We start from the raw sequence: 72,089 nt of genomic DNA on the forward strand, positions 1-72,089 counted from the left end.
AAAATCGTATACCGCTTCCTGATAAAGTCACTCAGAAAACTAAGAATAGGAGAGAAATTCCTCAACATTATTAATACCATTTATGAAAATCCATGGCTAACATTGTACTCAGCAGTGAAAGAGTGACAGCTTCCCCTCACAAGATAAGGATGCCTGCTTTCACCCTGGCTATATTGCATTTTACTGGAAGTTTTAGCCAGAGTAATTAGTTAATTAAAAAAATAAAGGTATTAATTGGCAAGGAAGAAGTAAAACTGTCTTTATTCACAAATGGCATGATTTTATACACAGAAGATTCGAAAGAGTACACACATACACACATATAAATAAATTCAACAAAGATGCAGGACACAAGGCCAACATTCAAAAATCAATCGTATTTATATATACCATCAATGAATAATTCAAAAGGAAATTTAGAAAATAATTCCATTTATAATAGTATGCAAAACATAAAATATCTAAAAGACTACTCAAGGAGGTAAAAGATTTATACAGTGAAAATAGAAAAAAATTGTGAAATAAATTAAAGAAGATCTTAATTAATGGAAAGACATCCCATGTTCAAGAATTGGAAGACTTAATACTCATAAGAGGCCAGTACTCCCCTCAAGTGATCTGCAGATTCAATGCAATCTCTATCAAAATTCCAATAGCCCTTTTTTTTTTGCAGAAATGGAAAAGATCCTCCAATGCATATGGAATTTCAAGGGACCCCAAATAGCCAAAACAATATTGAAAAAAGAAGAACAAAATTGGAAGGTGCACACGTTCTGATTTCAAAATTTACTTCTAAACTAAATCAAAACAACCTGGTTTGGGCATAAGGATAGACATATAGACCAATGGAATAGAAATAAACCCACAAATCTATAGTCAATTGATTTTTGATAAGAGTGCCCAGACCATCCAATGGGCTACTCAAGGGGTGCTTAGGCGGCTTGGTTGGTTAAGCGTCTGACTTCCGCTCAGGTCATGATCTCACAGTGTGTGGGTTGGAGCCTTGCATCGGGCTCTGTGCTGACAGCTCAGAGTCTGGAGCCTGCTTTGGATTCTGTGTCTTCCTCTCTCTCTCTGACCCTCCCCCACTCATGCTCTCTCTCTCAATAATAAATAAACTTAAAAAAAAATAGTCACTCCAATAAATGGTGCTGTGTCATGCCCCAACTCACACCATATACAAAGATTAACTCAAAATGGATCAATGACCTAAACAGAAGTGCTAAAACCATAAAACTCTTAGAAGGAAACATAGGGATGAATCTTCATGACCTTGGATTTAACAATAGATTCTTGGATAAAGCATCAAAAGCATGAGCAACAAGAGAAGAATAAATTGGACTTCATCAGGATTAAAACTTCTTGTTCATTGAAGGACATTATCAAGAAAGTAAAAGGACAACCTACAGGATAAAATCTTTGCAAATCATATATCAAGTAAGAGTCTAGTATCCAGAATATATAAAAAGGTCCTACAATTCAACAACACAAAAGGCAAACAAACCAATTTTTTAAAGAGTTAAGTGACTTGAAGATATTTCTCCAAAAAAGATATGAAATGGCCAATAAACTCATGAAAAGATGTTCAGCATCATTAGTCGTTAGTGAGATGCAATTCAAAACAACAGTGAGCTACCACCTCACACTTACTAGGATGGCTACAATATTTTTTAATGGAAAATGACAGGAGTTGGTGAAGATGTGAATAAAACCACCCAAATGTCTATCAACAGATAAATAGATAAATAAATCTTGGTATAGCCATACAATGCAATGTTATTTGCCCATAATATGAATGAATTGCTGACATATGATACGATGTGAATGAATCTTGAAATCAGGATGCTAGATGAAAGAACAGGGACACAAATCATATATCATAAGATTTCGATCAAATGAAATATCCAAAATAGGTAAATCCATAGAAACAGAAAGCAGATTGATGATTGCTAGGGGGTGGGGGAGGGAGAATGAGGAGTAACAGCTTAATGAGTATGGAGTTTTTGGAGGAAGGGGAGGTGCAGAAAATTATTTAGAACCAGATAGTGGTTGTGATTGCACAGCACTGTGAATGTAGTAAATACTGTTAAATTCTTCACTTTAAAATGGCTATGCTTCATGTAAATATGTTATATAAATTTCAGTCCAATCAAATTATGAGACTGAAGTGCTACCAGCTGTGCTAATAAGGCACCTAAGCCCAACTAAATTTAAGAATAAATGACAAGAAGTCCTGAACAATGATAGTTCTCAATATAGAAGATCTGTGTGGAAAAACTTTGAAGTCAATACTTTTTGTTTCCCTATAACAGAAATTTTATTTTCCTTTCTTCTGCTATATTCTTTAAAATTATCTAGGATATTTACAATCCTACTCTTTTGGCTCAATCCCATTATCTTGAACTTCACTATAGTGAGTTTTCCCTCCTTTATACATTATCATTTTTTTCTTTCTATCAGATGATTACCATCAGCATTACAACTAACTGTGATATTTCCCATCTGAAAACAAAATAAAGCTGGAATAGTGTTTCTCTTAAGTTCTTCTGTAACCTGACACTAAAGAAAACTTTCCTAACTATGCATCAAAATCCAAATATATCAAATAAATGTGTCACATTCAATTTTATGAAAAGATAACACAAATCCGATGGCATAAAAAAACACCATAAGCAAAGTGAAAAGAAAAACTGGAAAAAAATATTTACAGCTTATATCACAGATGAAGGATTAATGTCCTTGATATATAAGGAGCTTTTAAAAACAAATTTTTTAAAAATCAAAAGCTCTATTTAAAATAATAAAAGAGAGTCTGGTGGAAAAGACCCGAGAGAAATTGGTCTTAAATATGTAAAATGTTCTTCAAGCTTGCTCATACATTTTTTAGAAATGCAAATTAAAAATACACTAAGATTTCATATATCTCTGTTGGATATTGACAAATATCTAAATTTGCAGCACACAGTTATCAAGGCTGGGGAAATAGTTCTCTGTCACTTTATGACTGGGAATGCAATATGGTGTAATATTCATGAAGGGGAATTTGGCAGTATCTAGTAAATCATATACAAATTCAGTTTGGCCCCTCAATCACATTTGGGTTGGTCTACACCAAAAAACCACTGGCGAAAATGCAGGAAAATGCAAGTATATGATATTCTTTGCTATACTACTTTTAAAAACATATATATTTTAAATCAAGCTTATGAAACTATAATTTATAATCACCAAATACACCCATTTTAAGTGTACAAGTGAATTTTGACAAATGTCCATATCCGTGTAACTACCACCACAAAGAAAAAAATATTTCCATCACACCCAAAATAATTTCCTGATTCTTTTTTTAATTTTTTTAACGTTTATTTATTTTTGAGAGAGAGAAAGATGGGGGTAGGGGGAAGGGAAGAAAAGAAGGAGACAGAGGATCCAAAGCAGGCTCAGCACTATGACCACAGAGCCCAGTGCGGGGCTCTAACTCACAAACCAAACTGGGAGATCATGACCTGAGCCGGAACCAAAGACTAGACCACTTAATTGAACAATCCACTCAGGCGCCCCTTGATTTTTTATAATCAATCCACTTCACCTTCTGGCCCCGGGCAACCACTGATCTTTCTACCATTATAAATTAGTTCATATCTTCTCAGAGCTCAGATAAAGGAAACCACTCAGAATATACTTCCTTGTATCTAGTTCCCTCCGTGCAGTGTAATGTTTTAGAGATTCATCCGCATTGTTGCATATGCCAAGAATTTGTTCCCTTATATTCCTAAGTAGTTTTCTGTTGTATAAATATACCATATGCCCATGCATATCTAAGTTATTACTAGCTTAGAGATACTAAAAATAAAGAAAGCTTCTATGAATATTCATATACAAATTCATAAATGTGCATTTTATTTCTCTGCTAAATAACTAGTAGTAGAATTTCTGACTGAAACAAGTGGATACTCAAATTTATAGAAAATGCCTGTTTCTCCAGGTCCTTGCCAAAACTTGGGATTGTTTGTCTTTTAAAATTTTAGCCTTTGAGCCTTTGTTTTATAATGGTATTGTATTATGGTTTTCATTTTTATTTCCTTAACTAGAAATTATGTTGAGTGTCACTTTGTATACTCATTTGTTATTTTATCTTTGGTAAATTATTGTTCAAATAATTTTTTTAATGTTTACTTATATTTGAAAGAGAGAAAGACAGACAGAGCGCAAGCGGGGGAGGGGCAGAGAGACAGGGAGACACAGAATCGGAAGCAGGCTCCAGGCTCTGGGCTGTCAGCACAGAGCCCTACTCGGGATTCAAACGCACAAACTGTGAGATCGTGACCTGAGCCGAAGTTGGACACTTAACCAACTGAGCCACCCAGGAGCCCCCCAAATAATTTTTTTAAATTGGGTTGTTTGTCTTCTTAGGATTGAGTTTTAAGAGTTCTTTATATATTCAGGATCGTGCTTTTATAGCAGATATTTGATTTGCAAATATTTTCCCCCAGTTTTTGCCTTGTCTTCTTGTTTCCTTAATTCTGCCTTTTTAGAACAAAAGTTTTAAATTCTAATGAAATCTAACTTACTATTTTATTTCTCTTTTCTTGGTGTAATATCTAAGAAATACTTGTCAAACCTAAATCACTAAGATTTTTCCAATTTTTTAAACATTTATTTATTTTTGAGAGACAGAGCATGAGTGGGAGAGGTGAAAGAGAGAGAGAGACACAGGGCCCTGAAGCAGGGTCCAGGCTCCGAGCTGTCAACACAGAGCCCGACATGGGACTTGAACCCACAAACCATGAGATAATGACCTGAGCCAAAGACAGACACTTTAACCGAATGAGCCACCCAGGTGCCCCATCCAATGTTTTAACCTAGAAGTTTCATAGAGTTAGCTCTTACGTTAGGAATATGATCTATTTTGGTTAATTCTGTGTATAGAATAAACTAGATGTCTTTTTTTTTTTTTTTTAATATTTGGATCCCCAGTGATTATGGAACCATTTGTTAAAAAGAGCTACCTGGGCAACTTTGTTCAAAATCAATTGACTATAAATGCATGAGTTTGTTTTTGTGCTCTCTATTCTGTGTCATTGACCCCCACGTTTACCCTTACACTTCTACCTGCCTAGCCGTGTATCCTAACTCTATAGTAAGTTTTGAAATCCTATCTGGTCTCCAAAATGCTTTGGGTATTCTGAGTCTGTTACATTTCCATTAATGTTTTGGGAGTAGGCTTCAAATTCTACAAGTGCATTCTGAGATTTTAGTAGGAATTGCACTGGCTCTTTAGATCAATTTGGAAAGAATTATTATCTTTCAACCCATGACCTGGAATACCTCGTTTATTTAGATTCTCTTTAAACTTTCTCAGCAACATTTCATATTTTCTATGAGTGTTCAAGTCTTACACATCTTTGATTAAACTTATGACAGGTATTGTATTCTTTTTGATGCTATTGCAAACTGAATTGTTTCATTAATTTCATTTTCAGAATGAAATTCTGCTAGTATATACAAATGCCATTGATTTTGCATACTGATCATTCATCCCACAACCTCCGTAACTCACTTATTAGATCTCTCAGGGATCTTTTGTTTTGTTCCTTACAATTTTCCATATCTAAGATCATGTTGTCTGCAAATAAAGAGTTTTACTAATTCTTTTTCAACCTAGAAAATCCTTTCTGTTGCCTTAGTGTACTGGCTAAAACCTCTAGTACCATGTTAATAAATGTGGTGAAAGCAGACTTCCTTTCTTATTTCCAGTTTTTTTGGGGGGAAGCATTTATCCTTCACCATTTAGTATCATTTTAGCTATAGGATTTTGTGGTCACCTTATCAGGTTAAGGAAGCCCTCTGTTTCTAGCTCCTTGAGAGTTTTTATCATGAATAATGTTGGATTGTCTAAAGCTTTTTCTGCATCAGTAAGATGATCATTAGACATGAATTTTTAATAATAAACTGACTTTTAATTTTAATATTTAACCAACGTTTATTTTCCTTTAAAGTACTGTTTTTAATTCACTTTTTTGGCTGTAAGCCAATTTTGCATTCTTGAGATAAATGCTATTTTAACATAGTACATAATCCTTTTTATGTTGCTGAGTTTGGTCTGCTATGAAACAGAATCCACAATATTTTATAAAAAATACAAGTTTTTTGTTGTTTTTTAAATTTTTTAATGTTTATTTATTTTTGAGACAGAGACAGAGCACAAGCCAGGGAGAGGCAGAGAGAGAGGGAGACACGGAATCTGAAACAGGCTCAGGACTTCAAGTTGTCAGCACAGAGCCCTATGGGGGTGTTGAACTCCCAAACCATGAGATCATAACTGGTGCCAAAGTCAGAAGCTCAACTGACTGAGCCACCCAGACACCCCAAAAAAGTCCAATATTTAGCCAAAAACTACACAGCATGTAAAGAAATTGGAAGTATGCTCATACTCAGGAAAAGTAGCAGTCAAGAGAAAATTACTCTGAATTTGCCCAGAAGTTTGATTTGCTAAGTAAAATCTTCAAAACAGCTGGGTCAATTCACTGGTCAATTATGTGTCTTCATGTGGTTTGGCCAAGTAGATTGATACATATAATCACCCTCTCTTTCAAACATTTTCTTCATCTGACATCAAAGACATGACTATTGCTTGGTTCTCATCTCAGCTTCCTTTACCACTAGGTCCCTTTCATGTGCCAGACGCTCAGAGCTATGGTTCCCCAGGAACCCAAACTCCTCTCTGGTCTGTCCAATCCGTTTATATGCGGACAACTCCCAACTTTATATCTTTAGTCCTAAGCACTCATCCGAACAAAATTAACTAAGACATCTCACACATAATATATGTAATCAGTTCCTTTATTTTCCCTCCCAAATGTGTTCGGCCCACATAAGTATATGCATCTCCATTCCTATAATTACCCAAAACTAAAAACCTAAGCGTCATCTTTGACTCTTATTCCCAAGTCTGATTATTAGCCATCATCTACTAAGGTACCACTCTGGTTCAAGGCATGGTCACATCTTTCCTTCACCATTACAACATCTTCCTAACTGGCCTCTTGAACTTTAATTCCTGCCCTTAAACAGCCTATCCTGTGGTAGTAAGAATGTTTCTTTTAGGGGCACCTGGGTGGCTTAGTCGTTAAGCGTCCGACTTTCACTTAGGTCATGATCTCGCGGTTCGTGGGTTCGAGCCCCGCGTCGGGCTCTGTGTTGACTGCCAGCTCAGAGCCTGGAGCCTGTTTCAGTCTTTGACTCCCTCTCTCTCTGACCCTCCCCTGCTCACGCTCTCTCTCTCTCTCTCAGAAATAAATAAAACATTAAAAAAATTTTTAAATGTAAATCTTACCACATAACCCCACTGTTTCAAATTATTAGTCAGATAAAAACCAAAGTCTTTAAACAACCTAGGAGACTCTATATAATCTGTATCAACCCCACCCACATCCTCTCTGACCTCATTTCCTTCCATGTCTTCCTTGTTCTTTTTATTCCAGTCTTTTCGGACCTTTGTTCTTTTTCCCAACCAAGCATATGACAGATATACTAGTGGCTCATTTCATTCCAATCACTACCAAACCCTCAACTTACTTTGGAAGATTCCTCTGTATATCAAGAAATATATTCTACTTTTGTCACTCTCTGTTCCTCTGAGATTCCTTCTGTTTGGCCCTTTCTTTTCAAAATAGCACAAATCACCTTCTATTAACTTATTTATTTGTTTACTCGCTGATTATCTAGGGCAACAACACGCAGGTATACACACACACACACACACACACACACACACACACACATAGCCCAACAGAGTAGTTATTTTATTTACTGACTTATCCCAAGAAACTAGATAAGACCCTGGCCTAAGGTAGACACACAATAAATACCTGTTGGACGAATGAATGAAGCTAATTTCTATAATAAGCATTAATGGAATTCCCACTAAATACCCAGAACTGCCCTAAGTATAACAGAATCTCCATTTATTTTTCTACAGTCCTAACAATTAAATATAATTATCCATATTGTATTGATAAGGCTCTGAAAGATTCAGGACTTGCTTAAGGTTGCATAGCATGTTAGTGATAGAATCAGATTCTAGTCTTTTAGTTTCCAGCTTTTATCTCTATTCCACCAGTTCTCAGTAATGTTGGGGACATTGGGTAACTACGGAATGGAATCCATAGAGATAGGATTAAAAGCCAGGCACCAGTGAGAAACATTTTGAGTAGCTCTTAACATCTAGTTTTGTAATCTTTTGTCCAATTACAGCAGCCAGCACTCAGACTGGAATATTGAGCTTCTCAGGAAGTGTTCTTCTCTGACACGTAGAGCCATGAAAAAGCCACCTTTCCAGCAGAGAAACATACTGACAATCAGTTTCAACACCTGGGATTTCCACATGGCGTTGTCACATTTATTGGAACACCGTATTTCAAGAATGGCTTGAAGCAACATTATTGGTGAAAGAAAAGTATATACCTATAGACAGTCAAATGATGTGTCCCAATTGTGCATTTTCTAATTAAGAAACAAATATGCATTTAACAAGCTCCAGGTAAGACTTGTCCATTCCCTTTCGTTCTTAATTTGGCAGCTAGACTTTCAGAGTGAACCAAGAGAATATATTGCTCTAAGGCAAGATATTTTCCTAAACTGCACACAGTTTTAATCTGATTCTAATGAATATTTTTGCCAACACTCATCGTCTTGTGTTTAGCTTAGAGGCTGTTCAAAGAAAGGAACAATGAGGGTAGAATGAAAGCTCAAGCAATGTAAGAAAGGGTCCATTTTCCCTCATTTCAGGGCCTATAATGGAAAACGAAGTCTACGTCTGCCCAAGTGTTGGAATAATTTATGACTTTAATCTAAACCTTTGGCAAAGATTATTCATGTCATGGTCTTAAAAGAGATCATAAGCCACATGCTTTATTTTTGTTATTAGAAGCATCCCTTGTTTCTGTAAAGAGTTTTTGGTATATAAGGCCACAGTGGTTTTTAAAAGGAGTTCAGGAAGAAACCAATCCACAATAAGGAAAAAGATCACCAGAATTCGCACAAAATTGCAGGCACCCAATAGCATTTCTACTTCCATTTCAGTGTGCAACTACAGAGTCCAGGACAAAGCAATCCTGTAAATGAAAAAAAGTGTGTGATATTTGCTAAGCCAAGAGTGACTTAAGATTAGAAAGATGAAAGTTTAAAGATTTTATTTAATCTCATTATAATGAAGTGAAGGAAAGAAAAAGATTACAAATAAGCTTTAACCTCTGAATATTGAGTATATAGTTGTGTTCAGACACCTTTGATATATTGATTGCTGATCAATCAATTATTAATGATTTGCATTTCCTAGATTTTATTTCATGAGCTCATCTTTCTTTTGCTGAGTAACTTATGGCTCTTCAGAGAGCATATCCCTAAAAATGGCTAATTTATCTTGCGTGACCTAGAGGGAAAAAATGGTATAACAGGTAAATATGAAAAGCAAATGTAATCAAATGAGTTCATGACTAGACATAGATCAAAATATTTCTGAGAAAAACAAAACAAGAAGAAGTTATAGAAAGACTAAGGAAGGACTCAATTGCATTTGCAACATATATAATTGCCCTGATTTTCTTGTTAAAGCATAATCAAACAGTATTTGCTAATGAAAGAAATAAATGAAAATTTCATCTCATCTTCTGTTGACTTCCTGTCACGTGTTATCTGGAGATTTTTCTCCCACAAAGATAAAGCCCTTTACCAGAAAAACAGAATATTTTATTTTTTTAATATCTTCTATCTCCACTTTTCTCTATTCCTTCACTCACAGAGATTCCTGAACTATTGTGTGGGGGAAGTTAATACAAAAATATTGTAAACAAAATTAGAAGGTAAATAACAAACTAAGAAAAATATCTGCAACATATGTGATGTCAATATACTTAAAGAACTTTTTTGAAGTATTTTTTTTATGCTTCATTTATTTCTGAGAGAGAGAGACAACGTGAGCAATGGAGGGTCAGAGAGAGAGGGAGACACAGAATCCAAAACAGGCTCCAGGCTCCGAGCTGTCAACACAGAGCCTGATGCGGGGCTCAAACCCACGAACCGTGAAATCATGACCTGAGCTGAAGTCGAACACTTAACTGACTGAGCCATGCAGGTGGCCCTAAAGAACTTTTGCAGAAGAGTAAAAAGGACAAAAGATCCCATAAAAAATGGACAAAGGACGAGAAAAAAACAATTCAAACAGAAAAACTACTAATATATTTAACTAAGAAGTAAAGTCAAGTATAAATGTGAGGTGCTGTTTTTGCCTATTATATTAGCAAAGATAATTCCTATTCTCAAGTAAGAAATTTGGCAATATAATGTCTAAAATTTGTATAGTGTTTTCCACTTCCAGAAATTTATTCTGAGAGACGGTTCATGAATATATTCAAAAACTAAGCTGTCAGATGTTCTTTGCATTATTTTAAGTAACAAAGTATTAGAAGTGAACTAAATATCCAACTGTGCAATACTTAGCAAAAATTATGAAGCATAATACAAGGTATTATGAAGTCATTAAAAAATTCAAAGACAGTTATTTTGTAATAAAAAATACTAACAATTCGATTTTATTAAAAAGAGAAATAGATTTCCAAACATATTAGTAAATAATGTCTTATTAAATAAAATACATGAGTATTTTCTAAAGCTTCTATAATGAATATTTATTATCTATTAGTAAGAAAAATATGCTTAAAATCAGGCAGGATTTATCTATAATATTATATGAACACAAAGTCATTGTCTCTTCACTCCCCCCCACAATGTAAATCCTAACAACTGCACTTTGACTTTGTATAAAATTTTACATAAGTATTTTACCTCCATATTATTCCCTTTTTACTTTTGTAATCTTTGTATACATATGTATTATAATATAAACTATAATTATGCTTTAAAGAAACAAGTTAATCATTTTAATTTATTTTATCCCTCAGAATAGCTTCTGACATCAATAGGTACTAAATTAATTTTTTTTTGGCCTACTGGACTTAGATCAATAAACAAGGAAAGGGAACTCGCTCCTTAAACAAAATATCCAAAAATTAATTTTTTCTCAAGCCAGCTGCCTTCTGCCCACAATATCACTTTTCCTTCATCAGACACAGTCAAAAACTCAATCAGCTTTGCCCCATAATTCCCTGCTATATACCCTATGTAATTCCATACACTACCACCACCTTATTCTTTTTTTTTTAAATTTTTAACGTTTTTTATTTATTTCTGCAAGAGAGAGACAATGTGAGCAGGGGAGGGTCAGAGAGAAAGGGAAACATAGAATCCAAAACAGGCTCCAGGCTCTGCGCTGGCTGTCAGCACAGAGCCTGACGTGGGACTTGAACCCACGAACTGTGAGATCATGACCTGAGCCGAAGCCGGACGTTTAACCGACTGAGCCACCCAGGCGCCCCTACCACCACCTTATTCTAAGCCCTCACACACTCAACGCAGGATCATCTGAACTGCCTAATAGACCTCCCAAACGCGGCTAAACCCATTCACATCCAACCTCCTTGCTATTGTCAGTCTATTCTCTTATAAGTATCACTGTAACCAAGTAATCCCTTTGCTGATAAACTTAAAGAGCTGTTTCTTCCAAATAAAAGCTAACATCATACTAAACCACACTTTGTTTCATGACCTCTTTTCGTGTTTCACTACTGCCCACTCTCGTTCATAAATCCCCCACTATATCAGACTAACAGGCTATCTGTACACAAACTCATCATATTCCCTTGCATTTCTGGGCTCTCCATTTTTTGGTTCCCCTGTAGCACTGTCTTCCCCAATGGTTTCTGCCCAAATCATACCCATTTATCCATCCTCAGTTTTTCACAATTTGCCTGAATCTTCTCTCAGATTCCCTGTTTATCTCTTCCTCCTGCATGTTCTTTTGGTACCCGGTGTCTGGATTGCAAAATTTTGTGTGCACGATTCCTTATGTTACTCAGATTTTGTTTTATGTTTCTTGTTTATGTTTCTCAAACTCAAATTTAAACTTCAATCATAGAGACTATATTTCATATTTCATTTGTATCCCACAGAACACTTGACACGGTGGTGACCACAAAAGAAGTGTGTAAAAATACCCTTTTGCTTGGTGACGAAATGCAATGAATTTAATATAAAATACAATTGCTGCCAGTACTTGGAGCCTTGCTCTTTAGCTAAAGCTCCTTATTTGTTTTCCCAAAGTTTATTTATTTATTTTGAGAGAAAGAGAGCACATGAGCAAAGGAGGAGCAGAGAGGGAGAGAGAGAATCCCAAGCAGGCTCCGCACTGTCAGCACAGAGCCCCACATGGGGCTTGAACCCACAAACTGTGAGATCATGATCCAAGCCAAAATCAAGAGTCAGGTGCTCAACCAACTGAGCCACCCGGGCGCCCCTAAAGCCCCCTCAGTAACAAATTCATACCAGCCTAGTTATCAGAATCCGGAACTCTGTGTGGCTCCATGTCACCCAACCAGAGGCAAAAGCTCAAATCCCAATCAGAGGACATGTTCCAGCGCGAGATCTGTATTCCTCATCATCCCTCACCTGCCATCCTTCTCTACTATTTCAGAGTTCACATCAGAGATCCATCCACGTCCTGGTCCCTGGGCGCTCGACTTCATCACCTCCAAAGACCTCCTCCTGTTATCTCAGCTGCCCACTCCCAAGGACACCCTCTTAACTTCATTATGTAGTGAAAGTTTTCCATCTGCAGAATAATATTTAAGATTTTTCTCATGATAACCCTGTCTTCATAGCTTCTTTGTTTAACTAATCTCCTACACTTATTCTTTGTTCTCATCAACTGCTTCATTTCTCCCCATCCAAATTGCCCTTATATTCACTTTCCTCTTTATCCATCTTACATCTATAATCTCATTATTTCATCTTACATCTTGGCAACGTTCTTGGCTTCTTTGTCCTTCAGGGCTTGGCTGTCCCTCACAAATGTCACTCACTGCAAGCCAGACCATGGGGATTGAGGGCCTGATAAGTTACACACTGATGCTGGGACTCTCAGCCTTGCCTGGAGTAGTGTGCGTGTCCCCACAGGGCTGCACATAGTGCCAGGATGTGCGCTCGCACTCCTACCCCCGTGCTTTGAGATTACCTGATCATTGAGTACCACATGGAATTTTGATTTTGTGGCTGTGAAAACAGCCTTGCCAGTAGATATCGCAGCTAGTTTCCAGTTGCTCAGGGGGGCTGCACACTGCTGTTGATCACATCTGAAAGGCACCACAGTAAGTGTGAAATCCTGTGAAGTCCTTCCCAATGGAGATGAGAGAGCTTGGTCTCAGTTAAATTGTTGCCGGGCAACCCAAGTGATTCAACAGGCAATTCGGTTTATCACTCCTCACTTTAGTTGCAGATGGCGAGCAAATCTTCAGTCTTGGATCGATATGTACACTTTCTCCATGACTGCAGTAGATATTTGCACTTTGTTGTAGAACAAAAGAGAAAAAAATCATACAACTGCACAAACTGATGTTTATCAATGATTCACAGGTCTCTATCTTCACGAGGATCTCAGCAATGACCACGAAATCCACTGTGATTCTCTGCTTGTCTCATGTCTATCATCAGCATAGACTGTGCCTCCTATGTAAAAGAAAAACTGGGAGCCACAGAATAAGAACTAATGATGCTCTGCTCGAGCTGACTGTACCTGTTCTATTGAGCGGCAGAAATGACCTTCCTCCATCAGATCCCTCCACCAGAGATTGGATACTGCCCCTCTGCATGACACTGTTTCTCCCCTCAGTTACAGTAGTTTTAAGTTGTCTATTAAGCTCTCCTGGCTCTTTCATATTAGTGTTCTTAAATATGCTCAAGATTTTTCTTGTTAAGATGAGAAAAAAGAAAACCCTCCTTTTTAATTTTTCTATTTTAATTTTTCTATTTAGATATAATTTGTATAAGAGTCACCACTTCAGCAATAGCACTGCTAGGAATTTACCCAAGGGATACAGAAATGCTGAGGCATAGGAGCACATGTACCCCAATGTTCATAGCAGCACTCTCCACAATAGCTAAAACATGGAAAGAGCCTAACTGTCCATCAACAGACGAATGGATCAAGAAGATGTGGTTTATCTATACCATGGAATACTACACGGCAATGAGAAACAATGAAATCTGGCCATGTGTAGCAACATGGATGGACCTTGAGGGTGTTATGCTGAGCGAAATAAGTCAGGCAGAGAAGGACAAATATCATATGTTTGCACGTATAGGAGGATTAGGAGGAACTTGAAGGAGGAACAAGGGGGAGAAGAAGGGAGGAAATGGTGGGGGAAAGGGAGAGAGGCAAACCATGAGAGACTCTTGAATGCTGACAAAAACTGAGGACTGATAGATGTGGGGGGGAGGGGGGAGGGACATAGAGGAGGACACTTATGGGGATGAGCACTGAGTGTTATGTGGAAACTAATTTGACAATAAACTATTTGTAAAAAAAAAAAAAAAAGAAAAAAAGAGTCACCACTTTAAAACGTCAATCCAGTAGTTTAGAATATATTTACTACGTTTCACAAATATTCCAGAAAACTGCTATCACTAAAACAGAAGCGTGTGTCGATGGGCAATCAGCCTCAACTCCCCACTTTTCCAATACCCTGGCAACCACTAATCTACGTTCTGTTTCCCCAGATTTGTCTATTTTGTATATTTCATATAAATGGATTTATATAATACATGACCTTTTGTGTCTGGCTTTCACCTAGCACAATGTTTTCAAAGTCCACCCATGCTACAACCTGAATCAATACTTAATTCTTGTTTATGACTGAATAATATTCCATTGTTTGGATGTGCCACAGTCATTTACCCATTCATCAGTTGATGAACATTTGGGATGTTCCCACATTTAGGCTATTACAAATACTGCTACTATGAACATTAATGCACAAGCTTCTGTGTAAACATGTTTTCAATTCTCTCTATACATCCAGATATGGGATTATATCCGTGTCATAATTATACATTTAACATTTGAGGAACTGCCAAACTCTTTTCCAAAGTGGCAGGTGGCACCAGTTTATATTCCTATCAGAAGGCTATAAGGGTTCCAGTTTCTCAACATCTTCATCACCACCTGTAATTACCTGACTTTGGATACTAGCAATTTTGGCAGATTAGAAATGGGTCTTGCTGTGGTTTCGATTTCCATTTCCTAATGTCTAGTCTAATGATGTTGAGCATCTTTTCATGTCCATACTGATTTTTTGTGTAGAATCTATTTAAATCTTTTGCTCATTTTATTTTTATTTATTTTGAGAGACAGAGAGTGAAAGAGAGAGAGAGAAACCCCCAAGTAGGCTTCATGCTGTCAGGGTGGAGACTGATACAGGGCTCGATCCCACAAACTGTGAGATCATGACCAGAGCTGAAATCCAGAGTCAGAGCTTAACCAATTGAGCCACGAGGGCACCTCTTGCCCATTTTAAAACTGGGTTGTCTTCTTATTTTTGAGTTTTAGGAGTTCTTTTTGTACTCTAGATACAAATCCTTAATCGTTTTTGTGATTCACAAACGTTTTCTCATTCTGTGGGCAGATTTTCAATTTTTTAATTAAGTTTATTTATTTATTTTGAGAGAGACAGAGACAGAGTGAGTGGGGGAGGAGCAAAGGGAGAGGGAGAGATAGAATCCCAAGCAGGCTCCGTGTTGCCAGCGCAGAGCCTGATACAGGACTCGAACTCACAAAACCGTGAGATCATGACCTGAGCCAAAACCAAGAGTCAGACGCTCAGCGGACTGAGCCACCCAGGCACCCCGATTTTCAAATTTTTATAGTGTCCTTTACTGCACGAAAGTATTTTTATTTTGATGAGGCCCAACTTTATCAGTGTATTCTTTTGGTTGTTTGTGTTTTGGGTGTCATATTCTAATTCAAGATCACATCGATTTATTCGTGTTTCTTTCCAAGTATTGTATAATTTTAGCTTTAGCTTTAGCTTTTGGATCTATTGTGAATTAATTTTTGCATATTACATGAGGTAAGGGTCCAACTTCATTCATTTACATGTGGGTACCCAGCTGTTCCTGCACCATTTGTTGAAACAATAGTTCCTTCCCCCATTGAATCACTTTGCACCGTTGTTAAAAACCAATTGACCATAGGTGTGTGGTTCTATTTCCAAACCTGAAATTCTTTTTTATTTATCTATATGTCTATCTTTATACTGTACTACATTGGCTTAACAATTGTAGCTTTACAGTAAATTTTGAAATCTGGACTGTGAATTCTCCAACTCACTTATTCCTTTTGAAATTGTTTTGACTTCAAGGGCCCTGATATTTTCATATAAATGTTAGGACATCTTTTCCATTTATGCAAAAAAAAAAAAAAGGCAATTGGAAATTTGATAGGAATTGCTTTGAAACTTTAGATCAATTTGAGGAGTATCATTGTTAAGAATATTAACTCCTTCATTTTCAAAGGATAGTTTTGCCAGATATAGTGAATTCAAGAGATATCCAGGATAACATAATGTAGCTGTGACAGAAAGCTTTATTTGGGGGGTTGGTTGACAGATTAGCCCCAGGGGAAGTGTCTTGTAGCATAAACACTTCCAGAGGCTGCAGCTTAAGGGCCACGGAGACCAGAATGGAAAAGGATAAGGGAATCCTGGGGGGATTGTACAATCCCAGAGGGGCATTATATGTTCAGGTGAGGGTACTCAGCAAGATGGAGGGTTCTATGGTTCAGAGGGCTTCTGAGGGTAGCAACAATTTGGGGTCTTTTAGAGCTACCAGATTTATTGTATCTATGGATAGCAAATGTTGGGTATAGTTTTATGGACTATGCTATGGAAGCAATCTCTAAATGACTAAAAATCTGTTTATTTGGAGCTATAGTTAAACCAATTCAAAGCACAAAATTTGAGTTTGGCACCACTGAACTTTGGAGCCAACGGATTCCAATTCTGCTATGAAGAAGTAAGCAACATAGGACCAATCTGCAGAAGCCACTTGTCTCATTTATGTTACAATATAGACATTTTGGTTGACAGTTTCGTTTTTTCTTTCATCCCTTTGAATAAATCATTTCACTCATTCCTGACCTCCATGATTTCTGATATAGATTAACTTTAACCTTATTGAGGATCCCTTGAATGTAATGAGTGGATTCTTGCTGCTTTTAAGATTCTCTCTTTGTTATTGACAGACTGACATTGGCGTGTCTAGGAATGGATCTCTTTGCGTTTATACTACTTGGATTTGTAAGGCTTCTTGACTATTTACATTAATGTTTTTCCTCAAATTTGGAAAGTTTTCAGCCATTGTTCCATTACATTCTTTTCTGCTTTATTTATCTCATTTCTCCTGGGACTCCCATTATCCACACGTTGTTATTCTTGATGGTGTTTGATGGGTCCCCAAGACTTCACTTTTCTTTATTCTTTTTTCTTTGTTTCTGACACTGGGTAATCTCAATTGACCTATCTTTAGGTTCACCAATTCCTTCTTTTGTTTGAATCTGTTGTCAAGACTTTCTAGTGAATTTTTCATTTCAGTTTTATTTACTTTTTAACTTCAGAACTTTTATTTTGTTCCTTTTAATAGTTTTTATTTCTTTATTGATATTTTCCATTTGGTAAGATATTAGTATCCTATTTTTCCTTTACTTCTTTAAACATAGTTTCCTTTGTCTCTGTTTTTGTCTCTGAACATATTTAAAATAACAGATTTTTTTAAATTATTTTTAATGTTTTATTTATTTCTAGGAGAGAGAGAGACAGTGTGAACAGGGGAGGGTCAGAGAGAGAGGGAGTCACAGACTGAAACAGGCTGCAGGCTCCGAGCTGGCAGTCAGCACAGAGCCCGACAAGGGGCTCGAACCCACGAACCGCGAGATCATGACCTAAGTGAAAGTCGGACCCCCAACCAACTTAGCCACCCAGGCGCCCCTTAAAATAACTGATTTTAAATCTGTGTTCAAAGTCCAACATCTTGGCTTCCTCTGGACAGTCTATTAATTGTTTGGGTTTTTTTTTTTATATATATATATATGGTCTCTACTTGTTTCTTTCCGTGCATCCTAATTTTTTGTCTGAAAACTGGATGTTTTGGGGGCTCCTGGATGGCTCAACCAGTTAAGCATCTGACTTGATCTCAGTTCAAGTCATGATCTCTTGGTTCATGAGATCAAGCCCCTCATTGGGCTTTGTATGAACAGCACAGAGCCTGCTTGTGATTCTCCCACTCCCTCTCTCTGCTCTTGCCCTATGCTTACTCTCTCTCTTCTTTCAAATTAAATAGAACATTTTTTTTTTACAAATAGTTTATTGTCAAATTAGTTTCTACATAACACTCAGTGCTCATCCCCAAAGTGCCCTCCTCCATGCCCATCCCCCCCTCCCCCCCACATCCATCAGTCCTCAGTTTTTGTCAGCATTCAAGAGTCTCTCATGGTTTGCCTCTCTCCCTTTCCCCCACCATTTCCGCCCTTCTTCTCCCCCTTGTTCCTCCGTCAAGTTCTTCCTAATCCTCCTATACGTGCAAACATATGATATTTGTCCTTCTCTGCCTGACTTATTTCGCTCAGCATAACACCCTCAAGGTCCATCCATGTTGCTACACATATACCATGGAATACTACATGGCAATGAGAAACATTTTTTTAAAAAGAAACAAAAGAGGGGCGCCTGGGTGGCTTAGTCGGTTAAGCGTCCGACTTTCGCTTAGGTCATGATCTCGCGGTTCGTGGGTTCGAGCCCCACGTCGGGCTCTGTGCTGACTGCCAGCTCGGAGCCTGCAGCCTGTTTCAGTCTGTGACTCCCTCTCTCTCTGACCCTCCCCTGCTCACACTGTCTCTCTCTCTCCTAGAAATAAATAAAAATATTTAAAAAAAAAAAAAAAAGAAACAAAAGAGGGACACCTGGGTGGCTCAGTCAGTTAAACGTCCAACTTTGGCTCAGGTCATGATCTCACAGTGGGTTTGAGCCCTGCATTGGGCTCTGTGCTGACAGGTCAGAGCCTGGAGCCTGCCTCAGAATCTGTATCTCCCTTTCTCTCTCTGCCCCTCCCCCGCTCATGCTCTGTCTCTCTCAAAAAATAAACATTTAAAAAATTTGTAAAAAGAAAAGATTGTTTTTAATATTAGAACATGGCTTCTTTGGAAGTTATATTTTCATTCCTTCCAAGAGTTTTGTCACTGCTTTTGTAGTTGTTCTTTATTTAGTGACTTTTCTGATCTAAAGTCTATATTCTCTGTTTTGTGTAGTCACTGAAGTCTTCTCAGTTAGCATGACAGTCAGCTAATGATTAGACACAGATTTCTTTCTCTTTAATTCCTGGAACCAAACAATCTCCCCATCGTTGCTGAAGGGCTCTCCACGCAAGTTGTGGTACAACCCCAACATGTAGCCAGACAATTTACGATTCTGCCTTAGTATTTACTTCCACTTCCACAAACCTCAAGGTCAGCCAGAATTGAGAGCTAAGGGTGTTCTCAGGTGTTTTCTGAGTATCAGCACAGCCCTTGGGTATGCCTTTTCTGGATTCTCAGGAATATGTTAGAACTTTTCAAACCCCTTTTAAAAACCTCATTCACCAGGCTTTTGGCTTAGTCTATTGTTTGCCCTGACTCTTACCTACTCCTTTAGGCAGAAGCAACTAAAACATCTTCTTACACATATTTTTGAGGAACATTCCCTGGTGGCATCTTTAGTACCAAGTGTGTTCTGAGTCTGGGGAAAAACTGAATAGCCATTCAAGAAAGATCTTCCAGGAAGCCATTAAACAATCTAAAACAAATAACTGGATTTCTTCCTGTATCTGGTCCTTTCTGCTCTCTCCAGTGCAAGGAATATAGGCTTTGTTTTCAAGGCTACTGCTGAATGGTAGAGCAGGCAATGGGACATAGGAAGTGAAGAATCCCACAAAGTTCTCGGTGGTCAGCAAGATTCAGCATTCTTCTTGGATAAGACTTCCCCAGATAGCTCCAAGTATCTGGTGAAAAATATTGATTTTGACAGTTTTTCCAGTTTTTTACTGCTCTTATTTGAGGTTGTGATTCCAGAGTTCCTTCACCCTTTTGTCCTTTTCAATCACGATCAAATTATTTGAGAGACTAGTCACACTCATTGTCCAATTTGCTTATCTCCCATTTCATCCTCATGTCTCGAACCTCTGGCTCCCACTCCCACCAGTGCAGTGAACACTGTCTTCCTAAAGTCACCAGTGACCGTCAGGTCCAAAGTGCAGTTATTTGACGATTGTCTACTTTTTAACACATTGTGAGTTTCATGCTTCTGTGATGCCTCTCCAAATACTCAGTTCTTAGTACAATGTCCGGCATGTATTGGGCTTTCGGTAATGTGGGCTGAATGAGTGAATGCATGAAATAGCTCACTTTTCTTTTTTGTCACTCTTACTCTGATCTAGATGCCTCCTCCCTCAACTAGTCCCATCTTGCCTGTGGGTGCTCCTCAAGATTCAGGGGTAAGCAATCTTCTTTCCTCATACTACACCTTCTCCCAGGTCATGTCATCGATTTGCAAGGCTCCAGCTGTCCCCCACATACAAACTCAATGCATCAAAACACAGTTGACTCAGGGCGCCTGGTGGCTCAGTCAGTTAAGTGTCTGACTTCGGCTCAGGTGATGATCTCACAATTCGCAGGTTCGAGCTCCATGCCAGGCTCTGTGTTGACAGCTCGGAGCCTGGAGCCTGTTTCAGCTTCTGTGTCTGCCTCTCCCTTGCTCACACTCTGTCTCTCTGTCTCACTCTCAAAAATAAAGATTTTAAAAAAAAATTTAAACCACTGTTCACCATTTTTTCCAGTAAACTTGCTTCACGTCACGTCCACTTCACCAGTGGATATCACAACCACTCATCACGTGTCTTAGCCAGAAACCTAGAAGGCACCTTTTACTCCCACTACCCTTCTCGCTACTAATGTTTCTACCAATAACACTGATAGGAATGTTATTAAAGAGATCAATTGATCGGGAAGAGATACACATGCACTGGCATCCACTTTACTTTGTAAGGCACAGGCTAAAGCATAAGCTGTCTCCCTAGGAACATCCATAAACACAAAAACAAGCCTACGAGAAGCATATTCTGAAACAGCAAGTTTCCACCGGCACTGACTAAAAGAAAAGTAAGGTACGTTCAGATTGGAGACCTTCCAGACATCAACTTACTGGGCAGAAAAGAGTCCTGTAGGCTGTAGGATTGGAGGTTAATCCTTTTCCTAAGAGAAAAGAGCCATTTTGACCTTCCTTCCCAAAGAAAACCAGTCAGCGCTCTCTGCAAGAGCTTCTCTAACCAGAGGATCTGGAATGTCTGCTACACTTGTTATCTTCGCAAGATATTGGTTAGAGCCTGAACAGAGGGTAAAGGCTGAAGACTGGGGAGACCAGACGATAACCTAGCAACTCAATGGCTCAGTGAAAAGAACATCCCAGATAAGAAGTTTCTATAAAATTCTATATTATGGAAAGAAATGTAATACGGCAATGTTGTGTTTATAACGCTCACTAAAATATAGCATATTGATGTTACATCTCTTGAAGCTGTATTTCTCTACCAATTTTTACATTCTATGTAATCCGTGTGACCAAACTGTGTTATTTAAAATGGAAAAGCAATCATATGTTCTGTCTTGTTGACTGTCAGTTTGTTATATAAGACATTGATTTTCTTTTTTAAAGAAAATTCAAAGGTACTCTAGCAGTTGCCTAGGAGACAAGAAAATACAGGATATGATTTGGACATGTTTGTGAATCTAACTCCAAGAATTCTAACATTTCATACCCAAGTGATTAGATAAGATATACTGCTACTCTTTCCCTAAGTGTATTTCACGTTTAGGATCAGTTTTTTATTAAGATTTTATAAGCTTCTGCTCATCTTATTTGGATTGTTTAAAAAACAACAACGACTAAGGAGTGCACTTGTCATCATGAGCGCTGGGTGTGGTATGGAAGTGTGGAGTCATATACTGTATATCTGAAACTTAACATTACACTGAATGTTAACCACCTGGAATTTAAATAAACACTTAAACAGAACAACAATGACGACAGGCATCAATGGTGTCTTCATAAATTAATTGATTAAAAAAGCAGGAAAATACTATATAAAACAAAATGTTAACATCTTCACTGAGATTGGATAAGGTTTTATTAGAAATCCACTTTACATACTTGAACTTCAAAGATCATCCCGCTAGATTCAACAATTTTTTAATGTTTTGCATTATTTATTTTTGAGAAGAAAGAAAGACAGAGCATGAGAGAGAGGGAGACACAGAATCTGAAGCAGGCTCCAGGCTCTCAGCTGTCAGCACAGAGCCCGGCGCGGGGCTTAAACTCACAAACTGCAAGATCCTGACCTGAGCTGAAGTCGGACACTTAACTGGCTGAGACACCCAGGCACCTCTCAACAATTTTTCTCGAATCATCTTTTCCAGTACTAACTTAGTAGGTAACTAAATATAATTGCCATGTGATGATCAAAGATGTATCTCAAAGAATTTCTTCCCTTATATCTAAATGATAGATTGGCAAGTATTGGAATGGCGTAATAATGGTAGGAGCTAACGTATCCTAAATCTTCAAGAGTTCTAGGCCTGTTATGTATATTTGTCCCCTTCCATGCCTTACATGTACGCTCATCAAAGTTATTTACATGAGGAAGGAAAATGAAGCCTAGTAACCATGCTTCCCTCAGAATCAAAGGAAAGTTCTTGGAAAGGGAAACCTAGAGACCAACAAAGCTGGTTCCTTTCAACTGACCACTCAAGAATAAGACTGCACAGCTTCCATTTTTAGAATTCTCCAGAGAGAAACACCCAACAGTTTCCCTCACTAGCTCTATCGTTTCCTGAACCTGCTGTAACAAAATATGATAAGGTTAGGGTCTTAAAAAAAACAGAAATATATTGTGTCACAGATTTTGAGAATCTGAAACCAAAGTGTCAGCTGGTGGGTGCTCCCTCGGGAGGTTGTAGGGGGAAATCTATCTTTGCCTCTTCCAGCTTTCTCAGTGTTCCATGGTTTGGCCACATAGCTCCCACCTCTCCCTCCTTAGTCACATTGCCCCCCACCCCTCTGCTGTGGTGTCACCTCTCTCCGTCTCTCTTTTACACACACCTGTGATAAGATTTAGTGCTCCCAAATAATGCAGGATAATCTCCCCCTCTCCAATAATCATATCTGCAAAGCAAAATCATATCTCTTTTGCCATATAAGGTAACGTTCAAAGGTTCGGGAATTTGAACGGGGATATTCTCTGGGGGCACCGTTATTCTGTCTACCATAGAAACTTATGACGCTCTTTGTACCCAATCGATATAAACTTTGGGATGGATTTGAGACAGCCTGATTTAATAGTTGAATGATTCACTCATTTATTTGTTCAACTAATATTGAGCCAGCACCAACCCTGTGTGAGACATTACACTGAGCTTGGGAACACGTCTGTGGAACAGACAAACATGGCCCCAGTTTGTGGGAAGTGACGTGGACGTCAAGCACCTTCAATGTCGTGGCAGTCACACACAGCAGGGCAGGGGTGGGGGTTTTCTTTATAACTGGGAAATGAGGTAAGGTGACACTTTCTCTGAAACACCAGGGCTTTAAACTGTAGTTATTGGAAACGTCCAGATGAAGGACTGGAAACGCCCAAGCAAGGTAGGTAAGCAAAAAAGAGTCTGAACAAAGTCTGAAGCACTTCCGTGGACCTGAAACTAGGTTTCTTTTCCTCGTTCCACATTCCATGCATCTCACTAGAGTATCATGCAGGGACAAGCCCAGGGCTAATAGATAGTAAAACCTGTGCCAGAATGTTAGAGATAATTCTGCACTATGTAAGCATTGGACCCTCAGCTTCTTTTAGACTACTTATCGTGTGTTTTGATAGGTTTTATTATTAGTTAGGTGTTGGCAGGCCAACAGATCAGGTGGCAATTGACATAGAAAAGATAGTTAATTAATTCACAGATTCCAAGATGGAGAACACATATTGTGCCATGGAAGTCCATGAGGGAATCTCCAGGGTCGGTCCTCAAGCAGAGGGAGAAACCGTGTACAAGAACATTTCCTGAAGTTTCCACAGGAAGAGACAGGCATGGCAGGCTTAGGGTTGTCTAGTTTGAATAGTTTCATTAGATGTTGGGGCACAGGGGCCTGTCTTCATTGTCTGATATCCACCTCTGGGGTGATTAGGGCCAATATATAGTGGCCTGGAGTGTGAGAGCCCAGTAAGAGAGGTTGTTGGCGATGTAGACTCTGGATTGGTTTGGTTTGTATTTGAAAAACGTACCCCTGGTATAGAACTCTTCCTGGGGGGGAAAGGGGGGAGGCACGGAGAAGGAAACAAGAGGCCAAGTGACTCAGGCATATTATTGGGTTGTCCAGAACGAGGTGTGTCGGGTGTTTATGCGCAGGGTAGATGTTAAAGCACCGACTATACAGAAGCTAGAAACATGACCAATATACCTGCCGGCCAGTTCAGGAAACCATGATACATATTCTTGAGAGGGTTTCAAAACTTTTAACTGCTATACACATTTAAAACATGTAGGAAGCCTGTGTCCTCTCTGTCACATCATCTGCTTCTATTCAATGAGCTTCTATCTTTTAAAAGCTAGCTTAGGGACACCTGGGTGGCTCAGTAGGTTAAGTGTCCAACTCTTGGTTTTGGCTCAAGTCATATTCTTATAGTTTGTGAGCCCCATTTCAGGCTGCATGTTGACAGAGCAAAGCCTGCTTGAGATTCTATGTCCCTTCCCTGCTCGCTCTCTCTCCCTCTAAAATAAATAAATAAATAAACTTTAAAAAGCTTTTAAACAACAAAAGCTATCTGAGAAACAATATTTGACTAGCTGATATAGGCTAACATTTGATTATTTTTAAAAACTTTGAATCCCCAAAGTATTGGCATCTTACTTGGCTGTTGTTTTTCATTATTATTTGGTTTAGGATATATCACGAACAATATCTGAACCCCCTCTTCATTCCACAGTTCTTTGGATCTTATTGGCTGTGTTTGAATCGAGTCAACACAGTGAAAATATGGGTGACTCGTTCTTCTCTTTTCATTTATCCTTTGGGTGAAAGTGCTGCTCTTTAAGATGGGGACATAATTCAAAATAGGAACCTCTCCCTGGTCTGTGGAGATAAAATAAGAAAGTGCTCTGCAGCCCTAGATAATGTCAAGGAGAGTGTTTTTTTTTTTAACATAATTTAGAGTCTTGCTGATATGAAATGCCTCATAAGTAGCACGATATGAAAACTGACATCTGTTAACCCTTGTGAAGCTGACTTTGCAGAGCTCTGCCTTCACAACACAGCTCGTGGGTGTGTGGAAAGGGTGAAGGGCACACAGGGACATCCTCCTCTTTAACAGATACAGAAAGTTGTTTTTCATTCCAACAACAAAAAAAAATCAACCCTGCTTTCTGAAGTGAAACTGCAACAGCATGACTCCAGTTTGGTCCAATAAGGTACTTACCAAGTTTTGAAGTACTAGCTCCCCAACCCCAGCTAATTATCACCCCATTTGTATGCATTCTCCCTTAACCAAACAGAATGTTGTAGCTAGGAAGGTGTTTGGTATAATTCAGCAAAGACTTGGCTCTTGGTCTTAGATGAGAATGCCAAAATCTAGAAAATAGGAATTGACTGAGACAATGTCACATAGCTAGTTAAAGTTAAAGACTAGGAAAACCTTAGAAATGGCAGTCACTTCCCTTCTTTTTAGCCTTGAACTTATCCCTGACATATACTGAATATTCTACTTTCTACGTTTGTTCTAATCTGTAGCTTTTAATTCATCATCCATATGTAAGTTGCTTATTTATAGTAAAAGGTATGCTGTTTTAGATTATCTATTTGTAAGAAGCAAGACAATTTTCAAGATAATCCAATTTGCACAGCACCTAATATTCTTTTCCTTAACTCATGTATTTAATACTATTTTACTCCATCAATTATATCATGCTGGCATTTGAGTGCAAGTCCATTTGAGCAGGAACAACAAATTGAGAGAATTTAGGAAGAATCAGGAAGCTGTACTTGCTTTCCAATTCCAGACTGTATCTTGAGTAAGGGCTCAGTTTAATATTAAAAGCCAGTATTAGTCCTTTCACCAAAACAATAATGATCTATGAATTCAGCGTGATGCAAAATCGTAAGGCAGCTTTCAATAAAGCACCTGCATTGGGCAGAGAGCTATCCTGGGATTCGGGGAGCTGGCCCAGCTCTTCTGCATCGCGATCAGAAGGCCGCACTTGCAGAGTGGTGTTGACTAATGGGCAGGAGTGGAGCAGCCCAGACAGAGGGGAGAAGCCTGAGATCACAGCACAGGAAGGTCTAGATGAGAGTCTGAAGGGTTGAACTACTCTACTCTTGACCTTGGGCAAGCCATCTGTCTCTCTGAGCCAGTTTCCTCCTAGGCTAAGTTAAGGTGTTATAATCGGGTGGATAGTATAATACCTACAGTGCTGTTGCAGAAATAGACTCTTGGTTTTGTTACTTGTTATTTGCTTGTGAACAAACATATGTTAGAGACTCCACTACGACAAGAAGAAAGATAAGCCAGGAGGTGCAGACTTCACCAAGGCCTCCGCTGTGATGAAGAATCTGATGGAGTACTGCATGGACCTGAACAACTCCTGTCACCCACTCCAGGGGAACCTCCAGGGAACCAGAAGCAGTGCCTCCACTGGGAACATTCTGTGCTACTTGCCGCTTTACCCAGCTATTTCCCTGAGTTTCCTTCACAGTTAAAGAACATCTACATCTTCTATCAGTCTTTGGCCATATTTCTAACACATCACCATTCCGTGGCAATAACCACACAGTGCCCCCTATCTCCGGTTCTCTGGGAGTCTGAGTCCACTGGGGAAAGAAGACAGTAGATTCAACATGGGACATAATAGCAAGCTATATATGTTTCATGCATAGAGAAAATTAAATAACTTCTTTATGGGAAGAAAATATCACTCAACATTAGAAAGGCATTTCAAATCTTCAGACAAGTTCACTCTGATCTAATGTGTTGTGCACCATCTCCAGCAGGGGCTACAGCACCTGATAGACGTGCTCAAGAGAAGCATCAATGGTGGAGAATGGGTAAGAGAGATGGAAGACAGGAAACATTCAGAGATCTTCCAAATCTTTGAGTCTGGGGGGCAGGGGGAGTCTACAGAAAGGAAAGGGAAAGAAAGGGGGGAGGGGAGGAAAGGAAAGAAAATGGGAAGAAAGAAGGAGAGAATGAGGGAAGGAGGAAGGAAGATAGGAAGGAAGGAAGGAAGGAAGGGAGGGAGGGAGGGAGGAAGGAGGGAGGGAGGGAGGGAGGGGGGGAGGGAGGGAGGGAGGGAAAGAAGGAAGGAAGGAAGGAAGGAAGGAGGGAAGGAAGGAGGGAGGGAGGAAGGGAGGTAGGGAAGGAAGGAAGGAAGGGAGGAAACCAAGAAAGAATTAAATTTTAAAAAATGAGCCAACAGCCAGCAAGGAGAAAACAGTTTGCCAAAGGAGCCCACTGAATAGACTGCATGTATTTGCCTGGCGTTACCTTTTGGAAACAAGGGTGGCCACAAGCAATTCTGGTAACAAGTTGGAACTGCCAAGGAGGCTCGCACCAAAAGAATAGAGGTTGGTCCTTCACCTGACTGCCAGCAACCTCTTAGGTCTTTACCAATCAAATTGTCAAGGCCAGGGCTCAGTGATCTTTCCCATTTGAAAAAAAAAAAAATTAGTGCACCATGTTTTTTGTCAAGCCAGCATCTGTTTCCATGGAAACCTCAAAGACTCCGGAGTTAGAAGCAGAAAACCCGGGGTCTGGCTCTACTTTGCCTTAACATCACAGAGTCTTGGCATGTCTGGACCCCTGGGCCCCGGGCTGTCATTAGAGAGAAACGGCTAATGACTTTTCTATGTGCATCTGAAAATAATGCTCAACAAATGTGCTCAGGCTAAATGACCAGCACACATCACTCTAACATACTTCATTGTGTGGGAACATGCATGGGAAGCAACAGGCATGGGAAGAGGGAAGGCGGCAGCAAGGACAACCCACAGTGGGATGGAAAGTAGTCAAGCAGAGCGCTCAGAGGGCAGCTCTGGCTTCATTCATCCCACGAATAGCCCCACTGTGTGTTGAGGTCTGTGCTGCTCCAGGAGATCACAGCGGTGAACAAAATAGGCTCAGCTTCTTCCGAATGAATGGGACGCACCATTCACAAGGAGTTGCAGAAATGCACTTGGAGTTGCAAGCTGTGGGCAGCGGAACGAAGGCTTCGCACAGGTGCTCCGAGGCAGTAGCATAGGAGTCACTGATGTGGATATGGAATAGGTGGGCACCATGACCTTGAGCAGGTAAGGGAAAACGCCCAAGGAGGGGGACTATCAGGGTGGGACTGCTACACAGCCACACACCTGTGTAACCTCGAGCAAGTCCCATCGCCTCGCTCCAGAGATTGCTGTGAGCTATTAAGTCACAAGGCGGTGTCAGAGTGTCGAGCAGAGCTCAAGCGCACCGTGTTCCCTCGCGGTCCTTGGCGCTGCTGGGGAAGGTGAGCTGCAGGCAGGGGTGGCAACCTATGCCCCTGGTCGGCAGGCACCCGCAAGAAGGAAGGAGTGTGATGTGCAGAGAGACACATATCCTCTACTCCGGCCCCACTCAGAAACCTGGTCCTCAGTCCCGTTTCCAACTTCATGGCAGAGGTCAAAATCAGCCCCATGTGCACAAGAGAAACCACAGCTAGGTCTTCTTCAGGATCAAAGGCAGATATATACAGGTGACAGTGCTTTAACGACCAAAAAAGGCATGATACTTAAAAAGAGAAGGAAAAAAATGCACACACACACTGGATATTCTTTCACTGACATTCACATCCAAACCCCCATCTCTGGGTAAGATGCGGCCACCCAGCCCTCCAGACACTAGCGCCTGCTTTGGGCTCCGCGGTGCATCTTACTTTCCACCCACAGGCCCTGCCGCTCCTGGCTCTTGCACAGGTGACTGGCTCCTTTCAAATGTCGTCTGTTCTGCAGCAGACAAATTCCCCCTCCTGGTGCCTCTCCCTAGGGGGTCTTACTCCCTTCTCCATGCAAGGTACTGAGCTCCTTCTCTCTTGTCCCAGTTGCTACATTTGCTACGATTCTGTAATAGTATCTCTGTCTCCCCAGGTAACCTGGGGCCATTTTCAGTGACTGCAACCTACTCCTTGACCCCAGTTCCGGCACACTGAAGATGGCATAGGTGGCTCTGGGGAATCTCCAGGGAAAGACTTCCCATAAGGCATACTTAGTCCATGCTGTTTGTCATGGGCTGCATTGTGTCTTCCCAAAATGCATATGTCGGTGTCCTAACCCCCAGTTCATCAGAATGCGACCTTATTTGGAAATACGGTTGGGGGCACCTGGATGGCTCAGTCAGTTAAGCGTCCCACTTCAGCTCAGGTCATGATCTCATGGCTTGTGAGTTTGAGCCCTGCATCAGGCTCTGTGCTGACAGCTCAGAGCCTAGAGCCTGCTTCGGATTCTGTGTCCCTCTCTCATTCTGCTCCTCTCTGCTCATGCTCTGTCTCTCTCACTCAAGAATAAATAAAACGTTAAAAAAAATCTTTTTTAAACGAAATAGTGTTGTTGCAGATATAATTAGCTAAGATAAGGTCATCAAGATGGAGCCTAATGCAGTCACTGGTGTCCTCATAAAAAGAGAAAATATGAACACACACACACACACACATACACACAGGGAGAATACCGTGTGAACATGAAGGCAGAGATCGGGGTGGTACATCTACAAGAGAAGGAACATCCAGGGTGGCCAGAAATCACTAGAAACTGGACAAGAGGCAGAGAACAGATTTTTCCTCACCACCCTAGAAGGAACCAATGCTGTGACACTTGGTCTCAGACTCCTGGCCTCCAGGACAGTGAGACAATAAATGTCTGTGGTCTAAGCCTCGTGGTCTGCACACTTGTTTACAGCGGCCTGAGTAGACCCATGCAAGACTCAGAAACAACCTGGAATGTCATAGGGATCATAAGGGCTCTTCTATTTCCTAACTTCTATTTCCTAATTCACCCCTGGAGGGAAAAAAGTAAAGCCTAATGGATTTTTTTCACCCTTTTAGAGTCTATCCATGAGATAATTTTTGTTCTGGATATTTAAGAAAATATTTGTGCATGACAAATATGCTATGGGCACAATCACAAGTTTCGTAGGAGGGTGAACGTGCTTGAGTAGGGCCGGGACATGGATGAAACAGCTCAGAACAGAAGCAAGAGAACAAGGACCCCAAAGCGACGTTCATGTCTGCTGATGATGTTGGTTCTGGCCCAAGAGCTCACTGGGCCATCACGGGAGCATCTCTGTGTGGACCTCTGTGAGATTTCTCCACATGGTGTGGGCTCCAGTCTCAGAGGGAACATTCCTGGAAACTCAAGCAGATGCTGCCTGGCCTCTTATGACCTGGTCTCCGGAGCCTTCTGACATCACGCCTGCTGCATTCTGATAATCAAGTCCCTTAGAGGAGCCCCACTGGAGGGAGAAGAACTAGATCCCACCCTTCTCATGAAGAGCGGCACTGGCTTTCAAGGTGTTCCTGGCACTCTTCCCAGAGACCGTCCACCTCTCCCTCTGACCCCACTTCCTCTCCATCGATTGGGGACATCCCTGCTTCCCAGGGAAATTGCAAGAAATAAATAAGATAATGCAGAGGAAGCTGACTCCCGAGTGTCACTTTAGGCAGTATCTTTTTTCTCCTGTCTGCAGCTCTTAGCATTGCTGTCAGTCCCTCCTTATCCCTGGGTTAATTGCTGCTCCTCTTCCCCGCTCTAAACGCTCCTCCGGGGGAGAGCCCATATCCTCATCCATAGGTTAAGTGGCCACTCCACATAGTGGCTTCCTCAGACCATATCTCCATCCCCAACCGCTTCTCAATCCCAACTCGTTTCCCAGTGGTGAGGCTCCTCACACAGATTCACACTTCCCTCCAGGTGCCCACTGCACTCTCCCTGCTTGTGACTCTTGACTCAACCTCTCTTCTGTACCCCTCACCGCTGCCTTACCCCAGAGCTTCACTGTCTCCTGCCTGATCTGCCAGGCCCTCCTCTGTTAGGCTTCCCACCCTCCATTCCTCCTAATCCATCTTCCTAACTACTTCCAGAAAGATTTTTGAAGTGCAAAATTTGGTGACTGTTATATCTCTGCTCTAACACTTTCAATGGCTAGCCTTTGCCTGGAAGATAAAATCTACATCCAAGTTTGACGTGGAAGGAACCAACCAATAAGGAATTTCTCAGCTCGTCTCAGCTCAACCCATCTACCTGTGTCTCTGGGCTCACTTTAGCCCTGACTTTTTTAAGGTTTCAGCTTCAAGGAGTTATCATCGCCCCAGAGCCCTCCAGGCTTCAGGTCCATGCAAGGTGCCCCTATACTAATCTTACTGCATTAATTACACGATAGTTTTCACCATCAAATTCTTAATTTCTTGTTGACAGGTAACCCCCAAGACTCATACTAGCCTACTGCACAGCAGTCATTCAATGAATAGGAGTTAAAGTGAGGAGGGTAAAAACCAATGAGTTGTTTCTGGGCTCTGAAAGAGAAGGAAAGTACTATCTTGGAAAGGAATCTTGAGCAGAAAAGGTAATATCAGTGTCTCAGTAAACTTTAACTTATGTTTCCATTAAAATCACAACACGGTCTTTTTCCTATGCAAGACAGCTACTAATTTTATCATAAGTAGTCTAAAAATATTTAAGGTGCCACTGTCCCTGCCAAATTCTATAGGATATTTCCTCTGCTTAACATACAATAAACTTCTCTCAATGTACCACTTATTTCCAGAGAATAGTTACCAAGGTGCTTTGAAAACAGGATCTGCTTTTTTAGTCCACAAAGATATTATTTAGCAGTTTAATACTGCCTACTATTTCTCAACACCTGAGAAACATATTACCACTGCCACAACACTGACATTCTTCGGGATTAGCCTGCAAACTGAGATAACCAGCTTTATTATGTACAACCAACCAAAACCAGCTTGGTCTTTAAAATGTTCATTGCAGGCTTAATTTGCTCGTTTAGACCTGACTTCAAGTTTACTTTCATTGAGGCTGTGCAGAACCAATGTATTGACCAACTGGGCATTCCATTAAGCCTGGACTCACCCAGGTGACATCATTCAAATTTGGAACTGTCTGTAGCAGATTATGATGAATTGAGCAGAGCTTATTAATAGGATAAGCTGGAACGTGAAATCAGACCCAAGGTGCTTCTGCAGGAAGACAGGAACACAAATCTTCCAAATGAATATTTCAGCATAGTGGGCATTATCATGTAATTCTCAGAGTCTGGTGTGCCAGAGAAGGTCAGCAAATGGAACTCACGGCTCATCAATCTTAATGTGGCTCCAACAGCTAAATGGATCCTAAGGGATGTCACATTCAGACCAAAGAAACAAGCGCGATCACAGAATGGTTCTCAAAAGAACTGCCAACACCTCCAATTGGATGTAAAAAGAAAAAAAGAAAAGGAAAGGAAAAAGAAAACCAAGTTTCAAACTTAGGTTTGAAAATGGCCCATCCGCTTACAAAGCTTGAGGATTTAAACTACTTTAGAAAAGGCTGGAAAGCAGTTAACTGGGCGATCAGACAGCCCCTCGTGTTGCAATTTGCAGAAACAGGGCAACCACGGTGGTGCCAAAGAGAAGGGTTGCCTGTGGCCCAAAGCTCAGTGGGGCCCCGAGACAGGGCGAGGCTAGGGCTCAGAGGCCAAAGAGCCAAGGTTTCAAACTCAGCAAGCCACAACCCCGATTCAGCAAGTACGGGAGGTTAAGAAAAGTGATGGGGACGCAGGGAGAGGTTGCTGGCTTTGGAGGCCAGCCCAGCAGCAGATAGAAAGGGGGTGCTGGTTTCTGGGATTTCTTCTTTCCTAGCAGGGTTGGTGGGATAGGCCAGGCTCACCTCAGGAGGAAGCTTCCAGACCCAGGCAGAGCTCAAGAGTACTGGGAGGAGACTGGGAATCTGGGAATTGCGACATGCCCACCCAGGAGCATTAACAGTCCCTTGGGAAACCCAAGCCAATTTGGCGATTTCAATCGAATAGCACCTTTCTGTCAATGACCCCCCAAATTATGTCCTCAGTCCTGACTACTTCCCTGAGTTTCAGATTCACGTACCCCCTGCCAACTTGACATCCTCACGGAAACTTCTCACTCTCATTGTAAAGCATGATGACATGGTGAAAAAGAACAGTCCTCCTCCCCACCCACAAACCGCTCCCACCCAGGTCTTCCTGGTGTATAACCAGCGTCACCATCACCATGGCAACTATGGGGCGGGGCGTTAGACTGGGCCCCTCCTTTGCTCATCGCCCCACCTGCCCTTCAGCTGCACCCACACGCTGCATTCAAATCCACCTTTCCCTGCTGTCACCCCGGGCCTTAACAAATGCAGTGCCCTCTTTCTGGAATGTTCTCTGTAAGCCAAAGGTTTTCTGTCTCTCTTTATTAATGTTGTCAGTGCAGAGCTCTATGACTCAGGACTTGATCCCAAGAACCATGAGACCGTGACCTAAGGTGAGATCAAGAGTCAGAGGCTTAACCAGCTGAGCCACCCAGCTGCTCCGAGGCCAAAGGTTTTCAAAATAGGTCCCCAGCCAGCAACAAGAGCACCTGCCGGGAGCTTGTTGGCAACGCAGCGTGCTGGGCCAGGGCCCTACCCCAGACTTACGGAGTCAGAAACCCTGCAGGGGCCCAGCAACCTGGGGCCAGGCCTTCCGGTGATGGCCCCTTGGATCAACCAGGCTGCCTCTTGTCCTCAGATTTCATTCAAGTGCGCCCTCCTCAGAGCAGCCTGACCATTCCACCCGCACATCACTACCTCCCACTCTCTCCCTCTCTCTCTCATGCTGTATTATCTTATGCTGAGCACTGGCATTACTCTAAACCTCTTTTATCGGGTTTTGTGTTTGTTCTTTTTTTGTTGTTGTTGTTTTGTTTTGTTTTGTTTTGTTTTTCCATTTTTCCGCCAGTTTGGGGAAAGTCCTTTAGAGTGTAGGCTCAGCGAGAGCCCGGGCTTGTTCACCATGTTCACTTTGTTCACCATCACCCCCCAGATACCTAGAAGGACTCGGGAGGAGCATGCAGGATACATGAGGTCTGGTTCTAAATGCAGTATGCACACGACTCCCTTGAAGAGCTCAGTGAAAGGCACGCTCTGCTTCATGAGGGTGGGCGGGACCTGAGAGCCAACCTGTGCTCTTTTAGAACAGGGTTCTCAAACTCAGGTGTGCGTCAGAATCACCTGGAGGTGGAAACCCTGATCTCAGATCAGTACGCTCAGGGTGGGGCCCTGGCATGTTGCGTCACTAACAGCCCTCCCCCCAAGTGAGGTCGACACTGCTGGCCCTGGGACCCCAGGTGGCGTGTCAAGGCTCTAGCCTAGGCTGAAAAGCCTAAGTAACGTCATTTTGAGATTAAGGCCTCCATTAAGAGCAACCTCGGCTGCACGTAGCCCCAGTTCCTCAGATGGCTCAAGGCTAAAACCATCTTTGGACTGCCTTCAGATCAGCTAATCAAAAAACATTCCTGTGAGGGGCGCCTGGGTGGCTTAGTCGGTTGAGCGTCCGACTTTCGCTTAGGTCATGATCTCGCGGTTCGTGGGTTCGAGCCCCGCGTCGAGCTCTGTGCTGACTGCCAGCTCAGAGCCTGGAGCCTGTTTCAGTCTGTGACTCCCTCTCTCTCTGACCCTCCCCTGCTCACGCTGTCTCTCTCTCTCTCCTAGAAATAAATAAACATTAAAAAAAAAAAACATTCCTGTGGTCTAAGTCAAGGCTGGGAACTGTAGACAGTTATTCTGTACAAACTAGCCAATTTCTCACCGCTTGCCTGAACTCCACGTGGGCCCTTTGAACTCACCTCATAATTGGTCATTTTCAAAGGATCCTCAAAAGTCGTGATGGGGTCCCACCAAAAGTAATGAACACCTCACAGATACTGAATGGTCAAAGCTGTTATCATGGGTGCTGTACAATTGTAATTGGTACTTATGTGATGATGCTATATGTACAACGTGTACACTGTAACACCCCCGTCCCTGACCCCATAAAAACCCTACCCGCTATTGTTCGGGGCTTCACCTTCTACCACTACACTGGTAGGCAGGTGAGCCTCTGCTCGAGCTTGTAATAAAACCCTTTTGTACTTGCATCGGTGTCGGCTCCTTGGGGGTCTCAGGGACTCGTGAATCGGGCACAACAAGGCCACCCTCAAGGAGGTGAGCAATGTCAAACCTCACGAGCCAGGAGAACTAACGTCCTCGCTGCCTCTCGAGCTCAGCCCTGATGGAGCCAGAAAAAATAGCACATCTTGGACCAGTATAGGGGATCCCCCCCCAAGAACCTGGAGACTGTGACAAGGGGTGGACCATCATGAGGAGTAACACCCACCTGGTGGGCACGTAGGCACATGGATGATCATCCCTGGCTGGTCTGTGAGGCAGGAAGAATGCACATCTGTGGAATTTGATCAAATTCCACAGAAGAGCCACGTGAGGCTCCATTGGAAGGAGCTTTCTTATCAAGTTGAGATGTTGGGTTAATAAGTAAAGGGGAGGCTCTGAAACATCAGAGATGAGTCTGGGTTTTGAAAGATCACTTCAGGGAGACAGAGGCCACAGATGTAAGGAGTTAAAGAGACGCAAACTTTCAGATGAATCTTTGTCAAAGAAATATTCAATCCTAACACATCGGTTTGGGAAGGTTAGATTTTTTATTCATCAAGTTTGCTGAAAGCTGTACGGGCATGCATTACATTCTAATTTGATATTTAAAAAAAAAGAAAGAAAGGAAGGAAGGAACTCAACTCAATATGTGTTTCATTTCAGCTAGAAAATGTCATTATTAAAATAGCAGTGTCCTGTCAGAGTCCATGAGCAAATCACAGACATGCAAACAGTCTTGTCTCAAAAGATTGACTTTGTTTATTTAAGGTTTTCATCGCTCGCAAGTGCTCACTGAAAGCAGGCAGCCGGCGACGGGAGATGGCAAACTCCCAGGGTTTAGGGTTCTTTAATTCTTTGTAAAATGTAGAAAATACATTTTAGAGCGAAATTAAAATTATACAATAAATGTCATCCAGACTCCACAAGGGCTTGAACAATGGAAAAATACAGGGAAGGGGGGAGAGAAATGATGGCTGTGTCCCGTCTGAAACCACAGACACTTCTTCCCTGGTAAATAAAACCATAAAAAGCCTTATGTAATTTTAAAAATGTTTTCACTAATTCCGCGAGTCCTCCAAACTTTCTCTCTGTCTACTAGGATGGTTAGAACTTTTCTCCATTGGATCAGTTCGTTTTCGTTCTGGGTAAGACCAGGACCAGCTCGGCAGACCCACTCTCTGCTGCTCTGGGCTGTCCTTCCCTCGGCAGATGAGCTGTCACAGGTGGATGTTTACCCCCACGGAACTGTGTGGGCATTTTCACAGGTCCTGGGTTTACATATCACTTTGTAAACAACTATAACTCCAGGTTATTTTTTGATGCTAGCATAGCACTTAACACATTTTGTATTACTTGCAGGCCTACGACTGTGAGCTCATCCAGGGCAGAGGTGGTAAGTTTCAGTTCTGTATCCCCAGCCCCTTGGCCTATTGCCAGACACATAGTAGGCACTCAGCAAATACTTGATGAATGGGTAAATGCATTTTTCTGACAGTGCCTCAGATTCCTTTGCCAACGTAACTTAGAAATCATTGTAGGGCACCTGGGTGGCTCAGTGTGTTGAGCGTCTGACTTCGGCTCAGGTCATGATCTCGCAGTTCGTGGGTTTGAGCCCCGCATCAGGCTCTGTGCAGGCAGCTCAGAGCCTGGAGGCTGTTTCGGATTCTGTGTGTGTGTCTCTCTCTGCCCCTCCCCCGCTCATGATCTATCTCTCTCTGTCCAAAATAAATAAAAACTATAAAAAATTTTTTTAAAAAAAGAGTAAAACCTCCCTAAATTCCCACTGCACGTACTAAAAGCACACGATAAAGTCTGTAACTTTCTGGAATGTCTTTTGTCATAATAATTTGTAACTTTATATAAAAAATAAAATATCGGGGCACCTGAGTGGCTGAGTCAGTTGGGCGTCTGACTCTTGATTTGGGCTCAAGTCATGATCCTACGGTCCTGGGATCAGCCCCATTAGGCTCCACACTGAACAAGGATCCTGCTTGGGATTCTCTACTCACCCCAACCCCTCCCCAGCACACTCACGCATGTGCTTGCTCTCTCTCTCTCTGAAAATAAATAAATAAGCATTTAAAAAATCTTTAAGACTTTGAAATGAGCATTCTTATTATCCCAACATTTCTTTTGAATACTTTTTAGTGACTGTCTCATTTATGTGTCAACTGATTCAACCTCTTCCTGATGTTTTCATAAAAATCATTTTTGATTCTCCCTTTCTTTTTCTACAGACAGACCATATACTAAGACTTAAAGCAATATCATCATTAAGCTAGACATATTTTGGATCTATGAGATTGGATCAATCTACCCCTCTCCAACATCATAGTAAGTGCAGATCATATCATAGGTAATGTTTTCTAACCATATACTGAAGAGACGGGGGAGGGCAGAGAAATATATGTATGGGCATCTGTGTGTAGATCAGATCTGCCTTCCTCAATTCACAACCATTCATTGTTATTCATCACAAGCCTAAGTTTTCCTGCAAATTAAAACAGAAATTCCCAAGGTTAGCCGTTCTCCCTTCGGATAAACAGGACGGATAGAATTCTAGACTAGAGGCATATTTTAAAGCCTTTTCTAATAAGCCAGACACTGTGATAACAAAAGCCTAACCCTCAGAGGCTCTCAGTGACAATGATGGAAAAGCACTTTGAAAGAGACAAAGCACTCTGCAAATGTAAGCTACAGGAAAGTCTCTCTCTCCTCACATCGCAGGAAAGCCTATCTCTCCCGGGCAGTTCCCTAGAGTGCTTTACTTACTGGTTTACATGGCTGCCTTCTTGTTTTTTTGACATCAGCTTAAATATGATGCCCAGAGAGTTCCATCCTGACCTCCAGTCTAAGCGGGATGCCCCTTGGTTAATTCTCTGCGTTGTGTGGGCTGCTCCTGAGACTTTCCTTGCTTAGTAGTGACTATCTTTTGCCAAGGTGCTCCCAAAAACAGCAGAGGGACGCTTCAATTCCCAGACCCTGAAAGAACGCCCACAGCTCTGAAAAGGCTTCCCATCAGTATTTGGACTGAGTATACCCACCAAGGAGTTGATGTTGAAGAAGAGTTTCTTTATCTCAGGATTCCCTGGGTTCACTGATTATTCACTTAATACTACCGAGCACCTAACCCCCAAGAATGATTCTAGGCCCTAAAGATGCATCAGTAAACAAAACAGGAAACCAAAGCCTGGTCTCTCGTCGAGCTTGTATTTTGGCACAAAGAGACAGACAATAAACCCACCTGATGAGTAAATAAAATATGTTGGAAGGAAAGTGTTCTGGAAGAACATGAAAGGAAGTAAGGAAGGCAGGATTCTGGGATGAAGAACAGATGTCCATTTGAGATACTGGAAGCTTATTTTGCGTCTTGCTTTCAATTTACCAAAGGATCTTCAAAATTATCTCCTTTGCATCTCACGGTATCCCTGTGTTTCTATTCACAACATTTAGAAGAATAGTACTGAGTATCTGAAGCTCTCCGGTATGTTCTCCTCTTGGCCTTTAATCAGTAAATGAGTTTGGTGGAAAAACCTAGCTGGGCCTCAGTTTCTACGCTACTAACATGACAGGGTTAAATGAATTCTTTTCAGCCCCAGAAATATTTTAATAACAATGGGGAACTCTACTTGAGCCTGTCATCCTGGAGATCAGACAGTCGAGAAACAACACCCCCCACTTTGTGCTGAGAAGATGGCCACTTAAAGAACCTTCCCCCAAATGATTTAGATAAGATTCATGGGGGCGCCTGTGGTTCAGTGGGTTAAGCATCTGACTTCGGCTCAGGTCAAGATCTCATGGTTCGTGGGTCCAGCCCCATGTCGGACTCTGTGCTAACAGCTCAGAGCCCGGAGCCTGCTTCGGATTCTGTGTCTCCCTCTCTCTCTGCTCCTCCCTGACTCATGCTCTGTCTGTCTCTGTCTCTTGATAATGAGTAAACATTTTAAAAAATTTGTTTTAGATAAGATTCATGGGTGCCTCTCTTGTTTACCTATGACGAGCAGACACAGACCTACCAGATTCCCATCTTTGCCTCACAAATGATTAGTAGTATATTTGTCCTCCCCGATCAATGGGAACAAAATGCTTGTTATTCGGACTATAGTTCCTCTCATTCCCCCATGTCCCTGAACCGTGGCTCATGGTCAGCCTGAGCCAGCAGACAGACCTTTGTAAGGAAAGGCTGTTGTCCAAAGACCTTCTCTGTTCTCCTGTCCAATCAAGCCACCTGCTGATCCCACGTCCTTGTGACTAGTCCTTTCTAGACTTTTTGCTTCTCTTTATAAAAGAAAAGCCCTTTTTGCCTAACCCTTGAGACTCTTGTCGGATGGCCCGTTCAGAGGGAGGAGTTCCCCTTGCAAGAGTTCCCCTTCCCCACCTTGCAATAATGCTTTCAAGTAAAGTCTTTCTTAAGTTCTGATTTGTTTTTTTACTGGGCAATAACTTGGGCAAAATCAAACTAACTTGTGACTACTCACAACCCATCACATCCAAAAGAAATAGCAGGCTGCCATCTAAAAAAAACCTGGGAAGGAATTTAAAAGTTGACTGAAGTCTCTTAAAGAGGCATTGTATCAGCTCTTTCGGGCCAGCTTACACAGGGATAACAAATAGCCCCTGAACCTCAGTGTGCACAGCAAATGTTCCATGTTGGCCCTTGCTACGTGCCCATCCTAGGCTGATTTTTCTCAGCTGCAGTCACCTTCACCCCAAAGCCTGAGCCCATGTGGTTGGCCCTGCAGGGTCAGGAAAGACCACGCTCAGCACTTGCTGCCTCCCACAGTTCCCCCTAGAGGTGAGCCACAGCCTTTCTGCTCATCGTTCATTGCCCTGAACAGTCACTGGATCTCAACAAGACAGAAGGCACGGTGCTTCCCCCAGCAGGGCACTGCAGGGAAGGGACCAAATGCTGGGGGCACCAGTGCCCCATCTGCTACAAACACCAAAGGGGTGTTCCCATTGCAAGATACAGCAGGGTAACCTAAAACTCATGCGTCCAAGCTCTCTTCCCAAATTTCACACTCCAGACCTCTCATCTCCCTACCAACCCCAGCCCACAAATGTTCCACTTTCTGTTGTTTTCTTAGGAAGATCGCCTCCCGCCCTCTCTAAAGTCAGTATTTGCACTATGTGGGCATCTCCACCTTTACTCCGTTAGCAGAATCCAGACTCAGTTCCAAAAAGCATCTGGGGGGCCAAGCAAGAAAATTGTGTAGCTTCCAAGCACGTGGACAGGAGGGGACAGCAGTGAATGCCATGCCGCGTGCATACTCAGCTCACATAAACTCAATCACATGGCCGGCAGAAAAGGGGTTAATGTCAACAGTGTAGAGAAGAGGATCCCTGTTTCACCCAGCGAGCCCCACCCCAGGCCAGGAGAGCCTCCAGTGGGGGAGGGGGAGAATCAATCTGCAGTTGGGAACCTCGCTGGGAGTCTCATTGTTCAGAGCCTCGCACAGCAGAAGCTTCCTGTGATTCTGTTGTGTGAAGACCCTCCATGCCGGCCCTCATCCTCTTTAAAGAAGAAACCATTCCATCAGACGCTCAACTGGAAAATGGGTAGACAACCCGAGAGACCACATCCGTCTCCAACATGGCCCTTCCTAAGGGCTTTCAAGGGCAGTCTTCTCATGATATTTTGGCTGACCCTAGGTGCGGATGTTACAACCTAACCCCCAAGTGAGAAGATAGGACATCACTGCACGTAAATGGAAATGTCTGTGTGTCTTTCACTACAATACCCAAAACAACCAGATGGGATTTGGGGATTAGAGGAGGGGGTTGTAACTGAATTTGAAGGGTTCCTTTGCATCGAGGTCGGCATGGAAGAGGCATCTAAGACAAGCCATTACCTTCCAAAGCAGCAGAAGTCAGCACAATTGGAGGCTGGTGTCTATCTTGCCAATTAGGAGGAACATGGCATATGTATTAAAAAGCTATAACTGAAGACAAGTCATGGTGGCCTTAAATACAAAGCTCAAATCAAAAGTCACAGGAGCTAATGATCTGAATTGCAGGTGTTAGTTTGCTGTCGCCCATAGCGACCGCACGGAGATGTGCCCCTTGATGCGGAGTGGTGACATTTGTCTAGGTGCAGACGGCTCATGGTTCTCCCAGCAACCCAGATAGGACAGCCACCATAGCAGGGTCACACCAGGATCACACAGATATTGCTGAAGACCTGCAAATGAGCATTTGCATTGAATTTCACAGCTCAGAAATTATCACATGCTCCACTAAACTCCACGAAGGCAGAAATTTTTATCTATCTTGTTCAGTATTGTATCCCCAGTGCCTGGAACAGAATCTAACTTAAGAGTTCAATATGTGTTGAATGAATTCCCACCATAACTCTTTGAGGTAATGTACCTAGTTAGCAGTTTGGCACATGGAGGGGTTTAGACTTGATACAGCTTGTCCAAGGTGATTGTGGCAGACAGAGAATGAGTTTGAAGAGTTGTTAGTGTGTTACTTTGGGTCCTGTGGAACTTGAGACACCTCTGGGTGGAGATGACAGCCTCTTGTGTGTCCAAAAGGGGTTTTTCTTTCCCATCGATTCCTAAAGTACATTTTGATAGTGTCTCCCTCCCCATTTCAAGCAATTAATACATCCTGCCCCGTAGTACAATGATCTTCATATGGGTCTTTTATTCTTCTCATGAGTTTGTAAATTGGGTGATGGGAGAAATAGTTTGAAATCTTTTGTACCCCTTCTAGGACCTACCTAATAAAGGCTCTCACAGGTGCCCGATGCTTAATCCAGGCAATTTATGCAGGATTCCTCTAGCAATAACTGCCACTATGATTTCCAACCATTTCCCTTTTTTCCTGAGCACACAGAAAATATATTTCCTAATCTCCTTTGAAGTTAGATGTGACCCTGTGACTCAGTTCTGGATAGAATGTGGGCCAAAGAGATACTCACGCTTTCCATGCTCAGCCATAAACCTTCTGGTTAGCCCCCTAGATTCTCTTTTGCCTTGTCTTCCCAAGCCAGCTTTGAGGAATTTAGGGATGAACTTCAAGGCCGTAGAGGATGACAGAGTCGGAAGGAACACAGCCTCACCATACATACACCTGACCCTCCCTGAGCTCTGACATGAACAAAAAATACATCTTCATTGGTAAGCCAGTGAGATTTGGGGATTGTTTGTTACAGCAGCTATCCTGTCCTAACTAACATATACACTGAACTAATAAGAATTAGCTCTGGGTGCTTATTTTGCAATTCCTGGCCAAGTGTCTTTTCCTGTCATTTATCACAACGGCTTTGAATTTAAACGAAGACACCTCTAATTGCATATGCAGCTGAAGCAGAAAGCACTTGAAGTTAGGCACCAGACTCTGTAGATACAAGTGTAGTTTTTTCTTAACAATAGTCTTTTTAATCACGTTAGATGGTAAACACCTTGATGCAGAAATTACTCCTTGATTCTCCTTGTATCCTAGCTCTAGCAGAATGGAGTCAACAGATGTGTGTTGGATTAATTGACATATACATATATTAATGTGTCCCAATTCCAAGCTACTTGGAATAATTCAAAGTTTATGCATTTGGAGGGAAAATAGGTCTTCTTCCAAGTAGCAACAACTCTTACACTTCAAGAAACAAAAGCTTCACCAAAAGGAATGAAATCAGCCAGCCCTTTAATTTTCCAAGAGTTTTTTTCCCAAGAGTTTTTTATTTACCTCAGCCAGTAGAGGACCCCAATGCCATTTCTGTTTGCAGGTTATTACTCTCTATTTGGCACAGAGGCTCTCACCATGGTATGAGAGTACCATTTCTGATCTGCATTCACTGTACAAATCCAAGAATAACTTGGTCCCCAGGGAAGCCAGACAATTTAGATTTTAGGATAAATCGATCAGCCAGTGTTTGTGTCCATGAGTTTCATTATCAGTAAAAATGAGGGATATGTGTGAAAAGGAAAACATCTCTGTCACTGAGACCAGAAAAGAATTCTCATTTGCCCTTTGGTAGCTCCATCAGGAAACGAAACACTGAAAGCATAGCTGGGAAGATCAGTCTCATTTAACTGGCTTTTGATACCTCAGCTACAGCTGGGACTGCCATTAAGGCAAGGCATCAGGAGTGCCACTTCTTATCTGCTAGCTTGTTTTTGCTTGAAAAAATTCAAGATAAGGCTGTTTGGGTTAGAAAAGTTAGATCATGCCGGTAAAGCAAAGGAAACATCCAGAGTCGCCCACACTCCATTCCATCCCTCCACAACTTTAGTGCTCCATTTTCCCAGCTGAGAGTACTTCCTTCCAGAGACAGTCACCAACTCAGAGCATCTCAGAGGATTGGTTCTCTACTTTCCATGTAAATTTCTTTTGTCACACTTTTGCCCATCGGAACAGAAGATCCTGGAAAGCAGGGACTTTACCTCCTTACCTCCAGGACGTAGAATAGTACATGCTAGGTGCTCCAGAGGTACATTTTGAATGAATCAATTTATACATGAATGAGTTTGCTCCATCCGTCTTCAACATTCTGGCTCTGTTTTGAAATGCCCTGACTATAACAACTTCTGCCCTCTTAATTGTACGCCATGATGTTATTCTGCAACAAATTAAACAACAATCTGTCCAGATCCATGATTTAAATAGACCCCTGGAATCCACCACTCTATTTCAACACACTTCCAAGCTTTGAAATTGTCATCACGAAAAGATGTCAAATATTCCAGGGAGTGGGAAAACAGAAGTCAGCCAATCTTTATTATTTATAGCATATGGGATTGCCTGAAAAACTCTACACACTATAAACTGATCTTTGAGGAACCCAACTTGTCTTAATGGAGCCGGAAGGGAGATGGCTGCCCTAAACCCCCCAAGACTGATGTTTGATCAGGACAAGAACACACGCTGGGTTAAGCTGGTGTTTTAATGGCTTTCAGGCTGCTATTTTCATTCTGCCCACACCTAGGAGAGGCTTCCTATGAATGACAAAGGATCCTCTACCATGGGTTTTAAAATAAAATCCTAATGTGACATTCTAAGACTCGTATCAGAAACTAAAGTAGCAAATAGTTTTAGAGGAAGCAGCAGTTCCATTAAGCTCATTGTTCTTTTGTTCCTGATTTTAGCAGCACATTGAGCCTGAATGTGTCATGAGAAGCCATTCACTCCTGTCCAGATCCACAAGTCCTTACAGGGACACACGTGGCTCTCAGAAGAGCCTGTCTGTGCTCCGGGAGCTCCCCAGGAAGGGACTGAATATACAGATCATGTTCCCAGTTCATTGAATGAATTTGACCCTGGTGTGCTCATTCATCAACCCCCATGTGTGTTCATAGAGGCAGAGAAGAGAGGGTTGAGAGAAAGAAGCGTTCCCACTCAGGCTGTGAAGTGCTCCAAAGTGCCTCATGAATTCTGCTGATTCTTGACAGCACCAGCACGGTCCATCCAAATGCCCACACCTTTGTCTCAACAATTCCTCATCCGAGATTCTAGACTTACGTAAGTACGTGTGTGGAAGGTGTACTTTAAGTACTAATTTAAAAGAAAGATAAATGGAGGCAACCTGAATGTCAGTTGTCATGGGGATGGTGAAATTAACGTGCCCACGTGGTGCCATGTTGTGCCGTCATCAATGTCTACCATATTGAGTTTTTAATTTTTTTAAAATCACGTTGAATACTTTGCAGGAGAAAAATTCTGGTATATGTGTCTGCAGAGACAGCATTTCTTTGTGATTTCCTCCAGGGAGTGGAAAAATGGGGATGAAATTAAAAGCAAGAACTTTTACTTTTTACTTTGAAATACACCTACATTAGATGTTTTACATATGCATATATCATTTACCGTTAGATTAAAATAAAAATTTTAAACTAGGTAAGTGACAAAAGTTAAAAATCCCTAGGGGTGCCTGGGTGGCTCAGTCAGTAAAGCAACCAACTTCGGCTCAGGTCATGATCTCATGGTTCGTGAGTTTGAGCCCCACGTCAGGCTCTGTGCTAAGAGCTCAGAACCTAGACCCTCCTCTGATTCTGTGTGTGTGTGTGTGTGTGTGTGTGTGTGTGTGTCCATCTCTCTCTGCCCCTCCCCTGCTCACACTCTGTCTCTCTCTCTCTCAAAAATAAATATTAAAATTTTTTAAATTTAAAAATAGCTAAAACCCCTGTATATGTCATATAAATATTAGATAGAGAGAGAGAGAGACAGAGATAGAGATGATAGAGACAGAGATAGAGATGATAGAGATAGAGATAGCTGGAGATAGAGAGAGAGAGAGATCAGACATTTCTAAGATGAACCTACTAAAAGCTGGCAGGACAGGATTGGCTGTCATGATGAGCACAGCACGAAAATTGTCCTTTTGGGATGAAAAAGAAAAATCAACTAGTTGCAACTCATCTGGGGTCACATGAGTTAATATGCTCTGCTAGAAGCCTGTTCCAGTGTCACATTGGCCCACAGTCTATCCCCCCATCTCCTCTGGGCTAATTTGCTAAAAGTGTACAAGCCATTTGATGCCTTTTATCAGCAGAGAAATTTTGTCTACCCTGGATTTCAAGAAGTGCCTCAAAGTTTCAGCATCAGCCAATTCGGCCCTGCCTTCCAAGCTTGAGGCTGAGATCTGAGGTTTCTGGATGTACTAACAAATACGAAAGAAGATAGTCTCCAGTCACAAAACTCTGCTGCCCTTCGTTCAAAGCGAAGGTCGGGCTGGGAATCATAGAGGTCGGAGCCTCAGGCTAAGCTCTGAACACGGCAGCAGAAACTTGTTCTTACCGAGTCTGGTCTCCTTCCTTGGAGACTGCATTTCCACACCCTTCCTCGGCAGACCAAGAACACAGCTCTTGCTTTTACAGCCTCTTCTCCTTTTAGAAATGAAAGCAACACAGAATCTTAACAAAACTTCAGAAAATAGGGACAATGTAAAGAGAGAAGCACTTGCAAAACTCCAGCAGACAAAAATAAGATCTGATGCTATTTGATATATATCCTGTTGTATATTTCCTATGTGCGTATATATACGCACATGGGCATGTGGAGCTATATGTCCATAAAAGAATTTCTGAAACTAGTATGCTCTTTGTTAGCCTGTCTTCTGTTAATTAAGTTATGTCCTAGCCATCATTCATGTTTATTGGTCCATAAATATAATTAACACCATCATTTTTAATAGCCACATAGTATTTACTTAGATAGATAAGTTATAATGTATTGAACCAATTCTCCATTGATTGATATTTGGTATATTTCCTATTTGTCTCTGTGATCTACTCTTCTGTGGTAGACATCCTTGTACATGTGCTTTTATTTACATTTGCCTGCCAATAATGTATTTCAATTACATTCATAGCAGTGGAAAATACATCTAGATATATTTTGTGTGTTGGGGGATTTTTGTCATTGTTTTATATTTTTTTAATGTTCATTTTTGAGAGAGAGAAAGAGACAGAGTGTGAGCAGAGAGACAGGGAGGACACAGAATCCGAAGCAGGCTCCAGGATCTGAGCTGTCAGCAGAAAGCCTGATGCGGGGCTTGAACCCATGAGCTGCAAGATCATAAACCGATCGAAGGTTGGGCACTCAGCTCATTCAGCCACCCAGACGCCCCCATGGAGGTATATTTTGAATTTTAGTACTTACCAAACTGCCCTTCAGGAAAGAGGAACCTGTTCATACGCCTACTGTTTTACTTATTTGTACTCTTTTAACCACTCTGTCCTGTAAATTTGGCCATTCAATAGTGGGTTCCAAAAGTAAAAATCAAAAAATGCATTTTGTGGTCTTATATGCCATGACTAGTAAACGTTCGAGTTTTCCAGTCAGTATCAATGTGGCCTCGAGAGTATTTTCTGAATCTCACTTCAATCCCCCTTTTCCCTTCTTCTCTCACTTCCTTAAATTTTTTCTGCAGTCCCTGTGGTCTGCTTTTCATTAAATTTTTATTTCTCAACTTGTAATTATAATCATAAAAGTATCTCTAATCAATTCACATGTCTCCATCAAAGATAAAATCAATGGGGCTTTTTGAGTACGTGGAGGGCTCAACTGGTTAAGTGTCTGACTCTGAATTTCAGCTCAGGTCATGATCTTACAGTCTGTGAGCGAGCTCAGTGCTGATGGCGCAGAGCCTGCTTGGGATTCTCTCTCTCCCGCCTTCTCTGCAAGCACTCATGCTTGCTCTCACTGGCTCTCTCTCTGTTTCTCAAGAATATATAAATAAACTTTTAAAAAATGGAACTTTTATAAACTGTCCACTCTCCAGTAGGAGGAGAAAATGTACAATGGAAAGAATGAAGGGGGAAATGCGGCAGGCACAGATGACGAAGTGTTCAGTGTATGACACCTCAGAGAAACGTTGGTTTTGTTGCAAAGATAAACTTGAAAATCTTTGGATGTTTTAAAATTTAGAATGGGGACGAGTTAGAGAATCGTGGTTTCCCTGTAGATACTATAGTCATTTCCAGAAAGAGGAATCGGGGGAAAAAATGGGATTGATCACACGACTTCTATTTTACATTGTGGAGAAGACGGCCAGCTGTGGCTCAGACAAGCTTTGTGACGGGACTTCAAGAGACCCAACCAGAAGTCACATCCAGGCTCTGAAGAAAAAGTAAAGGAGGCAAAATTTGTAATCTCCTTCTGCACAATGGCCCTGCCCTCCGTCATCAGCAGACCCCCCTCTCTATGCTCTCTGTTCTCCCTGAGAGAGCGAATCTGCTACTCAAAGAATCTGAAGCTCATCTCAGTGAGGTGTACATGACTGATAATAGCTTAAACTTGTCTCTGTGATGTTACTTGCACTTTCACTGAGTGCAGGAGCTAGAAGGCACAAGTAAGAATACGGCAGGGCATGAGAGATGGGCTAAAACAGCAGCACACGTAAAACGACAACGTCCATAGAGCAAGTTGTGGTCCACACATGATATACTTAGAAGTCCTGTAACTAACAACGAAAAACACATATGCAACCCATGATATATGCCAGCAACTCGAAAACTCACTCTGTTGATCTTTCTAGAATGTTGGTACTAATTGCTTTCATCTATCAGTGTCGATGTATGGTCATTTCAGCTCAGTGCTCTGGGATGCTCGAGTGTGCCACGGCCCTTGTATCCTGGCATAGATCATAGCCCATCCCTTACTCCCAAAAGTCAAGCTGCCTGAAAAGGGGCCCATAAATTCCTTTCCTAAGATTTCCAACAGACGCCAGGCAGAGACGTAGGAAAAGGTACCTCTGGAAGGGGCGAAGGCACAGAAGAAGGAGAGAGCACAGCCCTGTGTACCCGCTGGGGTCCTGTGAGATGCAGGTGGCAGGGTGGGACTGGAAGAGCATGGGAGGTGTTTGGGGAAATGCCCTTGAAGGGGGAGGGGGCAAGGAAAGCTGTTAGACTGTGTACTGGTCTGGCCCTTGGGAGAGAGGAGTGAAGGAAAGAAAGAGCGTAACGAAGAGAAACACAGACTGCATAAAGTTTCATCAGGGCTGAGGAGGAGTCCCTGAGTAAAGCCCCCCCCACCTCACCCCACAGGCAGCAATGGACCAGCTCCAAAATCCCTATAAGGTGCCATCATTACTGGGAGCAGCCCAAGGAAGCAAAAGTATAGAAGCAAGGCCCTCTCGGCCAACCAGGCTCCTGCAGCCAGTTTCCACAGGCACCACTCCATGTTTAAGTGCCAGGAAGGACTTTTATGTGGTGGAAGCATTGCCATAGAGTGAGATGAGGTGTCTGAAAGAGGTCGGCCAAGTCATGCTAAGGGTTGTGCACTATCATCAGGATCTGTGAGAAAATAGGGTTGTGTGTGCAAATTCGTTTGAGAAACCGGGTAACTCCAAAGAGCAAAGTGATTGGAACCCAGCTAACCTAAAATAACAAATAAGGTCCACATTCTGTTCAACAGACAAATGTATCTTCGCTTCTGGAACACAATTCGTAGGATTTCCTTCCTGGAGATGCATAATGCATTGGGCATATTAAAGGCTCTGAATGATCTTACAGTAAACAAACCTGTTTCATTTGGTTCCACACAGGATTTTCCAAGCCTCTCCAAAAAGATAACTGCCAGAATTAGGGTCCCTTCGGGTATATTTTGGCAATATTGTCCTGTAGACCACGCAATCCCAGCTAGGTTCCTGATTAAGGGCACAACTGAAGCTCGGGCTCTCTGGTGCAAGTGTCTAGACGTAAGCAGAAAGTCAGAAAGGGCTGCAAAGTCTCTGCGTTAAAAGTAAGAGGCCTGAAGTATGTGAGCAGGTGTGTGTGTTAGTCTTTTAGGGCTGCGATTACAAAGCGTCACAAACCAGGTGACCTACAGGTGGCCTAGAATGACAGAACTGTACTTCCCACAGTCCTGCAGGATAAAAACCTGAGCAGGCACTGGTATTTTCCTAAGGGCTCTGAGTGAAGGCCTATTCCAGGTCTCTCCCCTTGCCTTATGGATGGCTGTCTTCTCCCTGTGTCCCCACACAGTCTTCCCAGTGTCTGTATCCTAACCTCCCCTTCTTGTAAGGACTCCAGGCGGATTGGATTAGAGCCCACACTAACAGCCTCATTTTCTCTTAATTAACTCTGTAAGCACATTTTCTCCAGGTACAAGCTATTTATTAGTTAAGTCGGGGGGGAGTTAAAAAAAATGACACGGATTTTCAGCTGTGGGGAGTAGCTGGCATCCAACCTTTGCATTGTTCAAGGATCAACTGTAGAGGAGTGGGGATTTCCATATATAAGTTCTGAAGGGACACAATCCAGACCATAACAGTGTGACAGACATTGTCACAGCTCAGGAACATCAGGTTCTGCTCTCTCCTGGACCCCTCTTGCACGGCACCCCAGCAGTTTGGAGAATGTGACTTGTTCTGACCATTGGGATGGAAGTAGAGGTGTGTCATGTCCAGGCTGGGCACTGAGATGCCCAGCTCAACCCCTTCTAGAGAAAACCCCGCAGCCATGTGCTGAGGAGATGGCCTCACAGGGTGAGGGGATTTCCCTCAGCCAGAGTCACTCAGTGACAATGGGGAGCAAATGCCGTGTCAATGTGCGCCCGATGCGTTACAGAAGAGAAACGTACATCTTGTCTGTATTGAGCTGATGAAGGTTTGGGATTAACTGTAGACCTCAGCGTGACATAGGCTATTCTTACTAAATCATGGGAATGGAGAAAGGGTTCACTGAAGAAAGGTGAAGGAAGAGCAGATTTCTCACTCCCATCCTCTCTCTCCATGCACTGATCTCTGTTGATTCATCAAGGCATGTATCAGCTGCTACCTGCTCAATGATGCCTCCCCTGAGCACCAATTCAGAAATGACTGAGCTTCCCTTTGCCTTGGGTGATTTTAATATCTGCCTCTAACCCCAGAGTGTAAATTCTTTGAGGATGGAGAACACATCTTATTCTATCTCTGAAACTCCAGGAGCTTAGCAAAGCACTGTGCATTCATTATATGCCCACAAACATTGGCACGAATGAATGCACCGAATATCTTATAACCTTGGCATTTGATCTACTGCTACAAACACAGCAGGTAACAAATGAAGATATCAATCAATAAGATGAAAGCTAAACTACTACACTTCTGCTCTTTCTTCTGTATAAAGACATCCCCCAAAAGCTCATTGTTTCCACGTGGTTGTCGGCATTGCTTGTGCACAGTGGAGTCTCAGACCCACATACCTTTACCTGGCTTCTCAGTGTCCCCCAGGCCTTCACTGCGCCTGGGCCCACCAGCACCTAAATCTGGGGACATACCAAACAGGATGCATTTTCCTCCTCTAAGCTTCTCTCTTTTATGCCAATGGTACCACCCATCCATTTCCTTGCTGTGCACAGGCCCCCTGTGACTGCCATATCAGGTCAGCTCTCCAGTTTTAGGGCAGCGTTGACAATGTTCTAATCATTACCAGGTGACCACCGAAGCCCTTGAACTTAACTGTCAAGATTTTCAAGCAGAGAAGCAGAGGGAGAAAGAATGGAAAACAGATATGCATTAAGTCATTTTGAAAGTGAAGTTCAGTGTCCTAGAGCAGAAAGAGTCCTGGGAAGACTGTCAGGTCAGCTCTATTCTGTGTGACCACTTCCAGTTGTTGGACATTGAATTGTGCATCCCAAAGAGATATGTTCAAGTCCTGACCCCAGTACCTGTGAATGTTTCACTCTTTGAAGATAGGGTCTTTGCAAGTGTAACCAAGTTAAGGTGAAGTCATCTCAGAGTGGCGTGGACCCTGATCCATTACGCCTGGTGTCTTGAGACACAAGAAGAGATTAGTACTCAGAGGCACACAGAGGGAAAACAGCCTTGTGATGACAGAGGCAGAGCATAGAGTGGTACAGTTGCAAGCCAAGGAACGACAAGGATTGCCAGCAATAACCACAAACTAGGAAGAGAGGAAGACTTTGACCAACACCTTGATTATACTTCTAGCTGCTAAGACTGTGAGAAAATTAATTTCTCTGGTCTGACATCACCCAGTTTGTGTACTTTGTTACAGCAGCCTGAGAACACGAATACATCGTCCTGTTTGTCATAAAGCCCAGAATTTATAGAGTTGGCAGCCTGCTTTCATATAGCCTCATTTGATCTTGTCAACACCCAGACTGGGTAGGCATTATTATTCCCCTTCTAAAGAGGAGTCGGATAAGAGTCAGGAAGGTTAAAGCTCTCCTCCAAGATCACATAATTGGCAAGAGGAGCAGGTGCATCAGAACCCAGGTGTTCCAATTTCCAGACAGGACCATCCCTCTTTGAAGCTCTCTGGGTCTATCTCCCCATCCGAAGTAAGGTGGACTCAGTGAAGTTCTCAGAACCCCCCCTCCAGAATCAGAAATGTTAGGCGAGCCCAGCAGTACGTGCATAACCAAGCCCAATAAGAGAGACTGAATTACTCTTGGGGCTGAGAACCACCATGCTAGGGGGGCTCAGAGCGACAAGCCTCACCTGTGGGCCCGAGAAAACCCGCCCCCCATGAAAAAACAAGAGTGAGATGGGATTCTGAAAACATAAGTAGAAGATTGAAAGTCAAAGAAATGAACAAAGAACACATAGATAGAGGAAACCTCACAACAAATGGAGAAAATATGGAGCATTCTAGGAATTACAACAGCTCAGTAGAACTTCAGAGCAAAAGTAGATCATGAGCAAAACATGTGGGCAGAATTCAGAAGTACAAGGAGATCCCATCTCACTTTGGGGCTCCATTTTGTCCAATACTTTTAACTGAGTCCTTCAGAATGTTCATAGATACTCTCTGATAAGGGGTTGGGAGACTTTTAAGAAGCGTATTTAGGAAACTCCATGATAGCCACCTGCACCTCAGGCTCACAGGGCACAATAATAAATCAAAGACTGAGAATTCCTACAGTGAAAAAGAATGTTCAATTTTGTTCAGACCAACATTTTTCGGACTGGCTTGGAAACAGAGCACATTTTTCATGGGGCATCTATTAACATCTAGATGTATATAGTATCTATGTACATCAAAGATTGTGGACAACGTGTCAAAGTTTTAATTTGAAAATAAGTGTTTAATGTACAAACGTTGCTATCATGAGGATATAATGGGATGATGGATATATGGGAAAAATTTGCTAGAAAACTAATTTGGAACAGGAACCACAGTGAATTAATTCACAATTTAATAGTTGCATTATTCTCTACTCGGACTATGAGATAATAGCAAATATACATATTAGTCTCTGCCCTCTGGTTTCTGTGTAAATTATGGAATTTACAAGTTCCATTAAATCCTTGTAATTTTCTAAGTGCTAAGAGAACTAGGAGCTCTTTTTTGTTCTAATATTTAGTCTTTGACCTCGGTTCCTAACACAGAGTTCCTAAATCCCTTGGAATGTCCTAGGTGATAAGAATGTCTTTTGTTTGACAATAAACTATTTGTAAAAAATAAATTAATTAATTAATGAATTAAAAAAAAATCACTCAGCTGAAACAAACAAACAAAAAAAGAATGTCTTTTGTTCCAATGACTCCAGGTGGGCCCCTGGATGGGAGCTGGTCACCAGACAGACTGACCAAGTCGTGGTTAAAAGCTTGGAACTTTCAGCCCCAGCCCCCATTCTCCAGAGCAGGAAGAGGAGCTGGAAATGCAATTAAGCTATGATTTTTGAAAGGCATGGTTTTATTCACAGATAATCTTAAATCTTGAAAATAAGCAATGATACTCTGAGTTTTTACTTATTTTTCCAGGATGTAAGAAAACACATATCAGGGCACCTGAGTGGCTCAGTAGGTTGAGCATCTGACTCTTGATTTTAGCTCTCCCTCTTCCTCTGCCCCTCCCAAGCTCATGTGCATGCACGCATGCAAGCTCTCTCTCTCTCAAGTAATAATATTAATAATATTAATAGGGGCGCCTGGGTGGCTTAGTCGGTTAAGCGTCCGACTTTCGCTTGGGTCATGATCTCGCGGTTCATGGGTTCGAGCCCCGCGTCGGGCTCTGTGCTGACTGCCAGCTCAGAGCCTGGAGCCTGTTTCAGAGTCTGTGATTCCCTCTCTCTCTGACCCTCCCCTGCTCACGCTGTCTCTCTCTCTCTCTCTCCTAGAAATAAATAAAAACATTTAAAAACTTTTTTAAAAAAATAATATTAATAATAATACACATGTCATCTAAAAACCCAACTTTTCAACTCTGCTTTGGGCTGAATGAACGTGTACCCCAAAATTCGTATGTTGAAGCCCTAATCCCTAATGTGAAGGTATTTGGGATGGAATATTTAGGAGGTAAGTTTAGATGAGCTCCTGAGGGTAGACTCCTAATGAGTGGAATTAGTGTCCTTATAAGAGGAGAGATGAGAAAAATTATCTCTTTCTGCTGTGTGTGGTTTTTGAAGCCAGGAAGTGGGTCCTCACCAGACACCAAATCTGTAGTACCTTAATCTTTGGCTTCCCAGCTCCAAACAGTGAGAAATAAATTTTTAATGTTGAAGCTACCCAGGCTATGGTATTTGTTTAGCAATTAAAGCTATCTAAGACACACTCTTTTTATTTTTTAAGTTTATTTATTTTTGAGAGGGAGAGAGAAAGAGAGAGCATGTGAGCCCAGGAGGGGCAGAGAGAGAGGGATAGAAAAACAATCTCAAGCAGGTACTGACCATGCAGGGTTCGAACTCACAAACCATGAGGTCATGACCTGAACAGAAATCAAGAGTTGGACACTTAACAGACTGAACCACTCAGGATCCCCTCCTTCAAAATTTTATTGTATAAATTGGCTTACTACCTTGTAATATTACTTGGATATCTTCTCTCAAGCTTGCTGACAATAAAGTATTGGATTTTCTAAAATTCTAAAATTATACCAAACCATGTCACCATCTGCATGGTCTCAGATTAGAGATTAGAGAAAAGGGCAACTTCACCACATACTCTGTGCCCTTTGGACCAAGGTGGATCTGCTGGAGAGAGAATTAGAAAGTGACCAAGTTTATGGGATTTTAGAAATTCTGACTAATTATTGAGAGACTTGAATGAAGAAATCCAGGAGTTATCAAAAATAGAGCACAATTTTAAATGCACAAAGTTTTGTGTAAGCACTCTTATATTCTAACACCATTATATTCTAAAGTACAATTCATAAAAAGGACAAAATTTGGCCAGCACTTCGAATACTGGGATGCACCTATCCATGTCGTTTTCCTTCTTAGTCTCTCAAAAATGATGTTTCATTCATTTTTTCCTATACAATGGAATACTACATGGCAATGAGAAAGAATGAAATCTGGCCATGTGTAGCAACGTGGATGGACCTTGAGGGTGTTATGCTGAGCGAAATAAGTCAGGCAGAGAAGGACAAATATCATATGTTCACACGTATAGGAGGATTGGAAGGAACTTAACAGAGGACCATGAGGCCGAAGAAGGGGAGAAATGGTGGGGGAAAGGGAGAGAGGCAAACCTTGAGAGACTCTTGAATGCTGAGAACAAACTGAAGACTCATGGGTGTGGGAGGGGAGGGGGGAGATGGGCATGGAGGAGGGCACGTGTGGGGATGAGCACTCGGTGTTATATGGAAACCAACTTAACAATTTGTAAAAAAATAAAAAATAATAAAAAGATGTTTCATGGCTTCGCCTGAGTGTCGCTATTTCTTGACGAGTAACTGACATCGCCTCATTACTCTTTGTCATTCTCAAGCCAAAATGTTTCAAATAGATCTGCAAGTGTAATCAATCTTCACATCTATTCTTCAGCGTTTGAGTGTGATACAGGCTACTGAAACATCACCTGCTACCTATTTAATTAGAACTGTAAGCATCTTAGTGGAGGGGGGACTGATGGATGTGGGGGGGTGGGGGAGGGGCACGGAGGGGGGCACTTGTGGGGACGAGCACTGGGTGTTATATGGAAACCAACTTGACAATAAACTATTTGTAAAAAAAAGAACTGTAAGCATCTTAGTGGAATTATTTTACTATTTTCTTTAGCTTTAAAGTCCTTGTGGAGGTTGAATGCCAAAATGGTTTCTTAGGACTGCCGTTACAAAGTACCTCAGGCAGGGTTGTTTAAACCACATAAATTTATTGTCTTACAATTCTGGAGGCTAGAAGTCAGAGGTCAAGATGGCGGCAGAGTTGGTTTCTTCTGAGGCCTCTCTCCCAGAATTGAAGATGGCTGCCTTCTCCTTGTATCTTTGCATGATCTTTATCTGTACTATCTGTGTCCTCATTCCTTTCATATTAGGACACAAGTCATAATGGATTAGAACCCATCCTAATGACCTATTTTAACTTGACTACCCCTTTAAAGACCCTGTCTTCAAGTATAATCACATTCTGAGAGGGCTTAGGACTTCAACGTGGATTTGGGGCATGGGAGATACAATTCAGCCATCATAACACAAGTGGTATGGTGAATGAGCAATGGGATTAAAAGTCAAAAGCTCTGGGTTCTGATTTCAGCTCAGACACTTAATAAAGATAGTAGTTTGGACAGGCCCCTCAGCCTCCCAGGGTTTTGACTTCCCTGAATACTTCATGTCTGTGCTCTTCCTGGGGTCATGATGACTTCCTCCAGAGGAGACACAAGGGGGCAAACCATTTTATAAGGCATGTTTCTAGGACTTGTCCACAGGCCTCTGTCCTATAGAATCTAGCTGGTTAGCACTCTCATAAACAGCTGTATTCGCTGGGTTCAAAGAAACTAGGAGACCCTGGAGCACTGGACATGTAGTCCTTGCTGGGCACACTGGCCTTATGGCCAAACTCCAATTGGAGTCAAAATGGCCACAAGCAGGACACCTGGTATGTTAAAGTCAGAACAAAGGACTATTGACAGAATCCTGTTGGAATGTTCCTCAGCTCTGATTGCTTGATGCACTCTTAGTCATTACATGGATACTTCTGCTAAGGAAAAAAAAAAGAGTAAGTCCTCTGGCTTGAACAAGTCCAGGGAACAGTGCCAGGAAGTGGTGGCCAAATTCTGTATCTGGCCCCCTTTCCTGTTTTATAGGAAATTTAAGTTAATTAAAATGAAATCAAATGTAAAAGTCAGTTCTTCAGCCACATTCACTACTTATCAAGTACTCGATGACTCCTCATGGCTAGTGGCTACCATATTGGATGGTGCAGATATAGAACATTTCCATCATATCAGAAGATTCTGTTTGTTCTATATTTTATTTCCTCATGTTTGTCACTCATGTATTAGGTTATTGCACAGATAATATTAACATTATAATAGTATAACATAACATTAATAGTATTTATAATAATAGTCTGCACTTCTATATATGTAATTCATTTAATTGTTACAACGTGCTTAATTCATGTAATGCATTAGAGGATGGATGGATGGCAGATGGCTTCAAGCAGTCTCAGAGAGGTGAGGTAAAAGATAGAAAAAGGAAAAATGGAGGGGCGCCTAGGTGGCTCGGTCAGTTAAGCATCCAACTTCAGCTCAGAACATGATCTCACAGTTGGTGAGTTCAAGCCCCACGTCAGGCTCTGTGCTGCAGCTCAGCACGTGGAGCCTGCTTTGGATTCTGTTTCTCGCTCTCTCTCTGCCCCTCCCCTGCTCACACTCTGTCTCTCTCTTTCACAAAAATAAATAAACATTTAAAAAAAGAATACAAAACACGGAACCAAGTAATAATATTCTAATCTGATATTTGCTACCAGGAAACATGAATTCGGTTTTGTACTATGTTTGTTTAAATGTATAAGATAAGTGTCTTTTAGATAATTCACTTTATCAAAACCACAGAAAAAAGACAAGTAGTCTTAGACTACGAAGTAACACAGATTTATGTAGCAGAAAGGAAACATTTATTTATGAAACATTAAGGGTAATGCAACATAATTAGCAGTGTTAATAGTACTGAAGGTGATTTCTATGGTAACTCAGTACATGAATTCCGTGCACATTATTAATTCAAGAGATCATTTTTCTAGCTACAAACTCATAGCTTGTAAAAATTAAAATATCCATTAAATAACTCAATTACCTCTGCTCTTTCATTGACGGCTAGGTTTCCATGAAGGATCGATGTTCAGCTTATTCGTACTGATGACTTCTCTGTTGACTCTCCTCACAGCTTCAGATCACATTCATGACAAGCCCCTTCCCAATATGAATACACATTTCATAATAATAATTATTACGGATATTATGTTTTATCTGATCAGTCTGCAGGAAATGAACTGCACACCTTTTGGAATCAATATCCATTTAATACATCAGAAAAGCAATTAGTGAAATAGCAGCCTAATATCCTACAGCTTACTCAACCACCTCTACAAGGTAGATAATTTATTCCCTATTGACTAGTGAAATGAGCCCTAAGGTGATGGCTAAGTATTACAGAGAGAAATTCTTAAATTTCCCAGCAATTCAATACAGCTCCTGCCTTGTAGTATCAAAGGTAATATTTCAAATTACCCCACCCTCCCAAAGTGCCTTATCTTTGGGCTTCCATTGCTCACACTTTTTGACCTTGAACAAGTCACCTTACTTCTCTGAGCCTCTATTCTTATCAATAAAAGAATCTTACAAGGCTATTGTGTGTCAATACAATAATATGAGCTAAGGCCAACATATAGAGGTCATTAATATATATTACCTTGGCCAACAGATCCTATGGTTACATTTGTGACTATAGACAGATGTGCTTTCACAGAAACTATGCTATTCTACTGTTGAATTTAGCAGATGTGGTTTTCTGGGCTCTAACGTCTACACAAAGCACAAAAATGAAGTCCTCTAGCATCATTGGTTCTAGAAGGACCAATTAAAGCTCCTCATTTTGTATAGAGTCTATTTCTACCCACACAGGTCCCCTCCAGGGGCACATAAATACAAAGTCGGCTAAGAAAAGGAGATGAGGAAATGGGTCCAGAAAGGTCCATAGCGTCCGCTCTGCTCCACCTCCTTGTAGATTTTAACATTTGGACCACTCTCCTTAGTGTGCTCTTCTCCCATAGCCTGGCACCTGTTATTCTCCTCTTCCTATCTTTCTGCCTGAAGCTATTCTGTTTAGGTATTCTTTAATATCCAGTCTAGGTACACTGAACCTATCACATCTGATAATCACATCTGATAATGTGCTGTGTTGTCTTCATCCATTCTGAAAATGTTTATCAAGCAGCTCCTTTGGGTCAGGCTGTGAGCAGAAGTGTGTCCTGCTCTCCAGAAGCTACCAATCGGAGCGAAGGCCATTCTGGGTAAACGGATGAACAGTACAATACAGAGTGTGCCGGCACCACCTCTAGCCAAGGGCCTACTCCATCCACAATTGGACCTAAGCTGGCTAAAGCCCATCACTGACCACCTTCATAACTAATCTTACCGGCTCTCAGCCAGCTCTGTGATTCCGGTCTGTGCTCCTTGACACTCTTCCCTTTTCACCCAGAGCCTGTTGCAGGAGGTTCGTCAGAGGCCTCTCTCAGCTTTGGTTATCAGCCTGGGACCACACTGCCTACTGTGCTTTCAGAGCCTGAACTTCCTCCATCAGAGTTCAGAACCCTCCTCTTGACCTTTCTGACAGTCCCTTACCCCTTTACCCCTTCCTCTAGGTCAGAGGTTCTCAAAGGGTGGTCCACAGATGCTCAGGAGACAGTTCCAGGAGCGTGCAAGGTCAAAACTGTTTTCATAATAATACTTAAACAGTTTCCATTGCGTGGACAGGTGTCCTGATGGAGCAAAAGCACCGATGGGGAAAATTGCAGTGCTTAGCAGGCAGCAAGGCTGTGGCACTGGACTGTGCCAGTGTTCATTGAATTGATCACCGTGGTTTCTTTAAAAAAGCAGATGGGGGCATCTGGGTGGCTCAGTCAGTTAGGCGTCTGACTTGGGCTCAGCTCATGATCTCACAGTTCATGAGTTCAAGCCCTGCGTGGGGCTCTTTGCTGTCAGCACAGAGCCGGGAGTCTGCTTCAGATCCTCTGTTCTTCTCTCTCTCTCTCTCTCTGCCCATCCCCCACTCACGGTATCTCTCTCTCTCTCTCTCTCTCAAAAATAAAGATGTTTTTTAAAAAGCCAGTTTCATGGGGCACCTGGGTGGCTCAGTCAGTTAAGCATCTGACTTTTGCTCAAGTCATGATCTTGCGGTTTGTAAGTTTGAGCCCCACATCGGTCTCTGTGCTGACAGCTCAGGCCTTGAATCTTACTTCAGATTCTGTGTCTCCTCCTCAACACCCCACCCGCACCCTGCTCATGCTCTGTTTCTCTCTGTCTCTCAATAATCAATAAACGTTAAAAAAAATAAATAAAATAAATAAAATAAAATAGAAAACCAGTTTCATGTAAGCACTTTGTTTCATTGTTGAAGCAGTAACAATTACTAACTTTATTAAATATCAACCCTTGAGTACACAAGTTTTTAATATTCTGTGCAACAAAAATAAGTTTCTTTAAAACACCTCGCTGGGTACAAAAGTGAATAAAGTACAAATACTTGTGTAACATTTGAGTTGTAAACTGAATAATCAGGTTTTTTTCCATAGAATATCATTTTTACTAAAAGAAAGATTGGAAACCAACTATGGTTATTCAGAGTTGGGTATTTAAGAGCCTTTCTTTCTTTTCTCAAAATAAAACAATAAGCTTGTCACTTCAAGGAAAATAGTTGACAGGATTTGTTGCCAATGTAAAATTGAGTTTTCAAGTGAAAATTAAAATTTTAGAACTTCCTGGGGTGCCTGGGTGGCTCAGTTTGTTGAGTGGCCCACTCTTGATTTCAACTCAGCTCATGATCTCACAGTGTGTGGGATCAAGCCTTGCCTTGGGCTCTGCACTGACAGCAAGGAGCCTGCATCTCCCTCTCTCTCTGCCCCTCCCCTGCCCTTGTGTGCGTGTGTGCGTGCACCAGAACGCACTTGCTCTCTCTCAATCTCTCTCTCACTCTCTCAAAAATAAATAAATAAACATGTAAAAATAAAATAAAATTTTGGAACTTCCAACACTTAAAGATCTTTTTACAATGAGGTCAGAAGTAATACTGACAAATAGAAGTTTTGATATTGTATATGAAACAGAAGATCTGCAGAACACGAAGAACCAATATTTTCTGAATTACCAATGCATGATGGTACAAGAGCAGGGTGGGGTAACCCTTCATCCAAAGTGAGAGCTAGCCCAGTGCATCTGAATGCTCAGAGCACCCCAAGTTTGCTGACCAGGTTTCAGCCTTCATTCTGCAACTAAGCTTCCAAAAACTGTTAATTAGCTTGATTGTGGCAGTCACTTCACAGTGTATACATATACTAACTCTTCATGTCATACACTTTAAATATATACAAGTTTAATGTGTCAGCTACACCTCAATAAAGCTGGAGGGAGTGGGGACTGTGACTTGCTGAATTTGGTATAGCATCAAAGAATATCCACCTTTATCTGAAAAGGCTATTAAATCCTTCCCCGCCCAACCAACTACATGTGTGAGATTGGATTTTCTTTATATATTGTAGCAGATTAAATCCAAAAACAGATATGATAATTCAGCTACCTTTCTAGTAAGGCAGGCATTAAAGATTTTAGTGAAAGAGTAACATCATGCCACCCTTCTCACTGAATTTTCTTCACTTGGGAAATTACAGTTCTCTGTTTCCTAAATATTATTTTCATTTTTAAGTGGGCTTAATAAATATGTATTTTAAACTTTCTCGGGTTTAATTATTGATATGGAAAATGCAAATAGATATAACTCACATAAATAAAAGCTCTTTTGGCCTCAATGATTTTTAGGAATATGAAGGGCCTCTGAGACCAGAAAGTTTGAGAATCACCTTGCTATGTATTGTGAGCTTACCCCACCTGTGAGAAGTGGACACAAGCTTTGGGGAACCCAAAAGACACTGAAATCTCACAAAGGGACAGGGAAGTCTTCATAAAGGAGGTCTCTTAGGAGCTGTCATTTAAAGGATATATAGGAAAAAGTTTATTTGCGTCCTCTGTAGATGGTAAGCTCTCGAAAGGAGTTCAGTGCAAGTTGAGTAGTACAGTGGATGAATTCTCAACCAGGAATCAGAAAACAGAGGATATTACTGTTTGTAATATACAGCTGTTGATTTATCATCCATGCGTCTCAGCCTCCTGACTTATAAAATGTAGATATTATATTTGGACCACCGCTAAGGCCCTTTTACATACATGCTATACTAGTCTGCATTTAAGGATGTAGCCCTGTTTTCAATCTACAGAAGCTTACAAAGAACTCCCAAAAAATTTTGAAACAGAGCCCATTATATTGAGAGTTACTAAAAATCATATTTTTAGAGATTATTTTAATGATATGAACAATTTTTATAATATGATACTAATGGAAAATTATATAGAAAGTGGTATGTATACCATGATCATAAATTTACTTGAAGAAATAGGTATATACATATCTTTACAAATAGTCATCTCATGGTCACAGGATTGTTGAATATTGATATTTTCTTCTTTATACTTTCTATTTTTTGAGCATAATCAGAAAGTTTTTATTTTCTGTATCTCAGAATTGTTGATCTCTTATAATAGCACTGTTTAAAAAAGAAAGTTGTCATTTTTAATCTATAAGTGAGCATGTATGAAGCAAACCAAAAAAAATGCCCATTTTTCTAGAAGTGAGGAATAAAAGTCCAGCTCTCTTACCATTAAAACCACTAAGGTGTATCACCTTTCCTGATTGCTTTATCCTCTGAACCCTAGATATCAGGATTCATATATCCTTGCTTTATCAAGTTCTGGAAACACAGCCCAGCTTGTAGCAAATATTGATAATGGCCCCTCTGTATCCATTCTCCCTTTCTGGGCACAAAGATGTCAAAACAGGGACTACATTTCCCAGGCTTACTTGGAGGTGGGTGTGGTCATGTGACTCATACTTAGCAAATGGAAGCCATGTGCTACTTCCCTCATTTCAGGAAGCTTCTTATATCCCTTTCCTCTTTCCCATATTTGGATGGTTTTCCTGAGAAAACCCTGAGATGATATCTACCTGTTGAGAAAGCAGAGCCAACTGAGAAGCCTGGCCACCAAGATAACCTCATGAGCAATGCCACTTAATTTGCCAAGGGCTGTCTGGCTAGGTCTGAACTGTTATATAAAAGAGATTCTTCTAGATTGTCCAAGCAACTCCCTATGTTTCTTTTCATGTCCAAACTAATGTATAGTTGAAGACTGTTTCATGATAGCTACATATTGCCTCTGCTGTATTCACAAGTTTGACTCAGACTGTCAAGGGCTAATTCATCATCAAGAAGCAAAATCAATGACCATTATAGCCCTATCTCAAAGCAATGAGAGGCTGTACTTCAAAGTTCTCCAACTTCGTAGTTCAAATTTCTCCAACTTTCTAGTTCAAAGTTGAGAGTGTCGTCAAGGAACTGAGCCCACTAACTCTACCATAAATACACATTTTCCAACAGATACTTCTACACTTCTTCAGGGCACCTTTTTGCCAGATAGTTTTCCAAATGCTTCAGGGAATGTGAAATGTAAGATATTACTAGTAAGTCCTTAGAGTGTGTTATGATGAAGACACCTATAATATTTTTTATCCATTTCTAAAACCCCAAATCTGGGGCTTTAATTTAAGGAAGTACTTAATTTTTAAAACAGAAAAAGTGTTGGGGTACCTGGATGGCTTAGTCAGTTAACCATCTGGCTCTTAATTTCAGCTCAGGTCATGATCTCAGGGTCATGGGATCAAACCCACATCCCGCTCTGCACTGACAGCTCTTCAATGAACAGTACATCCATTCTGCTTCAGACTCTCTCTCTCTCTGTCTCTCTCTCTCTGCCCCCTTCACACCCTTTCTCTCTCCCTCTCTAAAAAGCTAAAATTAAAAAATAAAATGGAAACAGTGTTATACAGAAACAATATATTATTTTAGTATTTTTAACAAAGAAAAGTACAAACACTTAAATCTCCAGCAATTGATGGTGGTTAAGTAAATTACAGCACAGCCTCTCTATGGTGTTTTGTAAATATGTCAGGAATTAAATCATTATGATTATAGAAACATAAAACCTATGTTTTACATAGCATACATAACACAAGGTAAGTCAGGAAAACAGATTAAAATTTTTAATTTTAGTATGATTTTAACTATGAAAAATAACACCTACCCAGTAGGACAAGAAGTAGTAAAGAAACAGAAAATTGAGAGATTATGGATTATAGGGCTGATACTCTGGATAATGCTGTGTTCTCTTTTTCATTGTCTGTTCCTGTTGCTTTGGTACTATTTGAGCAATAAATAATTTTCCATGAATTTTTGTTTACATTTCTGTTCAAAATTCATGAGAACATATGCTTAATGATGACTACAATGCCTTTTAGTGGCACACTCCCACTCTTCCCAATATCCCCAGCCTGGGTAGACAATATGCAGCTAAACAGGAACCCTTCCATGGTTTTCTCCAGGTTCAAACAACACATACTGAAGAGTAATATTTTAGGGAAGCTATTTGTTGAAAGTTATTTTTACAAAAAAAGAAGACGGTGATGATGACAACAACGGAGGAGGAGGAGGACGAGGACGAGGAGGAGGAGGAGAAGATGAAGAAGAAGAAGAAGAAGAAGAAGAAGAAGAAGAAGAAGAAGAAGAAGGAGGAGGAGGAGGAGGAGGAGGAGGAGGAGGAGGAGGAGGAGGAAGTGGATGATCCTAAATGGATTACCTGCTATGTGTGTGTCATTTAATAGTACATCCTTGATATCAATTTAAATCAGTCTTTTCTTTTAATAGCTGTAAAGTAATATATTCAGTATTTTATTTTATTTTATTTTATTTTATTTTATTTTTTAAATATTTTTTTATTTATTTCTAGGAGAGAGAGAGAGCGTGAGCAGGGGAGGGTCAGAGAGAGAGGGAGTCACAGACTCTGAAACAGGCTCCAGGCTCCGAGCTGGCAGTCAGCACAGAGCCCGACGCGGGGCTCGAACCCAAAAACCGCGAGATCATGACCTAAGCGAAAGTCGGACGCTTAACTGACTAAGCCACCCAGGCGCCCCAGTAATATATTCAGTATTTTAAAACAAAAATAAAACCAAAGGCATTGCCCTCAAATTACTCTCTGTGCCTCTTACCCCACCACCAGCATTTTGAGTGAAATGTCACAAAGTGTACGTACACAAGCTCTCTTGATCTGCTTGTGAACTTGGCAAAAATCACATCAATGGCTGCAATGCAGTTTGAGGACCTGTGTAACCAAGGAGAACCCTTCAGTCCAGATATCGCAGGACTAAGGCCAGCTTTTTCCTCTGCAGATCCAGGAGAGGCTCCAGCAACAATGTCCTCCCGTCCTGACAGTCTGCTCTGTGCTCTGAAGGTTCAGCAGTGATGAGAGATCTTTGCTATTGTTTCCATCTCTAGAATTTCTGCAGCACTTGATAGAGCTGGGGAGGGCTTTCAGGGCATCGGTAACTCATTTTTCGTTTCTTCTTCCTGTTTAAAATAGAGGTCTTTGCGGACTCTTAGATGACAATCCTTCAATCAAAATCAAACAATTCACACATTCAACTTTGCAAACAGGTGATATGAGCTAATTGAAGAAAAACTGTAAGATTCAACCGATGGTTTAAACAATTGAATTAAAAATGGAATTAAACTTGGCTATCTCAAATTTTGAACTTCCTTTATGAAATGATTCAGAAGATCTCTCAGATGTTTCATTTACTGAATACTTTTGTCTTCCCACATCACCTCGTCCGGCAGAATTTATCAAGTCTTCAAATACGCCTTATGCAAACATACAGATGTCCTCCTTGAGATTATTTCCTTTGTCAGTAAAATATCTCATTTGGTTATAAATCACTTCTTTTTTCTCAACATCATTTACTCTTCGGAATTAATAGGATCTGAGTTAATTGAATGGATGGATGTGAAGATGAAAGCCCAGAAAATTGGAAAGTACAATAATCATTTTTCTTACAATCACATAGTTCATGAACTCAAAGGCTTTGGATAATATATCATATGAAGTCACTCTCCTGAGACCAATATGAATACAGAAAAGGCAAGAGAAATAAGACAGAGGTACACATACACCGTCCATTTCTACAGCTCAAAAGAGCAGAAAAGTTTTTGATTAAAGGCTTTAAACTGTCTCGGCATGAAAGACAATGCTTTCTAGAGTCACTGATCCAGAAGAAAATTCGCAGAGACCCCAAAAGATTAGAGCGCGTCCACACAGTACAAAATCATATGGAGAACTGCCTGGTTCATTTGAGTCAAGGAAAACTCCACAGGGGAAAAACCTAAGGTTGCCTTTAATCCACTTGGAGACTTCCTCATCAATTGTTTTGATATTAGAGGCAACCATTAGACCTTGGTCCCAAATCTCACTGTCTAATTAATCACCTTCTCTTTGTCCATGGTGATCAACTAAGGTGTTTCACTTAAGCAGATGGAGAAATGGAGAATGGCTGAGCAGCACTGCAGGACTGTTCAAGTTCATGTGCAGTACTGTGTTGGGGCTGGGGGGGACGACATACAAGGCTGGTCCCCTCTCTGTCCTAAGATGCTCTTGCAAGGCCTTTCTCTCCAACTGGGGACATGTTTCCCCACTCACATTATGCTCCCTGGTGACTTCCCTGACAGCGGCAGTCCTTACCCACTTGAGAACTTGGAGAACCTCTATGGACCTGTGGAAATACACTTACACACCCCCAGTGCTCATGTCCACCGTTTTCATACAATTTCAGTGAGTTACCAGACCCTCGTCATTGGTAAGAATCATTGCCAGTTTCCAGTGTCATTGGGGGGAATGCAAACTCAAACCCTTGACCTTTGTTTATGAAATTATCCTGCCCAGGAAGCATCCCGTGTAACACAATGTTTTGGATAAAGTAAATGCACAAGGAGGGACCTGGGTAAGAGGCAAAAGTAAAAGTCAAACATTGTCAGAGGTCATTTTAGACAAACTCACACACCCAACAGATGGGGAAACAGAGAGCCAGGAAGTCCAGTGAATGGCGTGGGGTCACAAGTGGGATACACAAATGGATCAATCCACAGTCCACACTCACAACCACCTTCTGGATCTCAGGCCCAGGCCACTAATCACCCGCGGGCCAGACGCCACAGACTAAGGATACACTTATGCCCAGAGCCCACGGAAATTAAAACTGGCCATTCCAAGTCCACTCACCTTGCTTCCTCCCCACAAAAAACTGCAATAAAGTCCCCTGATGGCTCCTAGTTCCTCTCTCTATGTCTGCTCACCCCAAGTCTCTGCTTCTGCTACCCCACACAGCCAGGTGTGGAGTGCTGCACCTCCCCGTGTCTAGGGGACTGTGAGTAAAATAAAAACGTCTTCCTCTTGGGAAGCATTGCCATGTCTGCATGTCTTACCATTCTTCATTTTTTAAAAATTCCGGGGGAGTTCTGGGTGGCTCAGTCGTTTAAGCGTCCGACTTTGGCTCAGGTCTTGATCTCACGGTTTGTGGGTTCGAGCCCCACGTCAGGCTCTGTGCTGACAGCTCAGAGCCTGGAGCCTGTTTCGAATTCTGTGTCTCCCTCTCTCTCTGACCCTCCCCTGTTCATGCTTTCTCCCTCAGAAATAAATAAAACATTTAAAAAAAATTTTTTTTAATCCCAGGGGCTGTAGCTTTAGCACAAGTGAAAGGCTCCTCCCTCTCCAAACAAGGAGGGAGACAGTAAAGAGGTAAGACCCAGCATCAGTCCCCCACAACACCCCCTGCATTGCTGGGTGGGCTCCAGGTGAGAGAGCGCGGCACTGGGAGTTAGAAGATGCAAGGTGTTAATAAGGCACTGGGATGTTTGATCATTATGTTTTTTTTTAATGGTAGAACATCAAGAGAACATGTTTCCAAAATACCTTCCAAAAGCAAAGCCTACCATTAGAAAGATCTGTCAACAGAGAAAAATGAGGGGCAGGGGGGTGTTGGAGGATGCTTTACCCATATCTCCATTGTTTGGTTACAACCAATATCAAATTTAGATAAATTTTTACAGTTTCATGGGTAATTTTTTAAATAAATGTTTATTCATTTTTGAGAGAGAGAGAGAGAGAGAGAGAGCATGAGCCAGAGAGGGGCAGATAGACAATGGGGAAGAGGATCCCAAGTGGCCTCTGCACTGACAGCAATAAGCCCAATATGGGATTTGAACTAAGGAACCGTGAGATCATTACCTGAGCTGACGTCCGATGCTCAACCTAGTGAGCCACCCAGGTGCCCCTGGGTAAAGTTTTACAATGTCTCTAACTTACCTTTATGCTTGATTTGCTTTTCTCATGCAGCCCTGGTGGCAGAGATGTTTCTGGAGAACAACTGCATTTTCCATGAATCCTGGCACCCAGGTGCCAAGGGGTTGAGTTCAGGCCTATGGAATATAGTGGGAGACCTCATGTTACCTCCAGGTGTGCAGAAGCCTCCCACCTGGTCCTCTTGGGCTCTCCTTTCTTCCCTCTTTGCCTGGCTAGATAGCAACACCAGACTAGCCACAGGCATCATGCATCTGAGATGTCGAGCCCTCCATCAGCCTGAGTACCTGGACCGTGGCTTCATGGAAGGTCCCTCCTGGTCTCCATGTGAAAAATGTCTGAAAGCCTAAGATTGAAGCATCAACATCGTGGTGACTAGTGCTCTCTCAATTCACCGAAAAGCACAAAGAAGGACATTTTGAAGGTTAATACATATTCCGAAGCACCATTCAGTGATTCTTTTGATGGACAGCTTCATTTGCGGAAGTATAAAATAAAAGACAAAGGTTTCATTTCAAAAACTGACTCATTCGGATGTAAGGGTGAAATAATCACAATGATTACTTTGCTTTCAACTTGACCTGTAACTTCAGGGGTTACAGATATATAAAAGGGAAAGGATGACGGGGTCTGTTTTGCCACATTTGCGTTGCTAGAGTAACCTTGGAGAATCAATAAAAAGAGCATTTAGTCGGAGACATCTTTGTGTGAGCCAAACTGGGATTTGGGAGAAAACCCTATTTAAATGTAATAGCTCCTTTTCAGATAGCAATCGTTTACCAGTCCTAAAATAATATATCATTGCCTTACTCCCTCTCCTCTCTCAGATGGAGCTGTCCTTTGAATCATTCAGCAGCAGCAGTCACTGGAGACATAGAGTCCCAGCCAGGTGCAATCCCGGCCAGAGTGCGGTAACCTTGCCTTCTTATTTTATTTAGAGGAACAATGACATTGGTAGCATTCATCGAAAGAGTCTACATCACAGCACTTGGCCACCTCCTATGTGTTATTCCTCTACCCATCAGTGTCGCCATTTGTATTTCTGGAGCCCGGTGTTCCAACAGACCAAAGGGTCCACCCACATCGTATCTGTGAGAAAAATCTCATTACCTGCCTCAAACCCCCTCTCAGAAATCCAGAAAACACACCCCCAGAGGGCTTCTCACCCACAAATGCAATTTTATGATTTTTTAAAAAATTTAATAACCACATTTTGTATCAAGGAGGATACAAGGTCTTATGGGAATTATGACCTGCCTTCTCATCCTCTCAAGCCCTGAACACCATACAGAGTCCCAACCAATGAGGTGGAGGCTGGTGTCTATTTTACAGGCAACCAGATGCACCCGGCCTCTGAGCACCTGGCCTGCCCTTGAATTCATAAGCAATAGAATCATTTACCTGAAATTTCCAACACCCAACTCAAGATTTCTGGACCTGAGTTCTTTTCACTTCAAAAGAGTACAATGATTTTTAAAGTAAAAATGAAAGTGAAAAATTGAAAAGTTTGTTTCTCAAAAACAACAACAACAACAACAACTGGCACGTAAAGTCGGGGACGTCATCACACCCCCTGCCTTTCCAGGGAAAATAGAGGACAATTGTCTATGATTACCTGCACCAATCTAGATATATGACTAGATGGTTGTATAAAATAATAATAAGAGCTCTAACAATAAGTGATGCACAAAAAGCACAAATCACTCCCAATCACTATGATATCATTGATTTTTTTAAAGTTTTCCAAAAAAATGATGTTGTTTATTAACCATCTTCTACTATAAGTCACTGCACTTGTCTTTCTAATCAGATGCCAGCACAGGGTTGTGGTTTTGTAAGATGAAAAGAGTTCCGGCAATGTGTGGTGGTGACAGATGTACAATGTGAATGTACTTAACACCACTGAACTCTAGACTTAACACAGTATGTTTTGTGTATGTGTCTTTTATCACAATAAAAAAGAAGAAAATCAGGTGCCATCAAATTTCCCAAATGTGGGCCCAAATTAGAGCAACATAAGGTCTCAAATAAAAATATCTACGTTGTCAAAATTTTGGTTACCTCAGCCCTTGATGTACAACTGCCACTTTCAACTCAGAAGTTCTGAGTGTTTTTCCTTTTCCCCAAAACCTTTTGTTTGCCCCCCTCTGATGGTGAATGGGGCTACCATCCACCACTCCTGCAAGCCAGAGACCTAGAAGTCAGACTCACCTCCTCCCTCTCTTCTACATCATTGTCAGTTAAAAGACTAAACTTTTTTTTGTTTGTTTATTCTGCCTCCTTTTGTACCTCCTCAATAGCTTTCTCTCCATTTGCACTACAATTCATCGGTAAGTACCAAATATTTATTGAGCACCTAGTAATGTGCTGGGTAGGGCCACTGTCCAAAAATAAAGATGTAATGCCTAATTTCAGGGTCTAGTAAGGGAGAAAACACACATACACACACACAAATAAGCTCAAACTTCTTCATCATCATCATCTCAACATTTATTGAGTACTTATATCAGACTCCCTTACATTAAATCCTCCAAATGACCCTAACAGGTAGGAACCATCTCTGCCCTTCTATATATATAATCTCTGGGGCTTAGACAAGAAACCTTAGTGAGATTATAGAATACAAGAGTAATGTGCAAAAATAAACTATATGTCAGACAATTTCCAGACAACTGGAAATTAAATTTTTAAATGCCATTTACAATAGCATCAAAAAATACGAATGTCTTCAGAATAAATATGTGAAAGACCTATAATCATAGGCAGAGTTCTAAAATTACCCCTGAGCAGACAGGTCCTCATCCTTATATTATTCCCTCGCCTTGAGTGTAGGTAGGGCTCTTAATTTACTTGTAACAAATAGAGTACAGCAAAGGTGAAGGGTCTGCACCGATATATTTACAATCAGAGATCAGTTGACTAAGTTAACCAGAAAGGAAACTATTCTGGGTGGGCCTGAGCTAATCAGGTGAAGAAAAGATGAGACAGGGGGTGATAAATATGTTCACTATCTGGATTGTGGATTGTGGCAATGGTATAATAAGTGTCTATGTCTGTTCAAGTATATCAGACTGTAAGATTTAATATGTCCAGCTTTTTGTATGACAATTATACCTCAATAAAGCTGCTTTAAAGCAGCTACCGTGATACCCCATCACATACAGAATAAAATCCAGTCTCCTTTGCTTGGCCCAGAAAGCACCACACAGTTTGGTCCTCAAAGCCCAGCTCCCACTGCTCTCCCTTTCCCCACTCTTGCAACCGTATTGGCCTCCCCATTCTTGATAAATCAAATTTATCCTCATGTCAGGGCTCTTTTTTTCTTCTCTTTTTTTGGATTTGATTTCCATCCACTTGTCACCTCTTCTCCTGACTCTGCTCCTTCATGGTTCAAATCTCAGCTCTAACATCCACTGCTCAGGGAAGACTTCTCCTTTTCCATCTGAAGTAGCCTCCATCTGTGGCAGCCTTTGCTGCCACATGGCCCTGCCTGTTCCAGTGTCTACAACATTGCCTACAAGTGTTCTAGGAAAGGTCTACACCAGCTGAGTCTGGAGAGGTTATTAGAGTAAGAGCTGGCAGGGAAGCGGTCGGGGGTTAAGTAAGGTACACACATTAGGTAAAAGAGCATCTGCAGGGACAGCGAGATGAAGTGAGCACAGCAGGTTCACAGGACTAAAAACATTACCTGCATTTGTGAAACAATAAATCTCCAACACGGATGAGAGACTTGAAGCAGAGCCTTGTACCCAATGCTTGAGAGACAAGACATCACCCTGAAGAGGTTTATTTTATGTTTATTTATTTGAGAGAGAAAAAAGAGAGAGCACACGCGCGTGTGCATGTGAGTGGGGGAGGGGCAGAGAGAGGGAGAGAGAAACCCAAGCAGGCTCCACACTGCCAATGCAGAGCCCTATGCGGGGCTCGAGCTCACAAACCATGAGATCCTGACCTGAGCTGAAATCAAGAGTCGAACATGTAACCAACTGAGCCACCCAGGTGCCCAACCCCGAAGAGTTGTTTTTTGTTTTTTGGGTTTTTTTTAATTTTTTTTTAATGTTTTATTTATTTCTAGGAGAGAGAGAGAGACAGCGTGAGCAGGGGAGGGTCAGAGAGAGAGGGAGTCACAGACTGAAACAGGCTCCGGGCTCTGAGCTGGCAGTCAGCACAGAGCCCGACGCAGGGCTCGAACCCACGAACCGCGAGATCATGACCTAAGCGAAAGTCGGACGCTTAACCGACTAAGCCACCCA

This window comes from Hyaena hyaena, unplaced genomic scaffold, assembly GCF_003009895.1.
Source record: "Hyaena hyaena isolate Hyena2069 unplaced genomic scaffold, ASM300989v1 scaffold_1127, whole genome shotgun sequence".
NCBI lineage: Eukaryota > Metazoa > Chordata > Mammalia > Carnivora > Hyaenidae > Hyaena > Hyaena hyaena.